Here is a 70,283-nt window from a genome sequence, read left to right on the forward strand (position 1 = left end):
CTCTCCTCAGAGTCTGTTTCTTCCACTCTGTAGGCTTTTCATCCATTCCCACCATCTAGATTTGTTGCTCCAGGCTCTCCCTCTTCAGGGGGGCAATGGCATTGTCTCAGCTCCCAGCAGCTTCTTTCTAGAGTGTTTTCTAAGAGATCCTGTGCCCCAAGCCTGCCACAGGATCCATCCTTCCCTGCTGTGCTACTTCCCATTATCCTTCAGGCAACAAATATTTCCTATCTTGTTGCACTCCTGTGATGCTGAGCCCTGGGAGGGCCTGGGCTCTGCTCCAGGGCCAACAACTTTATGACAAGCACAAGCAACACCATAACAAATAATGGGCCTTGGAGAGACCTCTTTTCTGTAGAGCAAAGGGGAGATGGAGAGAGAAAACAGGCACGTGAAACCTTTTCTTCTAAAATCTTTCAGCACACGCTGTGGATCTGCTACAAAGGATGTTTCAACATGAGCTTCTGGAAGCTGTGCTGCCCATGAATGAGGTGGCTTACACACACCTTAGTCTGGGAAAGCCTTTAAGCCTTTATGTAAATACAGGGTAACAAAACTGCTTTGCCTGGGGCTTCAGAAGTGTTGGGTAAACTTCTCTGGAACTGGGGGACTCAGTCGTTTAAAAAAAAAAGAAAAAAAAATGGCTGTGTTAGGTGTTACCCTCCCATGCAGACAGGGGGGAGCAGACTCGGTGTGTCACAGCAGCCTTGAAGCAGAAGTGATGTCACAAGAAAGCTTTGCCTGTATCCAGACGGGATGATGACTCTTACCAGTCAGACCAAGGACTAGTTAAGCCCCTGGCAGCCCTCATCTTGAGTCTATATGTAGAGAAAGTGCTGCAGCTTGTTGCTTCACTTAGCATCTGTGCTCCTCACACTGAGACAGCCAATAAAAAAAGTGACTAAGAGACAACGGAATTGGGATTTTTTTTCTGTAAACCAGGATCTGCAATTATGGCAGATGATAATCCTCCATTTCTTGGAAAAGGCAAAGTTTCTTATCTGGGATTTCCTTAGCATGACCCAATTCCAAAGACAAATGACACTTCATTGAAATCACTGCGAAGCTGAAGTAGCAAATTTCTGGTCCTTGGTGCCGAGGGTGCTGGGTACTTTCTTGTGAACTGACACACTTCCCTTTGGTTCCTAACATGGAAATTCTTATTGAAAATTCAGTGGCAGATGCAAAGCAGACTGTGAAGCTCTTCCTTCTGCCTTCTTTACTGCTGCTTCTTGCAAATGAACTCAGAAGGTATGTGATATAAAATACAGTAGCTCCTTATTTGAAAATTTCTTATGAACTTATGATGTTTTTAGAACATCCAAGTTAAACCTGCATTCTTTTAGAAGTAATTTCAATTTTTCATGGAAGGTGGATTCATAAAGGCACACACTCCTGTTAAGTGTTGGTAATCTAATTCAACACCTGTGTTTGAGTTAATTTAAATGTAATCAAACTGTATTACAGCAACATATCTGAGGCCAAGCTCTGAGCCTGAATTGACTGTGTTGCATTCAGATCCCTCTTAGGCTGCAGCAGTGTTGTATCTGTAGCTGTAAAAGCACCAGTTTAAACATTGCTATGGTTGGGAGACTTTAGCACTACTTCCCTCCAAAACAAGGGCAGAGCTGTCATAGCTTGTAAAGCCAAGAGACTTGTGACCATCCCGTGTCCTGCTGCAGGACCTGGGGGTAACTGCCTTGGTGCAGAGTTGATGTCCTGCAACATGATCTCTTAGGGGGGTGGAGGAGAGCCTAGTGCAGCTGTACAAATAAGGGATTTAGCTGCTTTGGTTTCAAGTTTGCCAGCCAGTTTTGGTCAACTGAATTGAAAAAAAAAAAAAAGAAATTGTCTTTGCTGTCAAAGTGCACAGCATTTAAAAAAAAGGTGTCAGACCTGAGTTGAAATTACATGTTATAACTGAGGTAGGGAGTTTTTTACGAGTAAAATCACTTCATTTTAAGATGTAACTAAAATACAGAAAACAGAAACATCTGTTCCTCTTTAGTTTTCTGGCAACTTTCTTTTACATCTGCTCCCCAAATTCTTCCCTAAATTTTGTCCCAGTTACCATGACTTAGTATAATTATTTTTTTCTCTTTAAATTGTAGAAACAATAGGAAGCATTTAAGAAACATGTACTCAGTTTCAGCACACAAGTCAAACCAGCACAGTTAAAAGTGGAGGTACTACCTTTACAAGTAAAACCACCCTCGTCCCTCTTGCCCAGATGCAATGAGGTAAATGGTAGGTTGACTGAAAGCAGAAAATTGAGTTTTGAAGCAAAACATTGTCCTCAACTTACCCCATCTGGTATGTTCACACCAAAGGATCCAGATCCCAATCACAATACCACAGGAACTTTGGTTGCTGAAGGCAACTTTGCAGTGCAAGAGCATAAACATCCTCAGAGGAATGTCATCCTTTCATGCATCTCATGGGATACCCTAAACATGAAGTTCTAAATCCATGCAGTAATTGGAGCTGTTAGGAGTAGATAGAGTCCATCTGAGTGAGTGAACCCCAAAGGGGCTTTCTAATTTTACTGTAATATAAAAGTCCTGTGCTTAATAGAAGGAAAACTGTATTGGGGGGAAGAAAATACAAGGAATTTTTACTGGCAATAAAACAGTGCAATTCACAGCTTGGTCATAAGAGTTGTTTCACTGTGTAGTTGGCAGAAGTTGTCAGGGACAGATTTGGGCAGCAGGGCAGAGGTAGGTGGTGTGGGATGTGCACTTGAGGTGATGCCGTGGGGGAGCTGCCATTTCACTGCACAACTTTTCCTCCATTTCATGCAAACTTAGGGGCAACATCCTGCATACTTTCACAGGTTGTACAGCACTGTTTTTGTTAATTTATCTACATGTGGCTTCTACTCAGTGGTCTCTCACTCTGTCCTATAGCAATACTGTGTGTATGGTAAAGAAACCCATGTCCTGCATTATTTCTTCTTAAGTGGCTCCTAGTCCCCAGCATAGAGGAACTGCACAAAAACATTTTTGCATGTGTCTGGTGATAGAAAAGTTATTCTGGAATCCCCTGTGTGCAAATGCACCCCAACCTGATTTTCACATCAGACAGATTATGGCAGATCTAATAACCCCAAAACTCTAGAAACAGAGATACAGATGGGCCATTGCTAGTGAAAGAAAATTACTGCTTCTATTTAACCATAGTTTATGCCACTTTTCTTGAATAAGCTGCCAAAAGAACAAGATCATAAGCTGTTACAAAAACAACTTGAAGAAACTGTAGCTGTGATTTGTGTCAAGCTCATAAAAAGGAGAAATATAGAATCTGTAGGCAAGAGCAAACATAGCACAATAGCTATGACTGGGACAGAAAATAACCCACCTCTGAGAACAGTTTTCTTCAAACTTGTATCAATTGCTAAATAATAGCATCACATATCTATCATAACTCTTAAAGTATTTGTTAAAGCTGGGGAAACCCTGGTCACCTGTGTTTGGACTCAAGGTACTTTACTTTCAGCCTGTTTTAAAATAAGGAGTTACACTGCATCTGCAATGTTAAATACACCAGTTCTGAAAATTACTGTTGTAACTTGAATCTGACTCCCTCCTATTTATTTATTTTAATCACAGATGGGAGAAAAAGGAGAAGAGGTGGTGTTTAGGTTCCCAGTATGTAGTCCTTTGATGTCTATCTTGATTAGAAGGAAGTGATAGGGACAGCAGATTTGAATGTGAGGTAAAGTCAGATGCATCTTGTTATATGGGCTGCTTTTAGAAACCTGGATTTGTTTTCTTTCAGCCTAGAACTGCTGATAACTGGAACTGTATGGAAGCAACTCGTATTCCCAGCACTTTTCTTCCCTTCAGTCCACTCCAGCTGCTGCTGCAGCAGCTTCTTGCTGGGCAGTGGTGACAGAAACAATGTTGGGAGTGAGATGGTGAAGAAAACTGGACTGTTATTTAGCCTTGCTTTGTGGAGAACACAGGTATGTGTCCTGCAAAACAACAGGTTTTTATTTGCAAGATCAGAAGCTTCTTGCCAGAGAGCTGTTTAAAGGGCAAACCAGAGGGCAGCCAGCAGCAAAACTGTTTTCTAGCTTCAGAGGTGTTCTTTTCAAAGGCCAGTGTAAATCCTTGAAGCATTAAAGCTGTGAAAACAAATCAAGAGAAGAACGGAATGAAATTGTTCTTACCACAATAGCAAGGTTCATATGCTCAGAAATAAAACAAACCAGAGCAGTGCAGAAGTTACACTTCACCCTGCTCTGTGGTGTTGAGTGAGCCAGTGCAGCTGGGGAGGTGCCGAATTATTGCCTGTAGAAGGTGGTTGCTGCCAGGAGGGTTCTATGGGAACAGGGGAGGGAGTGTGAGGCTTTCCTTCAGTGGAGAAGGAAGAGGTGATGCTGTGGCTGGTGTGTGGTGTGATGTAGCTGTATGAGCCATATGGAGCAGCTGCAGCACCTTTTTGATTCTACAACCAGCTTCTTGCTCAAACACTTTGATTGAAGCCTTGTTTTGGTGCGTTGCTGGAGAGAATTGATTTCTTGTAGTGCCTTTTTTTTTTTTTTATCTTTGGCTTTTAAGCTTTTTGACTTCTTAAATGGGCATTCTTTACCCAGCTACTGTGAGTAGCTAACTTTGCTCCCTCCAACCCCAGGTAATCTGAGAGAATCCTGTATTTATGGAAAATATTGAGTAGATGGTCCCAATCCCCCGAAATGGGGCAGGGGAGGGCAAGTATGCAGAGAGCTGCATTGCTCTGTCAGCATTTCTCACTCTTGCCCTGAAGGACCACACAACATGCTGAGAAAACTAATCCAGCACCAAGAGCTGGCTTGCTTGAAGAACCTACAGACTTTTCCAAGCATTTCTTTTTCTCCCTGACATTAGCCTTTAACTTATTCGCAGCTCCCGTTAGGAGGAATTTACCTCAAAACCTCAGGAAACCACTTAATGCTCTTTAAAACACGATGCTTTAGATCAGTTGTTACTGAATGCGCCTTTGTGTTTTTAAGATATTTAAAATATAGTTAATTAGCTGGGTTGGTTTTATATTACACATGTTCCTCATGACAATTCAGCTGAAAAGCCATCACTGAATTAAATCAAGGTTACCTAATTCTCAGTCATAGGTATGATGATGAGTCACATTTACATATAACTTCTCCTAATACACATAATTTTTATCATTTCAAAGACAACCACCTGGCAGCGACAAATGACCATCAACTCTCCCCTGTTCTCAAATTAAAAGCTGTTAATTACTATTACAGACTTTTAAACTGAAAATACCAGCTTCTTAGCCCTAGACAGATCCTAAGTGAGCAGGTAGTTGACACCTCCAGTGAGAGAACCATCAATATGAGATTTTTTTTCCTCTCTTTTGAACTTCTCAGCAGAAGAAAGGTGTTGCTGTCTTCACTTCAGAGGCACTTGCTGATTGTCTTTCAAACTGGCTGTGGAGCTGAGATGGATGTGGAGGGTGGCCTTTCCTCAGTAACTGGGTCCTGTTCTGGAGCACAGCAGCACTCCACCATGCACAGCCCAATCTCCTTCACGTGCCAGCAGGGTCAGCCCTTAACTTTTGTTTATCCTGCTGGAGAAATTCAACTTCACTGGAGTAACTCCTGGTTAACTGCAGTCACCATTATCAGACTGGGAAAAAATTGGAGAGATCCAGATCAAGCTGTCAACCCAAATATTCTTAAGAGCCTTGATAGGGAACAACTCTGTCCTATTTTGTCAAAATTAAAGTGATGGTGAGTGTTCAGATTTTCTCAATGTTTTATGTATTTTTATTCAGAGTGACACAAATATTGCAGAAGTGCAGGAGCCTAGTTGAGGAAGATGATGATCTGTAATGGCTACTTTTGGGCCCTCAACATTCACATTTTGAAGCAAGAAAAACACTAAATATATAATAAATAACGTATTATATAATTATATCTAATATTTAAATACATAATTTAAACTAAAATAACGAATTGTCATTGTTAATGTAAGAACTTGTGCTGTGTATTCTAGCATGAATCTAGCAACAGCAACAGGCTGTTAGTTCTCAGAAATTGTTGTAGCCACTCAACCAGCAGTCCAAAAAGGGCAATTTAAAAGGAGTTTTATAACCCAGCTATAATCATGGAAGCGCAGGAGCTGGAAGGGACTGCCATTTGGTCACCCCTCATCTCTCACACCACACACAGATCACTCACTCAGTGATGCCTCACAGGACAGGGTCTACTCCAGCCCAGTCCCCAGTGAAAGGGCCATAAACCAGCCTCTGTAGCCTGTTCCATTGCATAACTGCTCCTCCTAATTTTTTCCTGATATTTATCATAGTTTTTCCCTTTTGCAGTTCATATCCACTACTTTTTCCTGTCCCTGTTTGCTAATGGGGGTGGTTTGGTCCTCTCATTCCCTGGGACAAGTGAATTCACTGAAACTCCTCAGCAGGAAATTCAGTCCCCTTGGATGTCCAGGAACAAGGAACAGACCAAGGTGTTCAGATATGTATCTGAACCTCTTGAGTATGCAAATGCAGTTTGGAATATCTGTCCTTAAACTGCTACTGGCTGCTTTTCTGGGTAGAGCATAGATCCTGTAAGAACTAGGAGCTGTGTTAGGTTCAGAGGGAGCCTCAGCATAAATCCCTTCTCTTTCCAAACACATGATGATTTTCACTGCCTTTGTCTAATGACCCAGGTAACTTCCTCATTACCTGATGCTAAAACAATACTCTCCATACTGTACCCTACTATTTCCTACTTCTAATTTTGATCATTTCTGTGAGGGAAAAAAACAAAAAAGATGTAGTTGGGCAAAAATTCCCAATTCTTACAGTGTCACTTCAGATTTATGTTCAGACTTTGGTGGAAGTTGCACCACTTGGCCTCTTTGTTACCTGTCTCTTCTGGTAGGAAAATGGAAACCTTTGATTTACAAACCCTTTGTCAAAACTATCTGTTTTGTTTTGGGTTTTTTTACGTTCTCCTGAGAAGAGCACTTTTCCAGAGTACGGCAGAATTGCTGGATCCTCTTTGTGTTGAATACATTAAGTGATACTTTCACATATTTTGGCCTTTAGACTTTAGGAAGTTGTAAGGTGAGATGGGATCAGTTTGATCCCATTCCACTGAATGCTATAAGGTATGTCCTTCGAGCCAGACAAACCCACCAGTAAAAAGAATTACTGTACTCTCTAATGCACTTCTAAAAAGTCACGGAAAAAACCAAATGGCATCAGACAGATGTGTCTGGGAAGTGTTGACTGATAAGTTATCAAAGTGACACATTAATCACTAATTAATGCAGTTCTTACTAGCAGTTGAGTCTCATTTTTGTTTAGTTTTCTCCCTGGGAATGTCACATGGAAACATGAAATGTCTTGCATGAGTGGAATTTTGGGCTCTGACTCGTGATCTTTGGCAATTGGTATCGCAGTGATGTTAAAAAAAAGTGTTTTTTTCCTACTGTCTGCATCATTCATTAGTTAAAATGCATGTTTCGCAAGGAGAAAGTAAAAAGTTTACCTTAATTGTATATAATTTAATGCAGATATAAATAGCAGTGGTACTTAACACACTTAGCTGTGATTAGGAACGTCCCCCTTTGCTCAGGCTGCACTGGGGGAAACAAGATCAGAGATTACTTTAGAGGAGAAACAAAGTTACCTAAACAGACAAGAAAAACTGGAATGGAGTGTCAAAGTGACTTGCTTGATGTCACATGGCAGACCAGTGACAGAGCTGGGACTGAAATGGTGACAAATCAAGGGCCTGTTTGGTCTTATTCTGGGAGACTGGGGGAAGGAAAACAATAGTGGTTTTTACTGAGCGTGGTGTCATAGCTGTTTCACACACACAGTGAAAAATACACTTAATTTATTCCTTTTTGGAATCTAATTTAAAGCAGAGTTTTAACACTGTTTTCTTTAATTTTATGACTTAAAAATATTTATAAATCTTGAGGTTTACCTTGAAATTGAGACAGTTACCCTTAAAGTGACACAAAAAGGTTTTTTTGTAGTTGAAATGTTCATGTTCCAACCTTTATCCTTCATTCAACCTCTCCATCAAGAGAAAAACTGACAAAGTTTGAGGGAATCACTACTTTCTGTAAAAAATTACCTGCAAAAAAAAATGCAAGAGAAAACGAACCATTGAGTTCTAGGTTAAATAAGACACCTTTTGCTTGAGCTTCAATAACTCTATGAGATAACCAGGATCAGGTCTATAAAATATTTTGGTCCTTTTTAATAGGGAAGAAAAACTATATCATGAAACTTTGCGTATTTTTAAAAATCTTGTTTGTTCTAATAGCAGCTTGAGCTGCTTCTGTGCACACTGGCAGTCCAAGTGTGCTGCAAGGCACTTGCTTTAGAAGCTGCTTGGAGGAGGATCCCTGGGATAAGAGACAAGTTTCAGGCATGCCCGGAGGAAAACATTGGCCAGGTTTTTTCCTCATCCTCGTGGTGTCTGCCTTTAGGAGAGAGGGTGGCTGGGGAAGCAGAGGCTGGAGGAGGCTCCTGGAGCAGTTTCTTTCTTGCCAAGTACATGGAAGAGACCTCAGAATCTGAGCAGGAGTTTTGGCCCTCTCTTAGGTGGAGCCCAGTGGCCACGTTCAGCTGAGCATGGGCTCAGGTGGTCCCCGTCCTGCTTGTGCAGATGAACTGGGCTGCTGAGTGTGGGTTTGTAAATGTTTGTGGCTGAAAGGGGGGCATGTGCCCTTGTGCAGCTCGGAGAGGGGCTGCCCAGCCCCTCTGCCTCAAGCCAGGCCATGTTGCCCTGACAGGAGGGACTGCTTTCACCACCTGTCCTGCTCCTCCATGGAACTGGGAGGTGGAAAACCAGAATTAGTGCACAAAAACCGCCCCTTATGCTGTCCTTGGACACACAGCCAGGTCTCACTGGTGTTACTGCCACACCAAAAATCTCTGACCCAGCTTGAGTCACCTCATGGCATGACATGAGGATGTGGAATTCATCCTGTCTTGACAGGAAGAGAGGACACAGCTTCAAGCTGTGCCAGAGAAGGTTCAGGTTGGACATCAGGAAGAATTTCTTCATGAGAGGGGTTGCCAAGCATCGGATCAGGCTGCCCAGGGAGGTGGTGGAGTTCCCATCCCGGAGGTGCTCAAGACACGACTGGACGTGGCGCTGAGTGGACAAGGTGGTGATCGGTCCAAGGCTGGACTCGATGATCTTGGAGGTCTTTTCCAATCTTTCGGATTCCGCGATTCTCCGTGTGCGGAGCCCGGCAGACCTCCCCGCAGCCCTCGCAAGGGTCGGGCCGGGCAGGGGCAGGACCCGACCGCCCCCTCCGGGGCTGTGGCCCCGCCGGGGCCGGGCCGGTGGGCGGGGAGGCAGCGCTATAAGAGCCGGAGTGCCGGCCCCGAGCTGGTCTGTGGCCGGAGCTGCGTGTGCTGGGAGCGGGGAGGACAGTGCGGTGTCACCATGTGCGGTGAGTGACGGGCCCGCCGGACAAAGCGGGCAGAGCCCGGCACCTCCTCTGCCGGGGTGCGGGACAAGCGCCGCTTCGTCCCTGAGCCGAGGGGCGCCGGGGCTGCGGGATCGCTCGGGACTGGCATCCCATTTGGCGGGGGGGAAGGAGAGGGAGCTCCTGGCAGGTGAAGGTGAAGCCCCTCAGCCCGCCCCTTCTCCCAGGGAGAGGCGATGGTCGTTCAGTTCCCCCCACTCTCCCTCCTCCGTGCCTGGTGCCTTGTGATGGGAATCGCCCTGTTCCCAGTGCCCGGCTGCTCCGGGGGTGTCCGGGTGCGTGGATAACCTCTGCTCCTCCTGGTCCCGCTGCCTCTGAGGCACGGGCTGCTGGAGGCGCTGGGCTCTGTCTTTCCTAATCCAGGACTAGATATTAATCGTGACTCATTTCCCAGCTGCGGCGATAGAGAGAGTTTTGTGGTTTTCAAACAAAGGCAGTGAAGGAGCCTAATTCTTAACTGATGTGCGTTTGTCCACCTTCCTTTAATGAAGATGAGATGGTGAAGATAATTCCTACGTCATGTATACAGTTGCTTAGATACACTTTGGATCAGATTAAAATCGAAGTGTGGGTTCAGAAGCTGGTAATGCAATTGTATTTAGCCACCGAGGAAACTTCAGTGAAACTTTGCCTATCCCGTCACTGACATCACTCAGGTCTGGAAGGATACTTCTCTTGAAAGCAAAAAAATTTGCACTTGTACTTAGGCGTTGTGAACAAAACCTCTTTTGTGAGATGCAGACTGAAAGTGAGTTGAGTTACTGCTCCCAAAATTGTGCTTTCCGAGTTAGATATCTTTTCCCCGCCTCCACATCCTCTTTGATTGTAACCTCAGAAAGAGCAAGGAGCTCAGCAATCCTCTTTCTCTGGGATGGAAACACGAGGTGATATTGTGTGAGCTCCTATTGTTTGAGCTCCTACGTGACAGATCGCTATCAGTGAGGCAAACTCTGGTGTCTTCTAAACAAAACCTCTTCAGGTGAGAGACGTGGCTCAGTACCTAAGCCACCCAAAGGTACTGATGGCAAGCACTAAGCAGTGAGACGTGTAGTGGTAATGTAAAAAAAAAAAATTGCGAATCTGGACTATATGATGATTGGGAAATGAGGGTGTTAACAGGGTTTAAAGGAGCTTGGTAAAACGTCTGACTTGGGGTGGAGTAACTGAGTCAGTATGAAATGGCAAACAGCAGCAGTCCATGAAGTGCAGTGAGAGTGCAGTGCTAGTTTTTTTTTTCCTATCAACTTTTAGAGACCATTTATGTGACATTTGTTCTCATGAAATATGTCCCCCAGCTCGCTATGCTGATCTGCTGTAGGAAGTGCAGGAGCTCTTGAGATTGCAACCAGTAGTTTCTAAATTACTGTTTTTGTTGGTTTTAGTTTTGCATATCTTTCCTGGTTTAAGTGCTGATAATGCATCCTACGGTGTTTTGTCTGACTTCAGGTAGCGCATGAAGATTTATATGCACTGCTTTATGTTTTGAAAATATGTAGGTCATAAATTATGCTATAAACATCCTCTTAAGAAAACAAAATTGAGATGTTATCACACTCATATGTAAGCAGACAGTATAGCAAAATAATGCAGGGTTTAAAAAAGAGTTAAGATACTCTTAAACTGATGATCTACCTATTTTAAATCAAATTTATTTTCATCAGGATGTGAAGTTCAGACTGAGACTTTCTCAAGGCTAAGTTTCTGGCACCAACACTGTGCTTACCCCAATACAGACATAATTTTATTTTTTTTTAAAAATAAAGAATTTTGTTCAAACTACAAGCATAGGCTGCCCCCTTCTTGATTTTGGTGAAGTCTTGCTACCACAGGAGTTCTTGTGGAATTTTCCCACAAAAAACCCAAAAAAACAACAACCTCAATTTACTTTTCCTCCTCTTGATGCTCTACTTGCAATCCTGAAAGGAGAAATATAAAGGCAGAGTCTGGCTTTCAGTGTTTGCATCTGATTGAAGCTGGTTTTAGTGATGTTTTAACAGCCTTCTGTTTCTGCTTTTAGTCTCATTCTAAAAGTAAGCCACACATGATCAACCTAGTTCGTGCTTCTGTGCAAACTCTGCAAGTACAGAAAGTTATGAACTAGATTTGCTCAGATCAAGAGAAAAATGCCCTAGTAAAACACTTTTTAGATGCTTGCATTGGATTTTATGTTTATATGTACTTGAGTGTCCTCAGGGGGGAGCAAGCTCAGGAAATGGGATCTAATACCTTGGGGAGGTCATTAAAAAGTAACTTGCTGGCATCACGAAACTCTTATCATGAGTATGATTCAACTAGGATTCAGTCATACTGGTGTGCTTCCAGAAGGAATGAAGCTACAAGAAGTCTTTATCAGAAGTTGTTTCTAAATGAGTTGAGCAATGTGCTTTGAATCTGGCCAAAATAATGACTGAGGAGGGAAGAAATATGCGAGTGGATAAATCACAAAACAGAAACGTACTAGAGAAACAGTGAGATTGATTTCCTTTAACTGAAAGAGTTTATAATATATTCCTTGAAGTCAGGCTGCAGCTATTGTTTTCATTGTAAATGGCCTCCGGTGACTTCTGCATCTTCCAATTCACGTGTGTGGAAGTGCAGCTACAATTCCCTGGAAACAAGGATCTTTTCAACAGTCTCAGCACAGTGGTAGCATTGTAAGGACTATCCCAAAGGAAGGTTCTTCCTGGAGCTCTCTGTAGTCAAAGAGGCCACATGGAACATACAAGGGTGATGAGTCTTAAATTCATTGTGAAATCTGGCCTAGAAAGTAGAGTTGGATCTGAAGTGAGGTGTGTGGCAATTTTTTGGAATGATGTTGAGAAATTTGTATTTGAAGGAATTGGAGAATACTGCTCTTTGAGGTTCGTGGTCAGTGCCAGAGAACAGTAAATATCTGTCCAGGAAAATTATCAACAGGCTCTCAGTCTAAAGTGACTGTATATAACCAGAGGCATTATTTTTCAAAGCATCCATGAAGAACAGTACTTAGCTGTTGAAATTCCCAAATACCTCCGTAAATGCAACTGTTGTCTTAGTATCTCTGTTCACGTTGTGTGCTCTAGAAATAATTAGGCTCAACTCCTCATAAATCTCACTTCTAAAGCAGAAAAGCGTTTTCCACGCTCTAATCTTTCCAAAATAAATTCAGAGGCAAATGTAATAGTCTCTTAGTCTCACTGTCAAATCAACAGTATTAACAGCTTATAAACCAGTGGAGTAACCAACTTCACAACAATATTTATACGGGAGATTTATTGATGTATCATTATAACAGCTTCTTCACTACAGCCATTTACAGTTCAAAAGCCTTAATTGAACGGGAAGAGGGTGTTAAATTTCAAACAAAGGCTTTCCCTATCTAAAACACTTGTCTGAACTGCTTATCTGTTGAATTCTTGAAGTCTGGTTTTTTTCTAACTGTAGTCTCCGGTCCTGACTTGTTGCTTGAAGAAACTATTGAAATAGTTGTTTCTGTTTCATTGGGGTACAGATTTGCAAAACTTAGTAAAAGAGCCTAATGTAGCCTTATAAATATCAGAGTCCCAGGAAGAGCAGTAGGCAGAGAAAAGGAATGGTTGTGTTTTCCTTTGCAGGTGACCCTTTATTATACCTTTTCTAAATATAAAACAACATCCACAAAATCCTTCTAATAAAAAAAAGCTTGTGTACTTTTGCCTTCCAAAAAAAAAAGAATTAGGGTGGGGAACCAACCCCAAAACTAAAAAGGCCTCTTCTTGTTCCATGACTGCTCTATTCAAGAGAAGAGGGATCAGACTTTCAGACTCTTCCAGGCTCTGTTTGCCAAGTAGGCAAGGAGAGAGTTCATGTCTTTCCCTGTGATGCCTCTGTAAGACCTGACCTGAGTAGCAGGGGGCAAGCACAGGGATCTCGTGTCTCGGAGTTTGGTTTGGCAGCACCATTGTGTTGAGGCTGCGCAAAGGGTGAGTGCTTGTTTTTTGGGTGACCCCGTTTTGTACCTTCTGTTTCTTTCCTTTGTTGTCCTATCCTATTGACTTCTGCCCTTCCTTCATGTTTTCTTCCCTATTCTCTTCCTGAAGTGCCTGTTGTACGGAGGATTAAGCTGGAGCCTTTCAGAAATGGATGTTGTGCGTAGTACCTACCCATGGGTATTTAAGGCCATGACTTGGATTACAAAAGTCTCCTTGTGTTAGTCCTGGTGAATATATTCCTTCTTTGAATGTCTGGATATGAAATAGATCACAATGTTCCCATTTTCAGCTGTGGTTTTCGTGAAGAGTAGAATTTTTTTAACCTCTCCTCACTGTTTAACTCTTGGTGGGTAACATGAGGAAAGGGAAGCTGGCCAGGAAAGTGTATGTTTTGTGTGGTGAAAATGAGGGTCTCGAGTCCTTTATTGTATTTGAACTCTTTCCATTCAAAAACACATTAGGAGGAATTGTACTAAGTGGTAGGTTGGGTGCCTCTATGGCTTCTCCTTGATATTAGTTTTAAAGGGTTTTAAATTGAGTCTGAAGGCATGCAAATTCTAAAAAAATCTTGGCTTTTTTTTTTCCCTCCTCCTTCTCCTTTTCTCTTTAAACAGGAATTTTTGCTTATCTGAACTACAGAGTGCCTCGTACTCGGAAGGAAATATATGAAACCCTGATAAAAGGATTACAGAGACTGGAATACAGAGGATATGACTCTGCAGGTACGTAAACCAACTCAACAAATTAATTTTTAGCAACTAGGAGCTCATTGCATGACTTTTTTGGGTACTTTCAATGTCTGGCATGTTGGATTTTTCTTTCTTTATTCCACAGATTACCAGATTAAAACTAATCATCTTGATTCTTGGAGTACTTCAGCTTTCCTCAGGACTTTAAATGGGATGTTTAGCTCTGTAATTAGATGGTTGAGGTTTAGTACACATGAGCAGAACAAACAGGGTGTGAGGAAGAAGATCTCTATACGGGGCCATATAGTTTGTGCCTGGGCCTTTTCTGTGCATGTGAGTCCCAGTGAAAGGATGGGGAAGGCTAAACTTGTATTTAAGTTTGAGATGGTTCATTTCATCAGGCAAAATCTTTCAGACTGTCCTTAAGCAAAATTTGAGATGGGTCATGTATGTTTTGATCTATGCAGTGGATATAGGCTTTGTGTACTTTCATTTGAACACACACAAGTCTCGCAACAGACTTAAAATATATCCCTTTAAAGGATAATTTAAAAAGAATTGCTTCAGTGGTGTATTTTCTGTATTTTCTCATCCAGTGTATTTAATGTTTTAAATAACACTTGTGACTGTGTCCTGTAATTTAGGAGTGGCAATTGATGGGAATAATAATGAAGATAAAGAAAGATTCATCAAACTAGTTAAGAAAAGAGGAAAAGTAAAGGCCCTGGAAGAAGAGTTGTACAGTAAGTGTCTTAAAAATGACCCCTTTACTTTGGCCTCCCAGTCAGATATAATCTGCATCTCAGCAGAAAGTCAGACCATAAAATTGCAGTTACGATTTTGTATCAGAAATAGCTGCATTGTAAAATCCAATATCAGTTAAACTGTTTGTGCCCCTCAAACCTGCACTTTAAAAGCAAGCTGATCTTTAGATGTAGCCCTGTGAAATTATCAGTCTACTCTCCCCTCTTTTGGTTGCTTCTTTGTTCAAAACCTGGGCTCCTTTGGTGCTTTGCTCACGTGACTTCTGTGCTGGAGGGCTGAAATGCTGAAACATGCACTGTGACAGAATTTACGACCATTTAAGCAGCTGGCTGTCATCACAATCTGCTTTATGCAGTGCTTCCATCTGTGAAGAACTGAAGCTGTGTTTTAATACGTTTACACTATAATTTGTAGTAATGGGGTCTGTTAGCCTGGCTGTTGGCATGGGCTGAAAATGCCCCAGCCTTGGCAAACAAAGTTTTAATCACAGTAGCTTGAACTTTCTGAAGTGTAATGTTGAGAAAGCAAATGGTTTAAAAAAAAAAAAAAGCCAGAAGATAACTTTTAGATTTTTGCTTGTAGGAATTCTCTTTGTGTTTTATTCTGTGTGTGTGTGTGTGAGAGAGAGAGAGAGACACAGCATTAAATATTCAGTAAACTGAATTTCTCATTTATAGAACAAGATGACTTGGATTCAAAAACAGATTTTGAAACACATTTTGGAATTGCTCATACTCGCTGGGCAACCCATGGAGTGCCAAGTGCAATAAACAGTCACCCCCAGAGATCAGATAAAAGGAATGGTACGTAATCTCTGCAGCGCTTGAACCGTATGAATCTGAAATGATTCAATCCACATAGCACATATGTTATTACTAATGTTATGGTATCTATTTTTTATACTGGGGCTGAGCTGTTGCCATTCTGGACACTTTCACAAGAAAATATTCTCTTCTCAGGCTAAAGTAACAGTGTAAAAAATTAATGAAATCTGTTCTCTGAAAATTGCAAGTTAGTCAAAGTACAACATTCTTGTTATGAAAGGTAATATTGAAAATGTGAAGTTGTTAATATTGCCTGGCCCAGAAAAGGGAGATTTCATATAATTTTTTACTTGAGGTGGCTTGATTCTCTTCTAATAGGTGTAGTTTAGAACTGCCTTCATGATTTGGAACTGCCTTCATTTGCGGTCAGAATTTGTAAGGTTCTGCTTTTGTTGTCCATGTTGTGATAAACTGTAGGTTTGAAAGTTAGAAGAGGTAGTTTTGAGTGTACTCTTAAGGGTTTTTTTGTTCCCTTTAACTTTGTGTTCTGAGTTAAATATCTGAATTATTCACTGCTCATGAATGTGTGTATTCTTCCTTTTAGAATTCGTTGTTATCCATAATGGAATCATCACAAATTATAAGGACCTGAGAAAATTTCTGGTGAGTCTGTGCCAACTGGGTTCTAAAACTAGAAAGTAAATGCTCCACCAACTACTGTCAGATCTTTCATGACTTTGGTGGAATCTGAATTCAAGTTTCTTAATATAATTTATAAAATATTAGTGCGAAGAAGTGTGCCTAATAAAAATACTCAGTAGCTAGTGAAGTGCAATATGTTCTTGTAATCCTAAATGTGAAGCATTTATGAGTAGAGTAGCAGTTTGTGCCCTCAGACTCTTTGAGAGGGTGTGTGGAGTGGGCTCCCTCCTGTCTCTTTGTTTCTTGACAGATGCTAAGCAAGTCTTACTACATGTCTTATTACAGTATTTTCCAAAGAGACTTATCCTATGACAGGATAAGTCCTTATATTTTGTCTATAGTGATTTATATCCACTGGTCCAATGTAGTGCTCTGCCTGTGCAGTTCCTGGTGAGAGGCAGCTGAGAGACTCTTCAGTGCTTCTTGTCTGAGGATGAACAGCCTTTTTATTCTTTTATATGATATTTCAGGAGAGCAAAGGCTACGAATTTGAATCTGAAACAGATACAGAAACAATCCCCAAATTGATCAAATACATGTATGACAACAGAGAGAGCGAGGACACCAGTTTTTCAGCCTTGGTAGAAAGAGTTATTCAACAGTTGGTAAGTGGGATGTTGCTTTTTTCCTGTACCACTTTACAAGCTACTTGTGGGGTTCCTGCAAATTCTGCATTTATGCATTTAGAACCTCTGCAGAAATTCTTAGAAGGTGCTGCAAATAACACTTCTAGGTCTCCAAACAATGCTTAATAGACCAAGAAATGAGATTAAAATTTTGGAGAGTTCAAAGGCTTTTCAGTGTTAAATCTTTAAATTGCAGCAGCAGTAGGTTTGGTTTGTTGAGTTTTTTTGTCGTCTGGGTTTTTCTTTTTTAAGCAAGAGATTATCGCAGTTTTTTAGTGAAGAAGTTTAATTTAAAAAAAATTTAATAGGAGCCTCTGGGGGTTGAAATCTTTCATAAAGGGCAGTGTGTTCTTAAAGGCTATTCTGATTGTGTTAAAACACTGCTGTGATTCAAGTTTGGCCAATGCCTTGGCTCCTCTATTTGGAACTAGATCTGACAAACTGTACTGATTTCCAGACTGTGAAGTGGGAATCTACTGTTACTTAGTATGTGAATGCTTGAAAACTTTGATAGCTGCATTGCAAACTTGGAGAAAGCTGGCTTTGTTTCCTCCCCCAGTCCCTGGGCAGATGTTTTCCCTCCCCTTCCTGCAGTTTCTTACACTCTTTTCACCTCCCCTGTCTCCTCTTTAAAGCAGCTCTGTAGGATTCCTTGGAGCAGGGCTGGAATACACAGGAGTGAAGGCCTGTGTGGGTCAGGAGGGAATAGTGGTGCAGCCACATAGCTGAGGGGAAGGGTGGCTTCACCTGGCCACAGAACAAGGGCAGAACAGTCTGACTGGAGCCCTTCCACGAGAGGAGGGAATGTCACCATCTCTCCTCTGCTTGCAAAGTGTGGGGGCCTTTCCTCCTGATTTTGGAATACTCCCCCAGTTTGCCAGCTGTGTTAGTACTACAGAAATGTTTCTGGCTTTTGTTCTCATGTTCTGGATATTTTTTTTTTTGGTGTGTGCATTTTGTTTCTGAAATCCATTAACTAGAATTTGCTGCTTAAACTAGAAATAGCAACTCCACATTTTTAGCTGAAAATGCATGATAATGCACTACATGCACATTCTTATTAAAAGTCTTACTAAAAGTAAATGTCTAACAGTCATGTTGATTATGAGTAACACGTCTGACATTTTCATAACCCTAGAAGTTGCTGTTTTTATTTTTAAAGAGAGGCTAAGTGCTCACTTCCTGATCTTTCGGCTGTTGCACTGCTAATGTCCATGTTGGCTTGTTCTGCTCCATGGCCAATTCCTTTAAAGGTGCAGTCTGCCCTCCAGGAAGAGATTCCTGATAGCAGTAAAGAGTGTTCCTTCAGAGCCTCTTCAGGGAGAGGGGCCCCTGGGATGCAACTAATTGAGATAAGCTGCTGAGGATGTCTTTTTTTTTTTCTTTTGTTTTCATGGTTTCCAGGAAGGTGCTTTTGCATTGGTTTTCAAGAGCATCCATTACCCAGGTGAAGCTGTTGCTACCAGGTTAGTAAAAGTCCAATTTTATACATAATTCATGCTTTAGGCTAAAAAAGGCTAACATCTCTTAAAGATACTAGAATATTGATGTGTAAAGTGCTTAATTAACCAAAGTCAGTGAGTCAATAAAGAAACTCAGCGTATCTTCTGTTTGTAAAGTTGTATTAAGAGTGTGCTAGCATTTATCCTATATCAAAAAAGGGGCGGAAAGGATATTGTTCAATTTTACTTCACATGGAGTAAAGACTGAGATAGATATATTCAGGTTGGTTAAAAGGCCATCAGAGTAATAGGTTATACAAATAGTGTTCTATAGTTGTCATAGCACTTATGATTTCTCTTTAAGTTCTACTTTTATTTATGACTTGGAAAACAACTTTCAGGAAATGCAAGGATGTTAAAATAGCAAATGAAGTAGCAGTGGGAAATAAAGCCTGTTTTATACTATAACCCAAAAGCCCATTGCTTCTGTGGTCTAAAATAGGACTGCATTAAAATTGTGGAACAGGCAGCTGTACCATCACTCTAGCTGGAGAACATCTTCTGAAATGAACTATTCTATGTGTGGTTCAGGTTTGGGTTTTTAGGACTGAGGGTATTCAGAGAAGCTAGTCTTGTACTCTGAGGTGATGGTGGAGGGTGACTTGTCCTTTTATTTCTGTGATTTTTTTTTTTTAAAACAAAGTCTTCAGTGTGGCATGTGACCCATATAATTAAAAAATTATCTTAATACTCTACAATTTCAGAGGTGCAGTAATGATTTGGCAAATCTTACAGAAGCAAGCCAAGCTGATTTAACTCCTGCCACGTAATGGCTTTAGGATCATGGTTGAGGAGGTTCTTCCTGCTTAGGAAGCTAGATGGGTTGCTGTCTTTCAACTTCACAGATGTCCTTTGATTTCTTTGTGTGCACGTTTCTCTTCATGAACTTGCTTGTTTTCCCTTTTGTAGGAGGGGGAGTCCTTTGCTCATTGGGGTAAGGAGCAAGTACAAGCTTTCAACTGAACAGATTCCTGTTTTGTATAGAACATGTAAGTTGATTATTTTTAAGAACTAAAATTACCATTATTTTATAATTAGTAATCAGGTTAATTGGTCTTTGTACTGTAAAAGTACCAGCTGATGCCCCAAATAGCTTCTTAGCAAAGGATATTATATTTTTATACTACTGAATGTACAGTTCATGTAAAAGACCCATCCCCCAAAATACTTGTGTAACTGTGGTATCCCAAACCTGTATAATCTGTAATCCCTGACTTGAACAGAACTGGTCTTGCATTTAAAATACCTGGTTTCTTTAATAGGCAACATCGAGAATGTGAAGAACATCTGCAATTCCCGAGTGAAAAGGCTGGACAGCTCAACCTGCCTTCATGCTGTTGGGGATAAGGCAGTAGAATTCTTCTTTGCTTCAGATGCAAGGTAGTAGAAGTATTTAAACTTTTCTGAAAATACTGGTTCTTGTTTAGAAGTGAGATAGTTCTGGAAATCTTATGCTGTCTTGCTGCTGTACAACTGCCTTCTGATAGAATAGCTTCTAATTCAGGTAACTTCATAAAGCCCCCAGGCTCAGGTACTTGAAAAATGTGAAGGCTTGTCACCAGTATTTGTGCTTCAAACAAGCGCAGCCAGTTGCTGACCTCTATGTGAAATACTTCCAGTGCAGGAAAGTAATTTGAGTAGAAATGGACAATATCAGCTGAATATTTGGGCAGACTATAGGTTAGTCTGGGTTGTGGTGTCAGAAGAGGAAATAGTGGTGTGGTTCCAAGCTTGGCAGATACCTGGACATCAGGTGCACATTTATGTCAGAAACAAGATCGGGACCTTAGCGGGATCCCTCAGGGATCCAGGGAGGCAAGACCAGATCAGCAAGAACTGCTGCAGTGGTTCCTGAGCCTCCTCCTCTGGGTTGCTGTGAGAGTGCAGGAGGAGCAGCAGATGGAGCCATTGCCTTTGAGATGGCTCTATCTGCATTTGTGCTCAAAAGGAAGAGACAGAAGCGCGGCTGGAAGTGCTCCTGTGGCATATTTAATTGCTTTACTATGACAAGCTCTGATGTGTCAGGTTTGTTTTGCCTCTGTTTTTTTCTGCAGTGCTATCATTGAGCACACCAACAGAGTGATTTTCCTAGAAGATGATGACATTGCAGCAGTAACTGATGGGAAGCTCTCAATTCACCGTCTGGAGCGTTCGGCCAGTGATGATCCTTCCCGGGCCATCCAAACCTTGCAGATGGAATTGCAGCAAATCATGAAGGGTGGGTTGAAACATCTGTAAATGAATATCATAAAAGATGGATGGTTACTGTTTATGAAGTAGATAAGGCGGAAAACTCTTAATTTGTTGTGAAAATTATATTTAGGTTATTTCTACTGGGAGCTGACAATTCCAAATTTTAAGACTGAGAGACAATGGGCAGTCTGGCACCCTATCCATTTTAGCCTTGGAAAAGTCAAAGATGCTTCTATTCAGTTCAGTATTTAGTGAAAATGTAACTAATGTTAACATGTTGTAATTGTTGGCAGAGTTTGATTGTAAACTAAGAATTTATGCAGAACACAAAAGTTTCCTTAAAAACTAATTTAGTTTCCTTATCAGTGTTGGGAAATGAAACCAACTAAACAGAGTGAATTACCAATCCTCCCTCTCTTCTTGCCTATTCCTAAGGTTTTGTTTAAGCTGATACAGTCAAATTATCTCGCTACAGGTTGTCTTAAAAGTTCTCTTTGTATGTGGAATAGGCTTAAAATAACAAACCTAAGCATTACCGTGTCATGCTTTTGTAAACAGGTAACTTCAGTGCCTTCATGCAGAAGGAAATCTTTGAGCAGCCAGAATCAGTTGTCAACACGATGAGAGGAAGGGTGAATTTCGAGAGCAGCACAGGTAACTCAGAGCAGGTGTTCAGGCTGCACTGGGCTTGAAAATTGTAAATATACCAATCAGAAAATAAAATGCACCATTGATTTATGCATATTTATTTGTCTGCAGTTTTGCTGGGGGGGCTGAAGGATCATTTGAAGGAAATCAGAAGGTGCCGAAGACTGATCATTATTGGCTGTGGGACCAGTTACCACGCTGCAGTAGCTGTATGTTCAGCCTTGCCTCAAATGCACACGTAACTCTTAATTGCTGGGGTTTTAGACAACAGCTCTTTATCTGCTTTTTCTTCTATCTCAAACTCTGTATTTCATTGAGGGGTCTCACCCTTTTATTTAGTTTTCCTTTGTGCCATGTTCTTTATTAATGCTCCAATGCCCATTAACCTACCGTGCTAGAAGCTGACTTTTTTCACCTTGGTTTTTAAAGCTCTGGTGAGCTCTAATTATCAGTTTTTCTCATAAGAATCCATTTAGATTATCTCTGACTCATAAGATGCCCAGACATTAATGGGTGGCAATAGTAACAAATATTGTGTTGCTCCTTGAATACAGACTCGACAAGTATTGGAAGAATTAACTGAATTACCAGTGATGGTGGAACTTGCCAGTGACTTCCTGGATAGAAACACGCCTGTATTCAGGGATGATGTGTGCTTTTTCATAAGCCAGTCAGGTGAGCTGCATTTACTGTTGAGTGTGTGCTGTAAGATTGCTTTCCATTGCATTTTGCACTGCGTGGGTGTGAATACAGTTATGTAGAATTTTATGCTTTTCAGGAATCATTACTATCCTCTGCCAACCTGAAGTCAAGATGTAAATGTTTTCCAGGTGAAACTGCAGATACACTTATGGCCTTGAGGTATTGTAAAGAACATCGTGCTCTGACAGTTGGCATCACAAACACAGTTGGAAGCTCAATATCCAGGGAGACTGACTGTGGGGTACATATCAATGCAGGACCTGAGATAGGTGTGGCAAGCACAAAGGTAATTGCTGTTCGGTGTCTGACTTTCATGCTTCAGCCCTGTGGAATCCAATTAAAATTTTAATTGTAGCACTTCAAACTGAGATCATATTAACTCTCTGCAGACTTAGCTGTTAAAGGTTTTGTTTTGTCTGCAGGCTTACACCAGCCAGTTCGTGTCTCTTGTAATGTTTGGCCTAATGATGTCTGAAGACAGAATTTCCTTGCAGAAAAGGAGACAGGAGATCATTAGTGGACTAAAATCTTTGCCAGGTATATTGATATTTTGGGTTTGGGGAGGCATAGGGGATGTTTGCAATATAAAATACTCCTCAGGGATTTTTCTTTCTCATTTGAGTTTCACTCTCCCCCACCTACTGAAAGGGAGACAATATGAGAAAAATGCACTACTCATTTCTGCACCATTTATCAGTTTTACAAGCACCCTTCCAAGAAACTTGGCCGGAAGATTGGAATTTTCATGGGCTGGATTTTCTAATTACAATAAGATAGTTTTATACGAGAAATACTATTTGATCTCCTAAATTGATAGTTCAAATTTTTTAAAGCCTTCCACTTTAAATCAGAATAGATGAAAGGAAACTAATTCAAGGTGACTTTAAAAGGGATATTCATAACTTCCTTTAGAAATTCAAATGGGATGCATGAGCACTGCTTAAACCAATAGTAGCTTTAAATTTATTACTGTAAATAAGGCTGGAGAAAATATCCTTAAACTGCAGTCAAAGTTACTAAGTTAGTGGTTGAATTCTATTAAGTGTATTTGTTCTGCTAGGCAATTAGTACACGCTACTACAAGCAAACTATTTTTTCCAGTTAAAAAAAATTTAATATTTTTTTTTCTGTGCCTCAATAGAGATGATTAAAGAAGTCTTGTCCTTGGATGAGAAGATACACGATTTGGCTCTTGAACTGTACAAACAAAGATCATTGCTGGTTATGGGTCGTGGGTATAATTACGCCACTTGTCTGGAAGGAGCTTTGGTAGGAATTTCTCAATATTGTAGAATGTTATTTAAAATGAGATTTTGTGGCTTCTGCAACATAGGTTATTTCTAATATTTCATTACAACTTAATTTTGCTGCAGTAAAGCTGTTATCTATAACTAGGAGCATTTAATTGAACACATACATAAGGTGAACCTGGATACGATATCAGTTTCTTGTTTCTTTCACGTAATAAATGCAGTGTTTAATGGGTCTATTTAAAACCAAAAACCTAACAGTTTACACTACTGATCTATTTGAAAATAACCTCAGAAAACCCAATGTGCTGGTGTTGAGAAGAGGTGCTTGTGAAGGAAACTCATGAATTATGTTATGAGCATTCTGGTGGACAGACACATACCCATCTCTCAGAGGAGTTTGAAGTGTTAAGGGTAGACTGCATCAGCCAAGGTTGTGCTGGGGGCTTGGATCTTAAAGTTCCTGTTGATTATTGCAGCTCTTTATCTGCAAATGCATGTGCCTGGGCAAACTCTGCTTCCACCCACAGCCTGCTGGAAATCCCAGCAGACGGCCCATGTGTTATCACTAATAACTGATCTTTGAAAATACCAACTTGGTACCACATGTCTGCATTGAAGGAGCAGAGGTATAGCTTTGCTGTTCTGCTTCTTGTGGCTGCTGTTTCTCCTCTGATTTGCCAGTAACTTGATGGCATTTCTTTTTTTTTTTTTTTTTTTCCCCAGAAAATAAAAGAAATCACCTATATGCACTCTGAAGGGATCCTGGCTGGTGAGCTGAAGCATGGGCCATTAGCCCTAATAGATAAACAAATGCCTGTTATCATGGTGATAATGAAGGATCCCTGTTTCACCAAGTGCCAGAATGCTCTGCAACAGGTCACTGCTCGGCAGGTAGGATATTTAACTATTACGGTGTCAGAGAAAAAGATATTGTGCACGTTGTTTTGCTGCTGGCTCTGCCTCCAAAAAAGGATGTACTGCTGATTTTGTTTTAATTATAAAGTTATAAATAAGGTACTACATCTGCATTGTGGGTTGTCATTACAGGTTAAGACCAGCAGTGAAAAAGATTGCATGTGGGTCATTTATTTGTTTAGGTTTTTTTGTTTTGAAGCAAATGGAATAATGTTAAAACACTGCAGGGTGAAAACATTCAAGTCTCACAATACAGTGAAAGGCAAAAGTCACTAGACTGGCATTGCCTTTGTTAGACACTTGAGTGTCTTCAAACATAGACAGACATGCTGTGAACCAATATTTCAAAGCAGTTCTAGGTTGGCTCTTCACTTACCAGTGCAAAATTGTATTTTCAGGGTCGTCCAATCATTCTGTGTTCTAAAGAAGACACAGAAAGCTCAAAATTTGCCTACAAAACCATTGAGCTCCCTCATACCGTTGACTGCCTTCAAGGAATCTTGAGTGTTATTCCTCTTCAGTTGCTTTCCTTCCACCTGGCTGTTCTCAGAGGATATGATGTAAGTGCTTTCTATATTTAACAGTCCAGTTAGTGCAGGGTTTTTTTCTGAACTTCCTCCTGCCAGTGTAAAGTGAGAGACCCAGTTATATGGCATATGTAGCAGAGAACTATGATAACAGTTAGAGGAGCTTATCATGACTATGAGGGTACAGGTGGCATTTCAGTGCCAATTCTTCAGTTCTGTATTTTTTAAATTGCTATCCTTCTAAAAAAATTATAAAGATCATTTGTTAATTTGATTAGTTCAGAATAGACATGGGACTTTTTTAGAGAACTAAATCTTAAAATGTGATATTGTAGTTTAACCTAAAATAGGTCAATGCTTACTACAGCTTGGTTTGCTGATGTGTAGGTGTGTCAGTTTGATAATGATGATGGCTTTGGAGGGGTACCCTGAGCAAAACAAATCTGTATTTGTTAGGAGGGTTTTGGAAGCAAGGATGAATTCAGCTGCAAGTCATTATCTGCAGATCTATAGTCTGTTGTGTGTGTTAATGTGCCTAGAATAAAGCAGAACTCATTAGGAAGTCTGAAAAAACACACTAAATGAACTGTCAAATGCAGAATGTCAGTATTACTCTGTCAATACTGAAAGTCTGTCTCTTCATTCTAGGTGGACTTTCCAAGAAATTTGGCCAAATCTGTTACTGTAGAATAACAGCCAAGAACAGCTGATGTTTTTGTCACCAGACCTCTGAGTTATATTTGTAGAAATGTATTGTTCTCAATTGATAGGTACATGTTTTTTCCAAAGAGAATGACAGTGCTGACTGGAAAGTGTCAAAAGGATTTACCTTGCAGCTTAAAAAGCTTTTGATGTGCCTTGTACCCAAGTGCTTTTGCTCACAGCAAATATTCCTCTAATTCCTGGAATTGCCAAAGAAGATAAAAATTGTTTACACATGGTATACTGAATGAACTTTTCTACTGTGCAATATATATATATATGTACAGCTCTCTCCAGAGTAACTGTGAACATTTTTTTAGCCTACACTACTTAACTAGTTTTAAAGATATAGTATTTATAACTACAATTGTATAGCTTTTTTTTAAGTTATTTTTTTTAGTACATTGCTTATCTGTAACATTGTTAATGCTCAGAATGTAAATACTGAGCATGTTGACACTCATGTACAGTTGTTGGGGATTTCTCTTCTTCAGCCTCAAACTGGAAATTTGTTGTCCCTCTTCCTCCCCACTTTTCTCTCCTCCCCTTTACATCTGTGTTTCATATTTAACCAGTCATTTGCAAAGTTATTCTGTGGCTGTAAATTCCCAGCTATGTTCTAAATTTCTGCTTCTTTCAACTAATTTGAACAGCTAGAACAACATTTGTTTTCTATGCCACCCTAGCTCTTATTTGCATAATATGTACAGTGCAACAGAATAAGGGAACTGGATGTCTTTCAAGTGATATTTTGGTTTGAAGATGGTACAATGAAATTACAATGCTATTAAAAGATGATATAATTCTTCTTGTTTTGTGGCTTGGTTTTTTGTGTGTGCATGTGTGTGTTTTTGTTTAGTTGGTTTTTGTTTGTTTTGTTTTTTTTTTAACTTGATGACTCCACATCTCAGATCTGAGATGTTTTCCAGACGTGTAGTGACACAGCAGTGTCATCCCTGTAGGTTCTACTGTTTTTCACACCAGCTGTTGATTAAACCTTTGCTTTTTACCTTCTGCTGAGGTAGATGAATGTGGAAAGAAATTTCCTGCAGGTGAAAAGAGACTCTGTGCCTGTGTTTTTACATATGCTGCTCATGGTCATAAAGTTGCCTCCTTCGCCAAGAAAAAGTTGCCATAAACTTGCATTTAATATATAGTATCTAAACTCCAGATATTAGAATTTATATAAAAGAAACTCCAACACCCTATACTGGCACATAAGAGAATACTCAGTACATCTTCCAGCTAGGGATAAAGTCCCATTTATTAATATATACATTTGCAAAAGCACACTGTGCTAGCTGTGAACTAACTTCCAGTAGGGAAGTACTTATAAACCTCCAAATACATAAGGTAGATACACACATGAAGTCCTCTGCTCTTTAGTGTTTTTTGTTTTTTTTTTTCAAATGGTCAGAAAGCATAATATTTAATTTTTCTGCATTTTATTAACTAAAAACTCAACCAGTAAAAGTTCCTTTATGCTGTTCCTCTGCAGGTTCGGTTCTTAATGGAGTTATTTGAATGCTTGTGTAGGTTAAGAGCTTGAGAGTATCACACTGGATTGTAATAGGAGCTACTTATTGGAAACTGCTATAGTACTTTTTATAACCATATAAAAGAGCTCAGATCATAACAAAAAGCACAGTGCTAGTCTGACCTAGGTCCCAAGAACATGTAACTATGTATCTGACATGTTTTGGTAAGTAATGCAAAGGCCCCTTTTACTCTCTGTCTAGAATTAGTATCCTCTTCATATTAAAAAGACTATAAAAATATTTAAAAAACCATCAAGGGATACTGATGTCATCTGGTCTATATAATACATTAAATTGACTTATTAAAAAAATCACAGGTGTGTTTTTCTAAAACCATGGGTTAGAATAGAAATCACGGGAATTGAAGCTCTCACTAGTCCTGGGAGAGGTGGCAAATTGAGTTTATTTTTAGACAGCACCTGTTTTAAAAAACAAGCACTCCTAGTGTCAAGGGGGGGTGGCATGGGGAAGGGTGGAAAGGTCATGGGTTTTGAGTGGGGTTGAAAACCAACACATGTGACATCACTGTGCTGTGCCGCTCCGAGGGGTTCTTATTACAGGGGAGGTGTTTCCTTCATGAAGGACCTCTCCCTGCAGCTGTGAGGAGCCACCAGCCAGCAACTGGCCATGTCGTGGTGCTGCTGCTGTGAAGTGACGTCACAGCCATAATACTAAAATGACGTGCGTTGTGATGTCATGCATGACGATGACGTCACGCCGGGGGCAAGGCCCAGCTGCCCACCCTTCTCCACTGCGGTCCTTCGCCGCCCTCCCTTATATAGCGGGTGGTAGGTCCCGCCCCCGAGGCTCGATTGGCTGAGCTCCGCCGCCGGAGGATCGCGATTGGTCCGCGTCCCTGTCAGTCAGCGGGCGCGCCGTGCGGAGCGCCGTGCGGCCATTGTGGCCGGGGCAGCGGGAGGCGGTGGCCGCGGCCGGTGCCGCTCCGACCCAGGTGAGGGGGCGGCCGTGAGGGGCGGCGGGGCTGGAACCGGGGTGGGACGAGCCCTGGGGCGGCCGCAGCTTCACCCGCGAGCCCCACCCGCCGCGGCGCGGGCACAGCCGGGGCGCCCCGCGGGCCGCTGCCCGGGCCCGGCCGCGCCGGAGGGACGCGGGGCAGCGGCGGGACCGGGCCCTCCCTCCTGCCCCGAGCCCCCCGCGCTGCTCCGGGAGCCGCCTGCCCTCCCCCTGCTCCCCTCTCGCTCCGTGCCCGGTGCCCGGCGGCTCCCGGAGCCGGGAGGGTGGAGGGAGCGGGACCAGGGACTGCAGGTCCCGCTCGGTGCGGCCGGGGCGAGCCGGGGCTTTGGAGGCGAAGCAGTTCCTCAGTGGAAGTTTAAAGAAAGACGTGGGAAAGCTGCTCTCTCTCGCAGTTCTTACATAAACAGCGAAATAGGTTACGGCACGTTTAAAGTTTTTCCCTCTTCCCACCAACTTACCTTGGCAGAGCGCTGAGGTGCGTGCGGTGTTTGCCTGCAGTGTGTGTGTAACAGCTGAGTGATGCCGTGAGAGGTAGTGGTAAATCTTTGCTTGGTCGGTAGTGGTTTGGGTTGCTTAAAGAGGAAGGTCGACTTTTCCAAGAGCTGACAGCTACAGAGAACCTCTGAACTGCTGTAATCCCTTGGCATTACTCAGCGGCTGCCTTGTTACACTTTCGGTTTGTAACGGGCTGTTCCAGGGCTGTGAGTAGGGGAGTAGGAGGTAAATCTCTCTTGATTTGTAGTTGGACTCTTACCTGTTGATATACGTTCCTGTAAAGATTAAAAAAAGAACCCAGCACTCTTGGATGGTAGTCCTTAAAAAGGCACACCTGAATTTGAAGTGCATTTGCAAAGGTGGATAAGAGAATAGGGGGAGGTTTTCTGCACTAATGTGTATGTCTGAAATAATATGTGTCCTAATGCATCCGAGAAACTTGCAGCCCAAGTAAAAATTATGGAGAGGTACTTAGCATGGTGAATTGCTAAGGGTGTCAGAATACATAAAACTTGTGTGTTCTGATGCCTCGTTCCCTCTTTGGGTCTTGTCTAAATAGATATCTAAGTGATTTTTAAAACTTGGCTTCATGCAGACAAGGATCCTAAAAGGGAGAATTTCTCTAGTTCAGGATAATTTAATTTTCCTGAATTTTTTTTGTGTCTCTTATAGACAAGTGTTTCATGAACCCCTGAAGACCTCAGGTACAGCATAGTTCTTGTGTAGCAAACAGGCTGATAACCTGCAACTTGATACCCAGCTTATGCAAAATCTATGCTTTTTTGGTTTTGTCTGTAAGTCCTTTCAGAGGGAGGGTCTTGACCTTCCAGCTGTACCTTTCTTCCAGTAATGAAGATTCACTGAAAATACCATGGCTGCCCAGGGACTGTTTGTCAAAAAATTTGGTACTTCAGAGTCCATAGCTTTGATGTAGCAAAAAAGGTTGGAAAAAAGAGTGGGGGTTTTCCTGGGATGTACTAGGAAAGGCTGGGAGCACCTCTTAAGGCATCTCTTTGGTCTCATGTTGGTGTGAGCTGGCTGGAACTGCATCAGACTGCCCCTAAAATTATTGTGTAGGGGATGTAATTCTCTTCCTCCTTCCCCCTGTTACTGCTGTGAGAGAGGCAGGAAGGTGGTAGCTCACATTTCCCCTTTGCTGGTCCTTTCTCCTCTGCTTTTTTCTTAAGCTACTAAGGGGAAATGCCAAGTAAACTGACTGTCTAAATTGTTGCCTGGAGATGACCCAGTTGAATATCTGCTTCTTAAAATGCTGCATAGATTTTGAGAAACTAGAAGGTAAAAGGGTCTCTAGACATTCCTTGAGAATGTCTGATTTTAAACTCTGTCTTTATTAGGACTTGTAGGTCTTCAACTAGTTTTATTGCAGATTCCTTGGAGTTCATCTACTGGCTTAAAACATGGAAAAGATGTTGCTTCCTCCTACGTGCCCCGAGGAAGAGACAGGTCCAAATTCTAATTCTTGAAGCAACCCAAATTAATTTGTGTGGCTTTGTGCCCTTCTAGGGTGGGTGTCTGGGTTGCTCTTGAGGCTTTTCTGTTTTGCATTGGCTTACAAATGTTCTGTGGGATCAGTCAACAGAGGGGGCTGAGCTGCTCTTTCTGTAGCTGAACCAGAACAGGACACAGGACACAGCTGCTCTCATTTCCTGTTTCAAGGAACTCTTGCCTGTGCAAATCACTCCAGGCTCTAATGACACTATCTGTCACAGTGAATGCAAAATTAAAAATGGGAGAATTTGTTAGAGACCTCTTCAGTAATTACTGAGGTAATTTTCTTGTGAGGTTTGGAAGAGGGATGGAAGCCCAGGAAAACTGGCGGTCTGTGCTCTCGTTACTGTAGCACTTCAGAGCTAAAGAGGTTTAGTCCATTACTGTGCTCTCTGATGTAATTACTTACCTCTAATTCATCCCTGACAGATGGATATAACTTGTTCTCTATTGTGGCAGGAAAGTCTCCTCTAAACTGTGGCTCAGAACTGTAATTCTGTATTGCTATAAGGACACAAAGTGCCAGCATAGGGGGTGTTGTGGCGTGTGTAAGATGGGAGGGAGAATGTTTTGGGATAGGTCTGGATCAGGGAAGGGTTGCCTGGCAGAGCCCCCCTTGGAATTTCCTTCTGAACTAGGTTGAAAGGGATGTTGGATAAATTGCAGCAGGGGATTTGGGGGCAGTTTTGTTTCAAACCTGTTTTGCAGTTTTAATCAAGTTTTTTATTAAAACCCAGTTTCCTTCTGTCCACAGACTCCATGGATTTCTGCTGTTGCTTTTATCTGCATTCTCAGTGTTTGAAAAAACCATAATTTTTAGTTTTCTTTTTTGTAATACAGAAATTAATACAGTCCTAGCACATAGTAGTAATTCTAAGTTATGGAGTAGCCTTCAAGGAGTAGAGAGTTGTTGGATTTGGGTGCTTTTGTTTGTTTTTACAGTTGTTTACTTAGCTTTTTGGTTTATAGACTGGAGTTTGAACAGGGATTTCCTTAAAGCTGTGAAGGCTCTAATTGCTGTCTGTCTGCAAGTATTTTTCATTAGCAGTGGTAATACAAGAAACTGAAAGAATGTTTGTTTAATGGTGTACTGTTGAAAAATTCATATGTATTAAAATATGTATAATATATTTTCCATCTTGTCTGCCTGAAAATTAGTGAGAAATTGAACATCTGTTTCTTTTCTTTTTCTTTAAGATCTTGAAAACGTCACCAGGCCCTGAAGAGAGGAAACTACATGACACTACACCATGACTGACAGTAAATGTGATAGTCAATTTTACAGTGTTCAAGTTGCAGATTCAACATTCACGGTACTAAAACGTTACCAGCAATTGAAGCCCATAGGATCAGGGGCACAGGGCATTGTTTGGTGAGTAATAAATACTTCCTTTAAATATAAAAACATGTATTTCTAAAACAAAATTGTAATGCATTCCTCATAGAGGCACCAGAGTGCAAATAGTGATGGATTAAATAAATAGTGATGGATTAAATAAATTCTAAACCAATTGCTAGCTATAGTTCACTTGCAAACCTCTTTTTTTTTTGTTTTGTTTTTAGGGAAAATTAATGTAACTGCATAAATTAAAACGGTCAACAAATTTCTTCCTTTCTCATTAACCACTTTGTTTCTGTTTCTAGTTCTCCCACCCCCTTGTAGCTGTGATATTGCAGTGTAAGGTTTGACAATGCAGCCGTGAAAGACTCTGGCTTTTACTCATTTCTTCCTCACGGCCCCTCCTTTCTTCCCCCTCTTTTATTCCCGATCACTCCTGTCCACTTCTAGGAGCCATCAGTGCAGTGGCCTTGCCCTTAACTGGCAGGATGAGGCAGATCAGTGTCATTGTCACTCCATGGGATGCTGTGTGAGGGGTTTGGGCTGGCCAGCCCTTCCTGTCACCCCAGCTTTGTGTCCAGCCTCCAGTGGCCCAGGACGTGAGAGCCATTAGGCTGATCCTGAACCTTAGTCTCTTGTGTGGCACCACACCTCTGGGCCAGCTAAAGGTAAACACTTTCAAATGTTCTTTAGACTGCAGCAATCCATTCTGCACAACATGGTTCCAGCCCAGATTTTGTGGGGCAAAACTTACTTGGTAACAGCAGGAATGTTTATTGATGCGGTTTTTAATTCCAAACGCAGGGGAACAAACAGATGCACTCAGGAACTCTCTGATATTGAACTTAATCACAACACATGGTGGGCTGTTCGTGCTTTAAATCCAGCCTGCAGTTTGTCTTCATCTCTGAAATCTGCAGAATAACTGTGGTGACTCATGTATTGTGAACAACTCCTTCTACGGCACCTGCCCATGTCATCCTGCCCTTTTCATACACATAATAAGTTATATAAGTGGGAAAACAGTGCATTTTTTGTGAGAGGGCGTGCAGGAATTTTGGGTGGTTGTAAACTTCTCTCTTTTCATTAGAAGTAGTGCATTTGTAAACCAAATTACTTCAGCTAGGTCTCTGCTTCAAAATGAAGTTCAGGTAGTGTTAAGGTCAATGTTTTGGGAGGAAGAAGGAATGATTTGATTTATTGACTTGTTTTGAAACTACTTGATTTATGAAGCAGCAGAGTGAAACATGGTGTAAAACATTCGTCTTCCTGTGAAATACTTCAAGTTAAAGAGGATACAGAATCTTAATTTCTCCTAAAATCTCTTATAGTACACAAGGGAAAGAAACAAAATACTAGAATGTAAAATGTGGAAAACTCAGTGTAAGATGAGTGCTATCCTGCCATGTTTGGCTGGAAAATTTGTCAAGTCATTAGTGTGATGTGATGCTTTTTTTTTAATTATCCAGTGTTTAACAAAAAAACCAGAAAAAGTGTTTCTGGAGTTTTGTGTCTGGATTTCATTTCTTCTGTGAGAAATTTTTAACACCACGTGTGTCACTTCAGCTAGGAGAGATCTAAATTTGCTTTTTTTTCCCCCAAAATGTTAATGGGAAACTCCATTCTTATTGCTTCTGTGAAGTTTTATCTTTGGTATTAAAATGTAGGAAAATACGTATTTTTGAGAACACACGCTTAGGAAAAATGGTAAATGAGAGCTCTAGGAAGGTGAAAAAGTAGCTCAGTGTTATGTAGAGGGTATTTCTAGCTCACCCTGAAAACAGATTAGGAGAAAAATTGGATATATGTTTTGTATTTTATATACAAAATACACGTATATATAACTCACTGCACTTCTTTATTCCAAAGTATTCATCCATTTGAAGTCTTGTGATCTATTTTAAACTGAAAAATTAGGTACACAGTCATTCTTTTGAAATAGTTTTTGTCTTCAACTTCCTGATGCCTTTTTTTTTTTCCTTTCTTGTCCTTGATTTCCTACATTTTCTAGTGAATCCGATTTTTCTGTCCCAGCAAATTTCTTTTGTCCTGCAATGCGGCAAACCCACGATCTTATAAATAGCACAGCTTTGACTGTGTTGGTAACTTTACTTACAGTTGCACTTGGAGAAACAGTTGGGATAAGTCTGTTACTTTTTGGAAAACTACCACAAGTGCCCTGAAGACCTAGTTACAGTTTACTGGAATCACCTTGGAGTCGCTGTTCTGTGGTGGGGTAGACACTGAGATTCTTCTCTGATATCAAGCAATGAAATAATTTGTAGATGTTTTGTTAGCAGCCAAGGTGATAATTGGGTAGACTTTGGCAAATCTGCTGTTTTAAACAGTTGCCGTGATGAAAAAGTCTTAAATTCAAATGAGCAGGGATGGGGAAAGAAATGTAACACCAATTACACCCATGATTTTTTTGGTGTATTTATGTAAAATGATGTGATATTTAGAAGTGGGGTCTTGGTGGCAATAAAGATTATTTTCTGTCTTATTTAATTTACCAAGGGAAAAAATTAATGCTCATACAGTTTTTTACCAGGTTTTTTTTTTTTTTTACTTCTACCAGTCTGGTTTTATTTCTTCCTCTTGGATTATGCAGGTATCAGACAGCTGTGGTTTTTCTTTTTCTTTTTTTTATCTCCAAAATAAGAGGTTCAGGTGGAGTTCTTCACATGTGCTCAGACTGAGGCTTGACATACACCTGATTTGTCAGATCACAGAGGGACACTTGCCCTAAAATTGCTCCTCTGTCCACTGCTGACCTGTGATTGACACCTAATTCATGCAGACCCTGTTGGTTACTGATCTGATAGTAATTCTCAGATATAGTCAATAACATATGAAAGTCATTAAACATCAAAGTCATTAACATATAACCCCCCTAATTTATATATAACATCTTTTGGGTGAAGTGAATACTGAAACATCAATGCTTTCATACTTGGGAGGAAAATAATTTCTCCAACTGTCTGGCCAGTTGCCTTCCTCCCACTGTGTGTTTTCTTTTGCACAGACATAAAGGCTTTAAATCTCAGAGCAATTCTGGCATTGAATAGTGACTTATGCATTTCACAGAGCTAAGCTGAAATAAATACTGGCAGGTCTTTGGTGCAAGTGGCACATTGGTTCACATTTGGGACGTGTAATTTGGGGCATGGCTCCAAGAAAACACAATATCTCATGCGTGAGCTCTGCTTTGTGGTGGGGCTTTTTCCAGGAGGGAAGGGAAGCAGTGACTTTGTGCTGGTAAACTTGGTATAATTTGAGTATTGTTGTTGTCACAGGGGAGCTGTAATTTCTGTAGGAGTACTATTGTGTGATGGTCCTTTTTAATTCTGGTGTTGTATGTGCCATGATGAGGTAGGAAAGGAGCTCACAAAGAGCTTAAATGTGCTTGGAAAATATGTGAATGAGAATTCTTTCCTACCCTATGAAAGTAACATTAAATGGAAATAGAGCAATGTGGGAATCCTTATTTAAAACTGGAACTCCTGAGTAGCATGTGCTATGAATTCATGTATATTTTGCCAAATAGTCTATGTGTAAAAAATGAAAAATATTCCTACTTTCGTCTTGTTCTCCTTATACAGATTATTTAGCTTTAGATTCTTGTAACTATTAGAGCAAGTTTACACTTTGACCTCAAACTGCAGAGGGAAGGGACAATCAACACTGAAAAATAGGATAAAATTTATGGTAATGTTCAATTTTAAACCCTTGTATTGCTCCCTTCAGTCTGAGTTTTCCATATTTCTTCAATGGATTTTCTTTTTCCCCCCAAAAGCAGATGATGAAGGTAATTTTCTGCTAGGCACCACAATTTTCTATCATTGTAAACTATCCACAGAAAGGAGAATATTGATGCCTGCAGAAGGGATCGTAGAGACATGGTTGTGACTCTCCTTTAGCAAAGAGAAATATCTACTGCAAATACTAAATGGTTGTCAGTCAGCAAAAGTGTCCAAAAATATTCCAAATATACAGATTAGGCAATTGAAATGCTTCTTGATTTCAAATAAGCCTAAAATATTTTTAGATCTTGCAGTTTTGAATGTGAGTCTTGAGTCAGCAGATTCAGTCTAAAGACAGAAAGGAGAGCAGGAAGACTTCTGATGAATGTCAGCACCTTCTGTTTGACCTATTTGTGTTTATTAAAGGCTGTGTAGTTTTTAAAGGCTGTGTAGTTTTCAAAGGGTGTTTGTTTTCTGAATTAGAATTAGATGAAGTTAGTACAAGCAGGTTAGTGGATATGCTTTGTCTCGACTCTTTGATTTCTTTCCTCACTCCTGCCTCCCTTTTGCCCCCTCCTTTCCCTCAAACAGACTTCAACTTGTTTGTCTTTGAACACTTCTAGTGCTGCCTTTGATACAGTCCTTGGAATCAATGTTGCTGTGAAGAAGCTGAGTCGTCCTTTTCAGAACCAAACCCACGCAAAAAGGGCCTACAGAGAGCTCGTTCTTTTAAAATGCGTCAATCACAAAAATGTAAGTTGGCCTTTGTGTTTCTCTCCCTCAGTTACTGTCACTTGTCAGAAAAGCTCTGGGTTTGCTCTCTCACTTGCTGTTAGTAACCAAAGTAATGGAAAAATAGTGAAAGACTGCAAAGATTTGCTGTGGGTAGTGCAGTTCTCCACGATGTATGGTTTTTGGGTGAGCTGTTTGGGGTGTGAAGTGCCAGGGGAAGGAGGGTTTTGCTCTGGTGTTGTTATAGGTTGCCACCAGTGTCAGCTTTACAGAGCTGGCCTTGCTCTATTCCGTCTCCCTTTTTAAGTTTTACTGCAGCAAAGCTTATTTAGCAGTGGGATGCTTTGGGGATTTGACCCTTGTAACTGCATTGTAGTTAAATCTTCTGAGCTTAGGCAAGATTTTTATTAAATACAGTGTTTAACTGATGGGGTTTGCAGAGGTGCAGCACTGTCTAACAATTTATTGATAAACAAAAGAGAAATACTATGGCCAACACTTGTGAATTTTAAAGTCTGTGAACCTTCTAAAATAAGCCTTGATGTCAATAATTCAGTTTTCAAGTGAAGAATATAAATTTATGTGACTGCTATGTTCTGCTACTAACATGGACTAGAAACATTGCTGATCATTGAAGTAGTGCAGTCAGGTCTCAAACTTTCTGGAATAATTAGCCTTTCAGGGTTGATTTTTAAGTAAGCTTTGGTGAAGCCCAGATGTAGCAGAATGAAAGCAAGGTGGTTTTTAAGGATGGCAGTACAGTAATTTTAGCAGTTCTGGAAATAGTACATCATAATCTAAGTTTAATGGGATGGCGTGGGGCACCTCTGTGCACGTGGTGTTGGACAGCCTTGGCTAAAATTCCTTGCACAACATGTGATTAAAATAAGAGATTATTATTTATGGGGGAAAAAATGGCACTGGGGAGGGAAATAGAAAGTGTCTTATAACTTTAAAAAAAAAAAGGATGACTTTTTTCTGTCTTGGCTTCTTTGGCACACATGCTGCAGTTTGGAACTGTTTCTGAATTGGCAGTTTTTCAGCATATGTGAATTAACTGCAGCCAAGTAACGTTCAAATTGTATACAGTAACAGTGTGCACTTGATTTTTGAATAGTAACTTCTGTAATAGTGGAGTTTTATGTGAATTAAAGCAGAGATTTCTTCTAATGTTTGTTTTTATTTTATAGATAATTAGTTTATTGAATGTGTTTACACCACAGAAGTCACTAGAAGAATTTCAGGATGTGTAAGTACTAGATTTAATTTTCTCTGATAAATACTGGCCTAAGCACTGGAGGTGTATTTCCAGTGTCCTGCAGACTTCATGCCTTGAAAATCAAGGGTAGCTAAAAGCTGAAGTGGGAAATAAAAAAAAGGATATTTACCTTTTATTCATCTGTCTGCCATACTTTGCTGCTTGTATCTGATTTGTTTGTATGGTCCTTCAGCTACAGGGATCACCTCAGGATAATTACTTGGTCTGGATAACCTGAGAGCATTTTTTTGCTGTACCAATCACATCAGCACAACAGTATTGTTGGCCTCAATTAAGAACTGAATATATTTCTTTTTTATTCAAGCTGTGTCAATTGGTCTAGGAAGGATTCCTGGCCATTTGATTGGTGGGATATTCCTGTAGGTTCCAGGGAATATGCTGTTGTGGTTTGTGAATGGGCTTCCTGAGTAAATGAGGGAGTGTGTGTGTCTCAGGTGGGTAAGCAGATGATACTTTAACTTGAAAATTAGTTGGTGATTCTTAGTTTTTACTGTGCTTATCCTAATTTTCTTATTAATGTTTTAGATTAAAATACAGTGAAAGGGAGCATTTACATTGCAATATCTGCAATCTCTGCATCAACTTCAGTCAGTCGTAGCTTTTCATGCTGCATGAAGTCATAATTATTCTTTGTGTTACTGTTTATAAAACTAGTGGAATTTTACTGTCTTGTGATGGACTATTCAACACTTAATTTTTCAATAGACTATTTGAATAGATAATTTAATTTTGTAACTGGTCATGCATGGACTTTTTTTATCATTAACCTTTTTGACACCTATGTTAGCAAAGTAGTGAACTTTATTAAACATCTCTTATGCTAAGCTTAAACCTCATATGAGAAGACTTGAGTTTCCTTAATGCTTTCTTTTCTTGTGCTTTAGATATTTGGTTATGGAGCTGATGGATGCAAATTTGTGCCAGGTTATTCATATGGAATTGGATCATGAAAGAATGTCCTATCTACTTTACCAAATGCTTTGTGGTATCAAGCATCTCCACTCAGCTGGTATCATCCACAGAGTAGGTAGTAGTAGATCATTAACAATACTCTTTGTGAACACAGTTGTTGTGAAACAGGGAGGAAGGGAAGGGGTTGTATAAAGAAGCAGATACACCAGAGCAGGAAAATGCAGTCGTTAGTAAAGTGAATTTTTGGCTTGTATTGACTGTGGAGGGTGTGTGTGTGTGTATTACTCTGAATGTTAATCCTTCCTTAACTGGAGTAATTTCTTGTTAGGATTTGAAACCCAGCAACATAGTAGTAAAATCAGATTGTACCCTAAAAATCCTTGATTTTGGACTGGCAAGAACAGCATGTACTAACTTTATGATGACTCCATATGTAGTAACACGGTATTACAGAGCACCAGAGGTTATCCTTGGAATGGGATATAAGGAGAATGGTAAGTTGCTGGAGGAATGCTTTAAATCTTCTGTCTAAAGCATGTCTCTCTTGGAACATAACTCTGAAAGGAGGAGGGAGGGCTGGTTTCCCCTGTCGTGTCTAATCGTGGTATTGGAAGTAACAAAAAAATTACACTGTAATAATTTTGGGGAATATAATAGTTTGCTGTTCTGTGTGCCTTTCTGCATTTAACATATGCTGCTCCCTCTCCCCTGCTATTGTTTATAGCTTTTCATGTGTTCACTTATTATCTTTTTGCCATTTTTTTATTCTCCAAAGACCTCTTGAGACACTTGATTCTGGCTGATCTTAAACCTCCCCCCCAAAACCCAAAACCACCATTATATAAATAATAAACCCTTTAATCAATATGATTTTCTTCTGATGCATTTACCTTTGACAGTGTCCCCCTTTGCCACTTTGATTATTAAAATCTGCTGCAGATCCCTTCATAAAACATGTCTTATATTCTCTTAAGTTTGCATAGCACTCAAATAGCCTGTGTGTTGTATTATTAAACCCAACACAGCTATAATATATTGAATACTGAGCCAACAAAATTGTTGTCAGGGAAATTTTTGCTTTATTGGGGGTTTTACCTGCTGATTTTTACTGGCACTGGACTTGCATGTTAGTAAATCTTTTTGCTTTCTCACAAGGGCTCGGGGATACCATGGGGTTTGTATACATGTAATTTTGGCCATGTAAAACAAGGGACCTTGATTGGGCCCTTGGTAATGAAAAAAACATTTTAATTAATGCACAAGGCAGCTTGTCATACAGGAAGTGCTGATGTGGATCAGAACTTTAGTAGAGGCTGTTCTGGTTGGGACAGAAATAAATTGTCTGCAGGACTGTAGGAATAAAGGGTGAGCTTACAAATAAGTAACTGTGGTATTTTAAAACAATCTCTTTAATCTTTTGTCCTTGTTGCACCTAACATGTGCTAGTGGATATCTGGTCTGTTGGGTGCATTATGGCAGAAATGGTCCTCCATAAAGTCCTGTTCCCAGGAAGAGATTGTATCCTTCTTCACAGTCGTTTCACAAGTGGAAACACTGATTACATTTTACAAAACGCTCATAACAAAATTTAGGAACAGTCAGTTGGTGTTGATATGATTGAAAATTCATGTGAGCAGTTTGGTTTTCCACATTGTTGTGTTTTATTGTAGATGCTTAGATGGTTTTGTTTGTTTTCCTCACTTTTGTTCATGATACTTCATAATTTGATCATTTCACTTTTATTTTCAGTTGATATCTGGTCAGTTGGGTGCATCATGGGAGAATTGGTGAAAGGTTGTGTGATATTCCAAGGCACTGATCGTATCCTTCCCTAGTCATCCCTGAATCCCATTCCACTTCCAACAGAGACACAATTATTTTGATCTGTATAAGTATAAAAGCATAAACAGTATTTTCAATAACATGTTGTAATAGATCCTCTGTACTATTTGAAATTAGTGTCATTAACCAAATTGTTGAGCTTTCCATTTTATTTTCTTAGTAGACTGTATTTAATGTAACTTGCAGTAGTTGAATCCATGGAATATATATTAAAAGCTTCGGCTTTTGCAGTTTAAAAAAGGGTACAGTTAGGTTTAAAAAACAGAAAATATACTTACTGCTTTTTTTGCTCTTGTTCATTGTAGATAAGTGTTATAAGCAAAGTTACTTTTTACTGTGCATGGATTTTGCTTACTATTTGTTCAAATAGTAGACTAATTTTGTTTATTGCACAATTTTTTGAGTTTCAGTCAGATTTTTTTCCTCTTTATTAGTGCTTGCTGGGCAAAGGTGTGCCAATGGCAAGCACACTGCATGAGATCTTTTTTTATTCCTATTATTTAATACAAAAAGAAAAGCTTTCTTTCTGGAGGTTTTTTGTTTCATTTTACGAAAATTTGATTTTGGGCTTATTTTTTCTACAAGATAATGTTTTAAAATATTTCCCTAGAAACAAAATTTAAAACATTTGACTCGTTATCAATTTCCAGTTATAAAAACTGAAGGAAAATCAATTTTGTCCTTTATAGGTAATCTCTTATAAAATACTAATGTTCTAGGACCAAACAGTCAAAATTGATCAGCCAATAAATAGAATTCAGCCAACAAAAACAAACCACAATTGTCAGTTGTGGCTGTGGGTCTCATGTAGCTCCTTGTGCTCCCAGTTTTTGAAGGAAGTATAATATTTTTGTTCATCAGCAAGAAGCAGTTGAGTCCACCACTAAAAATATCAAGAACCTGTTCACAGATACCTACATATCTTATAGAGGAGGACTTCCAATTGTAATGCTAAATTTCATGACACTAATCTTCAGCAGTTGATCATGCATTATTGAGTAGTACCAATGATTAATTGTTAAATAAGTCCTTTTTTTTTTCCTACCTTTCTTCCTTTCTATACTTATTATTTTACCTTTTGAAGCCTTCAGACCAACCTAACACAATTCTTCATGTATGTTGTGTGTCTTTCACCTGCATGTTGTTAGCATGGGCTACTTCAATTTATTCATGAGTAAATGAAGGAAATTTTGTGCTAATTGTTGAACAAGTTACCATTTGTGATTCCCTCAGGGTCACTGAAGCTCCACCAATCTGTGTTTCAAGGGATCTTTTCCCCTGGTATGGAAGTGCATAGCTGTGTTTACAGGGATTTTTGCTTCTTGTAAGAGTTTCAGCTTTCTTTAATGTGAAATACTGACAACTCTTTGTGTTGTTGAAGCTTTTTGAGGTTTTGTTTGTTTGTTTTCAAGTTAAATTTTAAAATGTGTTAGTATTTGGAGATATAGAGGATGGAGCCAAATTCAGCATATTTTCCAGTGCTATGCCCTTGACTATCTTCAGGAAAACTTACCCTTAGACTCAGTAATTTGTCTTTTCCCAGATGGCAGCTGGGGATTTCTGGGATACTTGCAGCAGTGCTCTGGGTGGAATGAAATGCTCTGCGTTGCCAGGGTGATGGAGGCACAGAACCTGCTCCTGACTGGAGCTGTGGAGGCCTGAGAGACTGGAAAGGAGAAATGCAGGAAAACCAGGCAAGATACCTAAGGTGAAATAATGGAAAAATGTGGCAGCACCAGAGTGTGTTTAATGCTCTTCCTGCCCACATGGTGAAGGAAACTAACTGCCTGACTGATGAAAAAAGCATGAGGGGTGTTCAGGCTGTCTTGGGAGAAGTCGTGCTTTACTGTGATTGTAAGAAAGACTCTGTTTTCAACTTCTTTTCTTCCAGAGTCCCCCAAAAATAGACAAATATACTTGGCATGGCTTAAACTGCTGGTTACTTTTGACCCTGAAGCCACTGGAATGGGAAGGGTGATTTTGTCATTCAGGGCTTGCTCTGGCTGCTTTAGCCTGAAATCCCTCATGGGTCTCTGATGAGAGGTTTGTCTTATTTCAAGTCCATCCTATATTGAGAATTTTTTTTTGACTTTCACCATCTGTGAAGCACTTTGAAACAGTCCAACTGAAATACTGTTTTTTGCCAGTTTTTACCTCTAAATTGAATAGGTCATTAAGTTTTCTGCCCTCCCCCCAGTGCTCTGAGACCTCAATAGACTGGACTCTAATTTGATTACCTGATTAACCAGGCTGCTGTTACTCAAAAGAAAAACATCTTGAATCTAGATTGGTGGAGATCTCACAAAAATCAGTTTCTTGGCCAGGAACAAAATTTCCTTATATATGTCAATATTCTTTGTCTGTGCTTTGTTTTAGCATGATAGTTAACAATATTCACTTCTTAATTTTGATTTTAATAACAGCTTTTCCATTGGAATGCATTCAATAAGTAAATAAAATTTTCAATCTTTGTATCAGAAGTCTAAATCTTAAAGTCTTAGCATTAAACAGGGACAATACATATATTCCTAGTTGTATTTTTTGCACACTAACTACAATAAAAGCACCTCAGTGTTTTTTAAATACATCTTAATTCAAAATACAGCATACTTGTTTTGTTGCATAATCTGTGTATGAGAATAGATAGGTTGAAGTGCTAGATTATGAATTTAGCTATGAATGTTTGCAAGGTCAGTGAATAGGCTCAGCTGGAATTGCACATTCTTTTTATCAGGAAAAACTCTGAAGTATAAATCAGAGTAGACTTAAATATCAGGAATGTTAATGCAGTGTCTTCTTGGTGTGATAAATGAGCTTTGTTACCCAAAGTTCAGAGCAGGCTCTGGTGTTGTTGTCTGGGGGAAATTCCTTCACTTGAAAGAGGGAGAAGGGACAGTCCTGAAGAAACATGAGGCACAATTTCAACTTGTGGTTTGTAAATACTATTCCTCTGAGATATTTAAATTTTGGATTTAAGAACAGAGTAATCTGTGAGTATTACCATGGTTGATACACTTTAAAAAAACCCAACCTGCTAAAAACTTACAGGAATCTGGATTTGCTGTTCAGAACCCCTCTGAGCCTTTTCTGACGTTGAAAAAAACCCACAAAAACAACAAACAAAAAAACCCCCAACCAGCCACAAAAAACCCCACCTAACCATCCAATCAGCCCTGCCACCAAATGCTACAACCCAAAGCTTAATTTCCTTAGGAGGCAGGCAGAAAATTCCTTTCTTTGGATGGGATCTATTTGTGCTTTAGGGGTTTTTGTGTATTTTTCCCTACCTTCACATGGCACTTCAGAAGATTACACAGCAGCCTTACTTTTTTGTCCTTAGAGTTGTTTTGCTGTGGATACAATTGCCAAATAAAGCTTCTTTTGAACTCCAAAGAAGTATTGCTTTCAATACTAACCAATAGATAATAATTAGGAGGAGATACCTAACCATAATATATTGTGCAACACTTCCAGCCTGTCCTTCAGATTAAAATTTGAATCTTTTTTTTTTTTTCAGTGTAGCTTTTTGCATGGCAGCTCAGGATACTGCCAGTGCTAGAATGAAGTTCATATTTATGTCCTTTGTTCAAGTTTTCACTAACTTTTCAGATTTTTTAAGTGCTATTTTTGTATAGTGCGGACTTCAAATCCTTCAGCTGATTTTCCTAAAGATCTGGTGCAGATATTGATCAATGGAATAAAGTTATTGAACAATTAGGAACACCATCAGCAGAATTCATGAAGAAACTGCAGCCTACAGTGAGGAATTATGTAGAAAACAGGCCAAAATATCCTGGTATTAAATTTGAAGAGCTCTTCCCAGACTGGATATTTCCATCAGAATCTGATCGTGACAAGTTAAAAAGTAAGGCGAGATTTTTCTCTCTTTTTTTTTCATGATGTTATTTACACCTAATTTAAAAACCTAATATAAAATGTTTATTGCAGTAGGTGTCAACGTTACAAGCTGTATACCTTGTGTTTCTTTCATTTATGACAAGTTCTGGAATCTTAATAGCAGTTACTAAATACAGACTATTTCCCCATCCCCAGGATTCTGTTTAATTCCCTTAATTTTAATCCATTGAATAATGTCTGTCACTTCATGTTCTCCTAAAGCAACACTTGTTATGGAGGTTATTGCTGATTATCTTTCTCTAACTGCTGTGTGCATACAGCTCATGTTGGCTTTAATTTGACTTCAGATAATTACTGAGAAAATGAAAAAAAAAACCCAGCCCACCTTATTATATTCTCTAGTCCAGAAGGGAAATCTGTTACTCTGCATATCCTGTGTTCCCAGTATTTATTTCCTGTGTCAGGCATTAAACTCTACAGCTCTTTTACATGTGTGTTCTTTTCACCTTTATTTTCTAGCCAGCCAAGCAAGAGATTTATTGTCAAAAATGCTTGTAGTAGATCCAGACAAGAGAATTTCTGTAGATGAAGCCTTACGTCATCCTTATATTACTGTCTGGTATGATCCAGCTGAAGCAGAAGCTGTAAGTTTGCAATTAAAATAAATTTTTAAGATACCAGTTTAATAACTTGAAAAAAATACCTTTAATTTTAATCAAGAGCATGCTTTGAACTCCTTCACTGGAAAGCAGAAGTCACACATAAAGCCTTCAGATCACCACTGAAAATGGTTGTTGGTATTTCCATTTACTTCACAGAAAGAGGTGCCTTTTTGGTGGCAATCCAGGGCAGTTTGAAACAGGGACTTGCTCTAAGGCACTACAAAGCCTTAAAATGAGTTTAATTTTAGTTGATGCTTTTTAACAACCTTTCAGTGGGAGGCAGGACTTAAAAGCAAATTCTGGAGTTGTAAAATGAATGTGTCATTGAGGTATAGAGAATAAACTGCCAACAGTGAAGGTAACAAAATGCTGAAAAAGTTGTCATTTCTACACTTTTTTAGTTATGACTGGGTGTGTTAACCTGATGCAGTAGACACAACATAGACTTTTCTTTTCTTTGTAGCCTCCACCTCAAATCTATGATGCACAATTGGAAGAAAGAGAACATGCAATTGAAGAATGGAAAGGTAGAGAACTGAGCATGTCAAATTACATTTATTGTAATATCTTGTGTTATTAATGTGTGGTCCCCAGTACACATGTGCTGGATTGTGTAACTGAGGGGAACCCACTATTCCAAATAAGCAGTACTGCCTGTGGCAACAGGAAAAGAAATCAATAATGAAAACACGTTCTGTGTGGTGTAAATACATAGATAGGTGTGTATATGTTCATATATACATGTAACATTTTAAGTCTGGTTAACAAAAAGCTGCATTATCTTTTTTTTTCTTCCCTTTTTGTTATTCTTAAATGTTTGTAATCTATATAGCTTTTTCCTTGATAGAGAATTCTCTGAAAAAAAAACCATGCTTTTTCTCAGTGTACATTATTTAAGCCACATCTCTTGTCAATATTTACTAGTTCATTTGTTCTACAAGTCTTAAATAGCAGAAGAGTTCTTTGGTGTGGGTTTGTTTTTTCTCTGATTGCTCGTTTATTGACCAACTAGGTTAAACTGTTGACTTAAACAAAAGAAAAGACAGCACTGTGGTATTGAAATCAATTCCACCTTATAGTTTTAGTCAAAAACATTAAATGGTGAGGCAGTTCAAATTTTAAACATCTGCCATCACAAGACCAAGGGTTATAGACATCCTTGCTGACTACTTTGAAAGCTGCTTGCTTTTGTAAAACAGCTTTATAGATTTCAGATATTGATTCTGGCTTATATAGACATATATTATCCTTAGGGCCAGCACAGGTAGGCACACTTCAAATTATCTTTGATTACTGCAAGGTAGAAAATGAAATGGATCAGCTAAATCTAATTGAATGTATTTGTAAACATTGTTACCCAGAATTAAAAAGGTCTTAATCTATTTAGATATTGTTACTCCTAGTTACATTAAGACTTTGTGTGCATACACAAGCTTCTGTGATTTAAGTTACAGCTCTGATTTTATTGTTGTTTAGGTGCCTGTAACCTGAGTTATCCTTGATTAGTAAACCAGGGGTTTAGTGCAGGATTTTAACTGTTTACCCTACTTCAAAATCTCCAGGCTTTCCTCAATACATCCACAGAGATTGTTCTTCAAGAATAGAGATGTTTGTGTATGACTTTCTTATCAAAGTAAAATATCCATAGGGGTTTTAATTAAAGTCAGATTTTTAAATCCAAACCTGTAGAATTCTCTTAAAATTGCTGTAGGCCTTTAAAGAAAAGAGGGAAAATAAATATCTCTACAGGCAGACCCTTAACCATTTCCTTTTACCTTGATACATATGTGAATTATATACAAATCCTTTGTGTTCTTACAGTGTTTTTTTCTGTCTCTCTCTCTCTCTTTCCCTCCTTCCCTTCTCATAAGAATTAATATACAAAGAAGTTATGGATTGGGAAGAAAGGAGCAAGAATGGTGTGGTAAAAGATCAGCCCTCAGGTTAGTCATTGTTTCAGTAGTTCTCCTGTAACTGTCACACACAGTGCTGGCCTGTGGCACTGGGAAATTAAGAAATCCTGCTTAATAATCCAGGTAGGCAAACTTGTTGTTTAGGACTCTTGAGACTGGTTTGCCTTTGGAGACCTATGTGCTCTAGTTTTTAATTGTTGTGAACTTGTAGGAAAACTGGAGTAGTGTTGTGTGTCCTGTTGCCTGAGCTGCCTTCTCCCCAAAGGGCTCAGTCCTCAGATGAAATAATGGGTACCGTGTTATATCACCTGGTGCACAGGTAACTTTTATGTTGGTTCTGCAGGAACCCCTTCCATGCAGGGTTAAACAGCATTAGGGCTCCTTTAGAGCAGTTAATAGGGCAAAGTATTTATGCCAATGATTGAATCCTTGATGTTTGCTGCTGTTCTCAAAGCTCAGTGATTAGAATATCGTGCTGTCTTTAATAACTTATATCTGTTAGATTTCTTGGCACTCAGGTCACTATTCACACTATACATTGTTTGTTTTCTTTCCCCTTCTTCCACAGAAAGGGAGAAAAATAAAAATCTCTTAAAGGTCACCTCAGCTTTTGAGTGCTAGGGCCCTTAGTGCTTGCTTTTCCACTCTTTATTAATTTCTTGATTTCCTAAGGATTTCTGTGGGGAAAGAGCTGCTCGGAGCCCAGAACTGTGCTTATTTGTGTCTGCAATATTGTCTTGCCTCAGATTTTATTATGTTTGGTTTTCTTAGCACAGATGCAGCAGTGAATAGCAACACCAGTCCTTCCCAGTCATCATCTATCAATGACATTTCATCCATGTCAACAGAGCAAACCTTGGCCTCAGACACAGACAGCAGCCTCGATGCCTTGACAGGACCCCTCGAAGGATGTCGATGATCAGCCATGATTGCAGACCTGACTTTGGATAAAAAAAAAAGCTCTTGTTTCCATTGGGCCTGAATTGCTTGTAAGTTAATGGAACCAAGTAGAAAAACTCCATGTTCTGCATGTTCTGCTAAAGTAATGCCTGTTTTTTTTACTCAGTTGTTATGAAATTGCCTGCTTAATGTTGTAGAATGAAAGCAAATCAATGTCTAAAGAACAAAAAAAAATAATTTGAATTTAGACACTATTATAGGCTTTTCTTTGTTTCAGCCTATTTCAGGTGAGCAGTTACAATAGGCCTTTAGCCAATAACTCCTCTTCAGTGGCTTCATCAATCTTCAGTCCCCACTGGCAGGCTTCTGTGACACAGTGGTTGTTTACATTTTAGTACAGTGTTGCTCATTAATAGGTTTCTTGAATGTATAATCTCTAGGAAAGGTTGTTTTAATGTGTGACTGTGGCAGTTTGCTTTATTTAACTGGAGTTGTTGTATGTAAGTGTGAGCTCACATGTTGAACGCTCTCAATTCTACCTTTAAAGGGCACTCATTCTTCCATGTAGCACTTTTTTTTTTTTTTTATTGAGCCCTTTCTATCTTCCCTTTCCAACTGCTCTATCTTCTTGTTGAAGAGATAAATGTGAAGTTTGAAGAATACAGCCATTACTTTGTGTTTCACTTATGAGTATGTGTCTCGTGAGTTCTTCAGTTTTTTTAATGTGGATGGAAGATACAGTGGCTTAAATAAATCTGGAGGAAGGATGAGTGAGTTTTCTGTGCAGCAGTGCCTGTTTGGAAGAGGAGAGTGTGCTAAAATATTCTGTATTTTCTAGCTTGTGATACTGGTCCTTTAACAAGCATAAACAGAGAAGGAAATGATATCTGTGATGCTCTTCATTCACTGCAAACTCTGATAAAAGGAGAGATGAATTGGAGAGACTTGCAGCCTGAAAAAGCTGCATAAATATTTTCCATTTTTTTAATGGGTCCACTCTATCTATCAAGTAATTAAAAGAAATAAAAATACCATAGTTTTGAGTCACTTGTAAATTAAGTATTTAGTTAAGAGAGCTCAGCTCTGTTCTCGCCTTAGGGAAACCTCTCTATTTGTACTGGGGAAGGAAATCATATTTAATACATGTTTTCTAAATACAGTGTCAGAGAAGAGGAGGAGGTTGTTTGCTGTTTCAATTCAGACTTATCAATACAGTTTTCAGAATCAGATAATAGAAACGTTGCCTGTTACATTGCACAATCTGTTGAATTAGTAAATGTGTTTGCAGTAGAGTAGAGCTTGAATTGCTTTATGACACACCCTTGTGAGTTTGTGCACGTTCACTTTGGAGTGCCCAGGTGTGACATTTTGCTAAAGGGGCTTGTGTGTGCATGTGTGTGACTAAACTATGGAAGTGTAAGAGTAATAAGAGATGTACAGGATGAGGTAAAACACCACTTTCTTAAAGGCACTATATTTAGCTATCAATCCAGATACTCTTGACTTGAATATATAAATAGAACTTGTAAAATATACTGGCCCAGACAGCCACTGCATTACTGACATATTTCTCTTGTAAAAGAAAGTTATGCATTGTTCCTGACCTTATGATTAGGAAAGCAGCACTTTCTCCTTATGCAAATGTTGCTTTTATATTAAAATTGTACCCCTTTTTAATAGCTTAATTTGCTGTAGCAAAAAGATTAAGGTTTTACTGTCCCAGAAGGTTAAAAGAAATAAAACTTAAGAAAGTAGTTAATATTAACTTCAGACTTGCCATCTGGAATCTCTAAGTTTTAAAATTCTATTTAATTGAATGGTAGGATATTGGGGCTTGGATTTTTTCTTATTGTTTGGTTTTAAACCTACGGATAACTTAATTTTATCTCTGGATACTGACAGTATATGTGAAATATTTTTAGTGCATTTTTGTCACTGGAAAAACATTTAAAAATACCTATTTACCATATAGCAGAACAGTACAAGTTGTGTTCTTTTGCATCTTTTTTTTTTTGGTCCTTGTTAATTGTGTGAGTTAAAATTACTGAAGACACCTGTTCACAATGAACATGAGTGATTCATTATGGAAGTCATCTATTGGATTTCAGTTTTCAAGACTCACAGATTGTTCAAGTGAAGTTGTACTGTGCTGTGTTCATTTTGACACCTAGAGCTTTAGAAGACTTAACAAAGATTTACTTCTTTTTCTTCTTGTGTTTGGATATTTGTTTGGATATTTGAATTTTTCCTTTTGGACTTGGGCTGCTCAGAACAACAGGGTGTTGGACCAGATGACCTCCAGGTCTCTTCCAACCTAAATTATTCTGTGATTCAAATTGTCTTTTAATGCTTTTAACACAACTGTCCTATCTCCATGATCTGAACTGGTATCTGACCTTCTCCTAGTACATACTGTTAGCTTGAGTATGTGCTCTTAGAACAAAAAAAAAACAAACCAGCCCTGAGATTAACTGAGTTTATTTGCAAATCTTGCAGGAAAAGCTGTCTCATACCTTATTTTTTTAATGTCTTCTTGCTGTGGCGTACATTGAAGCTTTAGAATTTCACAGAATGCCTTTGAAACATGCATGAAATGTCTGTGAATATTGTGGATTTTGATTCCAGGTTAATTCAAAACCCAGTTGCAAATGCACATCGATCTCCAGAGGGCAAATCTGCAGGTGATACTCTCACAAACCCGTGCAGAGTAGGTGCATGCTGCACTTCCCAGGCTACTCCAGGGTGCATGTGTAGGCTCTAAATGCCCTGCATGCAGCTTCTGTACATGTCTCTGTGCTCCTGGCTGCAGAGGAAATCCAGTGCCACACTTGTGAAATGGTTGTCAGTGCCATGAGAATCCTCACGGATGGAAAGCAAAATGCAGTGTAACTTGGCAGGGGTTTATAAATTTAGAGAGTTTGGTGTGCAATACAATCACTTGTGTTCCTAATACTAAAAATCATGTGTGTAAAGTGATGCAATTGACCATTTTTTTTGCACTTTGGCATTTATAAATATTTATATGTATTTAAAGATTAAGAATGTGTGTGTATACATATATATTAAGGAAACTGCTCAGTTTTGTAAACATGAATGTTACTTTCCTTTGAGAGGCTTTGTATAGTGTTAACACTACTGCAGTATACAATTTAAGAAATATGACTAAAATAAGTGGTGGTCAACATAGATACAATCTGTAATCTTAACTGCTCACCTGAAAATGAGAGGGATCTATGGCTGTCAATCAGATATTTTACCAGAAACGTGTCAAATATATGAACACTGAGTAGCTGAATGGCATTGCAGAAATGGAGTATGTTTTAAACAGTTCATTTCATCTGTGCTCATATCATTTTTCCTCAAAAAAAACCTTAGAAAGGGAAGCTTGGTGTTTTACAATCTGGGTAAGCAGCCTGTAAGTGTGCTTTGAGGAAATACAGTGATATGACAAGTGTCGGTTTTTATTGAAAAAGACAAGAAATGAATGTCAAAATTAAGGCTTTGTCTGCATGGATAATACAAACTGAACTAGTCTAAGGGCTGGAAACTGCTGTTTGCAAACAGCCTTTGAGGTTTTGTAATGTTTCCAGTAAGAGTTTGTGTTTTCTTGTCAAAATAATGAAAAACTCAACCTTAGCTAGAAATTAACTGGTTGGTTGGGGTGTTTCCCAAGCTGTTAGGAACCAGAGGGCTCTTGACTTTTTTTACATCCTAAAAGAGCATACATGTTTATTCAAAATCAATTAAAAGAAAAAAAAAAGCGATTCCATACGTTTAATTTTTCCTTCTTAAAGGAAGGACCTTAAATGCTAAATCGATTTCCTTAAAATTATAATTTTATGGACGAAGTAGGATTTAGACATTTAAATACAGCTGACATACAGAGTCTCCAAGAGCTGGGTGGGTGACCCTTGTGTTGTCAGAAGGGCCACCCTCCAGCTGGGTGTGGGGTTGAAGTGCAGACAAACGTTTCTGACCGTGATGCTGTCGGGGAGTGCGGGGTCAGTCTTGCAGCGATCCAGCGTGGGGGGGGAAGTGCTGAACAGCCTTTGTCTGTATATTCTACACATGTCACATGGATTCTACCAGGGCTTGATGCTAAACCTAGTGATGCCATATACTGGGAACCGAATTCTTTCCTGGGGTTACGTAGGGTGTAATTCCTGCTCAAAACTGGTTTTGATCCAGGGGCACCTGCACCCAGATGCAGAATTTGGACTTGAGTTTCTGTGGATGAATCGAATGATTTCTTTGCTTTTCCAGAGTGTCTTTGACTATTTTTTTTTTTGACTATTTTTTTAACATGTCAAAATATGACAGAAAAAGTGTATTCTGTCTCATTATTTTACATTTTTTAGTTTGTCTATTACATGAGTGACAGTGATGTTCTCAAAGCTTATTACTCAACTTATCAAATGAGTTTTGTTTTTTGCCCACTCTGCATGCTAAAAATGTCTGGAGCTAAACTAATGTTTTAAGTAAACCATCTTTGCTCATATTAGTTTTGGAAGAAAGTGGAGAGATAACCATTGTTTCTGTTTGTGTTCTATAAAATAACTATTTTTGTAGCTAAAATTTCAGTTGTTGGATTTCAATCCCACAGTGTTGCTTTGTGGATATAAATTTACCTGGGTCCGCTATTTCAAACAGTACATATATAACAAGTCCAGCATAAAATTAAACTAATAAAATGCAGTCTTCTGCAATTTGTTGTTGAAAACATGGCAAATCATTTTGGTCCAAGAATTCAAAACAAAATGGAGAAAATACATTTAACGATTTAAGTTTATTCCTTGATGCTGCTGCTTATTTTTTGAAAAGGTGCTTGCAGTTTTGCACAAAAAGAAATCAACTTTATAAATTGCTGGGTTTGAAGCACTTTAGGATTCTTCTAAATACAACCAATATATCATGTAAAAAGGAATGACATAACATGTTTAATGTGCTTAAATTTTGGTTGCCATCTTTGCTATTCTGATCGATTTGATCAGCATGTTTCTTTAAACCTGTTTTCAGAGATTTTAAATCAGACTTTTTTTTTTTTTTATGGGCTGAAATTTAGCACATGGTAAGAGATTGTTTGAAAAATATCCTGCAACTGGGTGACTTGATCAGCAGTGTGAATACCTGGCCATCTATTTGATAGAGACACAACAAAGACACAGCAATGTCTGTTCCTATAGCAGGGTCAGCCGGCTATGAGCACTAGGATTCTTTTTATAAACAAAAAAACCTGTTTCTGAACTTTTGGCTATGCATCATGAAGTAGTTGTATGTGCTGTGGTAAGGCCAGAGCATCTGCTCTGTGGGACTCCACGGCAGCAGATGCTCTGTGAGCACCAGAGGAAGACACTGTCCCTGCTCTAAAATACTCAACCCAAGCCCTGATATTTTCTGGGGTGTCCTTAAGCAGGTACCTGTGTCTTTTTGTTTCCCAGGCTGGGTCTGTAGCTCAGCTCTCCATAGCTCCCTGGGATAACAAAAGCAGAGGAGAAAGGAATCAGGCATGAAGAGCATTTTTGGTGTTTGTTACTGATCACAGAGCTCCTCAGTGCCCGAGAGCATTTGCTGTTGTCTCGTCTTCTGATGGGGAAAAACTTTTTTTGAAAAAACCCAAGTTGTGTCACGAGCTTTTCTATGAATTCAGATGCTTAAATTGGTGCTAATTTTTTAAAAGAAAATGTAACAGATGGTTAGCAGTGTATTTGTCTGTTTTTGATACCTATATTTTCTTAACTGGTGGCAAGCCAAACTTTATAAAATGACTAATGTGCATTTTCAGCTTCATCAGATTCCCAGATTTTCCTGAAGTAAAGTGTTTTATCTTCCATGGTAGCTACTGCTTCTTTGGAGCTTTCAGGTGTTTTATACACTAATAAAATGAACACAATTAGAACAGACAGCAATACCAAACTATCCTTTTCTTTAAATCACATGTTGTGGTTCCCCAGGTGGTTTTAGCAGTTTAGTGTGATCAAGATGCCTAATTAAGAGCAAACCTGAGATACCTGTGTGCAGTTAACTCAGTGCAGTGAAGCCTTATCTGGTTGTTAAGATAATTTATAAAGATTATACAAATCTTCATCTATTTTAAAGAGGGAATAACAAGTAGAAATCATTAACTGTTTTTGTACAAATTAAAATGTTAATTCTAGAGAATATATTCTTTAGTGTACGCCAGAACACGTGCTATTAAAGAGTATAATGGGCTCATTGAGTGATTTATTATCAAATCCACTTTTATCCAATAAATCAAAATAACCCCCCTTCAAAACTTAGTTGTTGGAGAATTTTTTTTTAAATTCCTTCAAGTTTAACTGCCCTTGGAATCCTTTGTTGTTTTGGTCCTCTTTCCCACCTTCTGTTTACCAAATGTCACAAAAAGTAGCATCAAGCCCTGTCCCTTGTTACAGTGTTCTGATTTTATGGCCTTAATATTAGTTGCAGTATGGTATGTAATTTCAGAAGAAAAATGTGCTTTGAAGTCTAATTCTATAGATACATGTGGCCTCTTCTGCCTATGAAATTAGGCTTTGATTGTCATATCTCATTCTCGATGCTTGTGCAATAGGAACATGTTCCTCTCAATGCAGTGGCTATTCTGTCTGATGCTGGACTTTGTTTTTAGGATGACTAGAAAGTTTTTTGGCTTTTTTTTTTTTTTTTATGGACAGCAGTCATGCTTCCTTGGTTTTTTGGACTGATACTCTTTAGGAAATTAGAATTTCATAAGGAAAACTGTCAATAACTAGTTCTGTAGTTCTAGTTAAAGCCTTGTTCTGAAGCTTTTTTTTGTTTTTTTTTTCTTTCTAAAAATCTTATCGTAAAACAGTACTAAAGCCACTGTAAAATGACAAATAAATATGTATACCTAAAAGATTTGAGCAGTCTGTCTTATTTGCTGTAACAGTGTTTTCTTTTTCTTGATTCTTCCTGTGTTGTAGAATGTTTTTTGTAAACAAAATTGTGTATGTTAGATGTATAGATCAGTTCTCTCAAAACATGATATTTCAGTTACCACTTCAGCTTCCAGTTAGCCAAAAAATAAATGTTGGCATGAAAAATGAATGAAGAAAAGCTTTAAGAGTTTGGTTGGAGCAGCTTTTTCCTGATCAGCTGGAACATTTGGACACATTAACAACACTTGGTTTTACTGCCAAGTGTGCTTTGAAACTTGACTGGGGGGTTCTTTGTTGTTTAAATGGCAGAAGCTTGAAAAAAATAGTTCCGTTGTGGTTATTTTGGGGATGACATAAGTATTTTTGCAAAGACAGTGCTGAGGTTTCCAGGCACCTCACAGAGCTCTCTGCCCTAACTCCAGGGGAGGGGAGTTAAAACTCAACTGCTACTTTGATCTAATGGCTTTTAATGGAGGGTTTCTGATATTAAAGGAGGGATTAACAGCTGCCTTCCTAGAGCCAGGACTAGGGCTCTCAGCCAGCCTTTGCTGTTGTGAAAGCTTCATCTGGGACTGAAATAATTTTTAACAGCAACGTTGCTCTTTCTTGCATGGAGAACTCGGAATTTTTGCCTCTTCTCTACCAGGCTTTGCAAGAGAGTATCTGGATAAAGAAAGGATGCCCAGTAGATCCCAAAGCATCCTTATATTGGATGATAGGATGCTTTTCAGGTGCTTCTTCAGCTATAGAAGATCTAATCCAGTAAATACAGAACAACAGCAATAAAAGAATTAAGCAGGATGATGATGTGTTTTATGAAGTGCTTTACAAAGCATTGCCCAAAAACATTCCTTGCTTATGCCATACCTTTCCTTTATATTTCTTGCAAGTTCTTGAAGCTGGCAGGGCAGTTTTAGAAAGGTAAGGAGGGAGTGATGGATTAAACAAGACCCAAATATTTTTTGAGGGACTTCAGAAATTGATTTTTTTTCATAGCAATGAGGTCTCAAAAAAAAAATATAAAAAAAAAAGATGGGGAAAAAGAAACAAGAAAAAGAAACAAGAAGAATGCAAGTGCATGGAATTCTAATGGAAAACCTGCTCATCTGTGCTTGCTTGGTGTGAAGGTAAGGTGGCAAAGACACGGGCTGTTGTTCATTGATGCCTTTGCATGAGTGCATGGAAGGGGTTGGCTGGGGGACACTTGGGAATGAAGAGCCTGCAACACTGCCTGGGGCTTGGAATAGAGCAGGGCTGTCACACTCTGTGGGCCTTGGGGGGTAAGACACTGGTTTTTTGATTCATTTGTATTTGATCTTAAAATAAGCTGCTTGCTCTTCTGTGGGGAAGAAGAGAAACATCTGTGTGGTTTCTGCTTACACACCATCAGCTGCTTTATGGAGACACTGAGCTCTCAGGTAGGTGGCCACTCTTACATTTAATGTTGCTGGAAGAGCAAATAACGAACCACGTGTTTTTATCATACAAAGTATAATTTTAAGTTGGTACTTAAGTTTGAAGTAAGAGATGTCGTTTGTTCACGTTAAACTTCTGGAGCAGGTTAAAAGAACAGTGGTTATTTTGTTGATATTTAGCTGTATAAGTGTCATTAATGCTGTATCAAGATAATTAACACAATTCTTGTGTAGAGAGAGGTAGCTCAGGAGGGAGGGACCCTACCAGTGACAGTCTTAAGATTAATGTGTTCTCATGTGAGTGCTGTAGGGAGGCTAATTGTAATCCAGAGGAGCAAATGGCTTTGTAAGGGATCTCCTCTCTCTCCATGGATGAATATCCCTTCAGTGAGAGGAACTGGAGCTCTGGATCCCAGAGTGCTGTAAGGAGATGCAGTATGTGTCTCATTGTTTCTCTGTCTCTAACTGAAACAGCTAATTTGGGGTGCAGGTGAGAGCTCAGCACCCTTTTGAAGCCTATGTAATAACTGGCACCTCTAGGGTGGCTGGTAAAACACTCCAGCAAGCCTGACATCCCTGGATTAAAACCACTCAGGCATTTAGAGCATCACTCAGGGTGACCCAAAAAATACCAGAGTGCTTCCCCAGCGCACTGCACAGGCTGGCTTGGGAGGGGGTACTGCAAAGTATCTGAAAGTTTTTTCCAATGGTAAGAGAAAATCCTGGAGTTCAGGGATCCCATGGTTATATAATTGACAGCTAAGGTTTTCCTGTTTAGGTTTCGTATTTCACCTCTGAACCTGAGGTGAGGCCTTTCTCTCTCTCACAGCTCCATTCAGAACTGACACACTCCTGTTTATTTCCACCTGTTCATTTCCCCGAAGGTTTCAAAGAACTCCTCCATTTCTTTTTGGAGCATTTCATTTCTTCTCTCTGCATCTTCCTTTGCTCTCTCTGCATTTCTCATCTTCATCTCCACCAGCCTGTACCACTTACGCTGCTGTCCCAGTTTCCAGTGCATCCCCTGGATCTCCAGCTGCAGGGCTCTGTTCTGCTGCTCCAGCCTGTTGGAAACACAGACACTGTGAAGTACAAGATTATTTCCCTCTTTTTTTTTTTTTTTAGAAAAGCTCCAGTCTTTTTTTAAAGTTAGCCTTTTTAAACATATGTTCCCATAAATACAAGTATTGGCACCCCCAATACTTTTCCAATTTATGGTGTTATACATGAGAAACTGCAATTTTTAGTTATCTTAATTTATAGTAAATATAAATAACCATATGGCCAAAGGAGTCAGTTTGGGGGTTGGTTGGGTTTTTTTGGGTTTTATTTTTGTAGTAGAATACTACAGTAGTCCAGCAATGAATGGCAATGCAACATATTTTAGGAGACACTGAGGATTTTGCTTATATTGCAGTTCCCTTGAACTGCAAGGAAAAATAGAAGTAGAATACAGCAAAGAGATTAAAAAGGAACAGCTCCTTTACTAAGAAAAAAATTGATGAATACTTCAAGAAATTAAAGATTAAATGGATTTTTTTCTTTGCACAAGGCAAAGTGTAATTCGACATTACCCACCTGCCATCTGTTGAAATGCTGCATGTTGAGGCATTTTCTGGTTTATGTCAATTCACATGACATACTTGTAACTTATAACTAATTAACAATATTATATTTAAAATGTTCATTCCTTTTAACTACACAATAGCAAAGCAGCACTATTTGGAAAGTGGAGCCTGAAAATCTTGCTGCCTTTTGGCTTTGATAACAAGTTATGGCTAAATCTCTATTCAGTTTCTAATCTTAGAAATTGGGAAAATACTTATGAACACTTTCTTCAGAGCTGTTAAAATTCATGGCTTGCAATTTGTAAAGAATAATGACTTACTGCTAATGCTGCTGAGCAGCCTGCACATTATTCCCTGGAGAAATGCTTGATATTGGATTAAGGCAAAAAGAGAAAATACACAATAGACCAGAGGCTTTTCAAGAGCTCTGCACAGCCCTGCAAAAAATCTTATAGATGCTCTGGAGTTCCTCAAGCACCTCACATGAAAAGAATTCGGATAACTCTGAATAATTCCCTACCTAATCCTGTAATGCTGGATCCTGGTGCCATTCCCAGTGGTATGTGGAGGCATTGACTGCAGCAGCATCCATAGACCCTGTACTTGGAGTGGTTGCATTCAGTTGGAAGGGATCCCTTCCCTGAAGCCTCACAGCTTTTAAAATCCTTTACCTTGCAATTTTAGATTCGTACTCAGCCTTCTGTCTGGCCATCAGCATCCTCAGATCTGCCGGGTGCTGCTGTGGGCAGGGTGGGTTTGCACAGCTGGTAGAAGCACAGCTGTCACTGCCGTCCCCTGGGATGTGTCCTGTGTCTTCCTGCTCCCGCAGAACAGGACTTACAGCTGCACTGGTTTCTTGGCAGTCTTCTGGGTGGGCAAGTCTTGTCAAGTGTCTTGAAGGAGTGTTTTTCTCAGACATGGCTCAGCAGCAGGAGCCTGTGGAGCTGCCCAGTCTGCCCCACCCGGGCTCTCCAGCGCTCGCACCCGCTCGGTGCCTCTTCTGCTCCAGAGGAGACCTTGTCTGTGTGTCTGTCTTGCTCTGCCTTGCCACGGGTTCTGAGAGTTTTCTTCCTCCCCACAGCTGTTTGGAGCTTTTCAAATACTTGGAAATGGTCCATTTTGCTGGGGCTGGGATCTTGTTTCAGGCTCCAGCTTTGCCTTTTGTACACAGCAGGCTGAGGGCTCAAACTGCTGCGCCCGTCTGCTGCCCAGTCCCATTGTCACCACGGCTGGTTTATTCTCACCTCCAGGAGCTACTGCTGCTTTCCTACCCCCACTCTCTTTGCTGTAGTTTGCCTGACATCTGCAGGGGGCCCATTTGAGAGCTGCCCACCCTTAACTGGTTTCATTCCCGAGCTGGGAGGTGAATTCTACAGCATTATCCGTCCCAGGGCTGTGCAGGGCCTGCTTTGCTGCAAGGAGGAGGCTCCTTGCGTTCCCCTTCACGTGTATTAGGAGGGAGACATGTAATGTGTGTTTTGGCTGTGCTGTATCCTGCTGGTCAGGCATGACAAAAATTGCATGGATGTAAAATGGCTCGTTGTGCTGCTCATCCCTGGAGCATCTGCTGTGTTGGCTTTGGCCGACTCCTCCGGTCACGATGCTCCAAGGGCAAGAAGCTGGAGGTTAAGGAAAAATAGGCCACATCAGCGATATTCCCATTCCTCTTGGAAAGACATTCTTTGATGTGAATAGATACAGTGTTTATTTTAGCTGCCTGTTCTCACCAGAGAATCAAGCACGGCACAAAAATAACTCGACTGCAACTAAAGGAAGAGCAACCCTTGCAGTTTAAATGCGTATCTCAAAAATAACGGAGATGGTTTAAAATAATCTGAGAAGTTGTTTCCTCTCCCCGACCCCCACCTGTTCAGTCTCATGATACAAAAAGTGAAAATGAGCTTATTTAAGTGCTGCAGTGTTTCTGTAAGTGTTTTCAAGGCCTCTCTGTGAAAACTTCCTCAGTTTCCCTCTGCCCACCAGACAAAGCTGGGATGTGTTCCCTGCAAAAATTGGGTCTGGGAGGTTATTGAGACATTTTTCCACCTTAATGTGTGCTCCCATCAGTCAGAAGGATCTTTAGAAATTAGCAGGCATGTGAATGTTTTGGGAATCTAAAGAAGGCCTGAGGTGAGTATGTAAAAGCAAAGTAAGGCTTTAGCTGTCTGAGAGGGGAGATGCTGTACTGGAGGAAAGTGGAGAGAAATCCTCTGATTTGATTTTGCAGAAGTAAAATAATAAACTGATTAAAATTCCACCATCAACCCCTGCTCCCCACCCATTGCTGCAGTTGCTGCAACCTAAACTTTTCCTCCAGAAAAAGATCTTCCCAGAGTATTACTGTGCTTTACAGGAGTCCTGTGACTATTAATAAGCTGACAGATGGCTGTAGTTTCTGATGAATCGGATTCAGTTTCATTGATTAATCTGTTTTCTCCTCACCCCAAAGGAAAGCACAGCTGTGCTGACCAGCAGCTGCTCTTGCACAAACCTGATTTCCACAGGCCCATCCTGGAGAGGGAGCGATCCCAGCACTGCTGCCATCAGGAGACTGGTGGGGAGCTGGTCAGTCATCTCTGCCTAACCAGGATGGAGGAGCAGGACAGTCAAGGGGTCCCCATTTGAGAGGAGACGGACTGGGAGGAGTCTGGGCCACTTTGCAGCTATAACAACATGATGTGGGAAGTCAATGGGATATAGGAAATGGGGAGAGCTGTGCTTAAGGCATTTCACCTCTGGTCATGGTCCCCAAGCCCATGTACTGCTGGAACTGGTTCAAGTGGTTCATGTAGGGAGATCCTTTGGAGGCAGCAGGTTTTCGGCACATGAGGCTGAGACTTGGGAACAAGCAGCCCTTATTCCTGTGCCTCTTTTACAGAGTGGCTGCCAAGCTCCAGGTTAGGAACTCGAAGTCCATCAGAGCACATCAACAGGGTATCACAGCTGGAGCCTCATCTTCTCTGTGCTTCCTCTCCTAATTACAATCTCACTGATGCACAGCACCATATAATGTTGATTTCCTCCCCCACACCCCTGTGGATTTACATTTATTCATATGCCATGTTCTCCTTTCACCTTCCCTATGGCTTCTCTGGGAAGATTGCTTGTATTAGTTTCCTGACAATGTAAAGGTCAGCCATGAAAAGAGCTGTGTATTTTTTTGCCCTGAGGCAGAGGAAGAGCTCTGTTCCAGACTCTCAGCTTGCAGAGAGCTCGGATGTTTTGAAAAATTGTTTCTTATTTTGGACTGACTTGGGATGGAGCTTGTGATTCTCTGTGATGACCTCTCCCTGGAGCGCAGAGATGCTGCCATGTGTGGTTAAAATTTAACATGCTTGAAATAGTTCCTCCAGGCGAGCTGTGGGACTCGGCTTCCCTCAGTTCTGGTCCTGTGCCAGCTGCCTGTTCCCCTGCATCGCCTCTGAGCTGCAGAATAGAGACCAGAGTACCCTTACTCTGCCTCTTGTGGGGTGTCATTTGCTCTGGGGACAGAGGAGATGTGACTGTTCAAAAGGGATGTTGATCAGCCCCAGCAACGTGCATGCTTGAGGTTACTGTCTAGCTAAAATCTCACAACTTCCTTCACACAAAAAACTCATGATAGAGAGTCACAGAATGGTTGGAATTGGAAGGGACTTTGAAGATCATCTTGTTCCAACCCTTGTCATGGGCAGGGACATTTTTCACTAGACCAGGTTGCTCCAAGCCCTGTCCAACCTGGCCTTGAACGCTTCCAGCTTCTCTTGGCAACCTGTGCCAGGGCCTCACCACCTTCACAGGGAAGAATTTCTTCCTAATATCTACCTTCTCTCTGTCCGTTTGAAGCCATTCTCTGTGTCCTGTCACTACACGCCCTTGTCCAAGTCCCTCTCCACTACCCAGTTGGACTGTTGCTGGATTAATCAGCACTTTCTCATCCTCAGACTGGGGCTAGAGATGAGCTTGGCTGCCAGCAAGGGAGAAACCAGAGTGATCTATCTACACACAGCTTGCAGGGCTTCTCCTCGTGCTGGACTCAGCTCTCCCAGCATGTTAAAATAGCTGCGTGTGGTGTGTGCAGGCAGCCAAGTGCTGCTCCAAACTCAGGTGTACCTGGAATAGTTGGACTTGGCCACACCTGAAAACCAGCACTGTGCTCCTGAGGCACCCTGATGCTCCCAATGAGACCCTCCTGCAGCTGGGCTGGAGAACGTGTCCTGATGTGGGGACACACTGCTGGGAGCTCTGCCCTCTTCAGCAGGATGCAGTTGGAGCTGTGTGTGGGATGCCAGCCTGGATGGGGCTGAAGTTTAATAATTTCAGAGATTCTTTGGGAAAATATTTTAACTCTTTGGTAACAATGACACACTCTCCCTGAGGCATCTCTGCTAAACTTGATGTATCAATGGTTACTTTGGAGCGAGGTCGGGTCCTTAACATTTGTTTGCTTGTCCACATTTGTTCAGACTGAACTACTGTGTTGTAATGGAAAAGAAGACTTCTCATGGACTGACTCTTTACAGAATGATTTGTCTTGAGCTGTGTTTGGAAATTAGAACCAATAAAAATGCATGAACTCATTTTTGTATTCAGTTCAACTACCTGTAGTCAGCATGTTTTGCATCTAAAATTGATTTTAATGCTCTCCTGGTTTGCCATTAACGAATTGAAAGTTTTGCTCTTGCTGGGTTTTTTTTCAGCCTGAACTTCCATGATGTTGGAATAGCGTATCCCATAGTCTCATCTCTTGTTTTCTTCTTGCAGTTGAATTAAAAATAGTATCAATTCCCTGTGCTTTTTTTTCCAAATCCACTTGGGTTTTTAATTCTGAATGAAATATTTACTGTGCCAAACATGGTGAATAAAGGGAAACAAAGAAAATGTTCTCTGTGCACCTTTGGAAAGAGGCCCAGGATGGACCAGCCTGGGCTGGGACAGGCTCTGGATCCAGACACTTTCTGATGTCCTGAGTCTGATCTCTGTTAAACTTTTGGCATCAGTCCTGTATTTTTTGGTCACAGTCTTTTGGAAAAAAAAAAAAAAAGAAATAGAAATGAAATAATAAAAAGCAAACTTTCGTAACTTGATTTTGAAAGCTGATTACATTTTTAATCTTAGTTTGCCTTTTTATGATTCACCTTCTTACACACAGGCCTCATTCCAGTAGAGGAGGAAGAGATGCCTGTGGCTCAGCTCCACAAGGAGCTGCTGAGCTTTTCAAGTTTTTGGCTTTGTCAGGAATATTGGATATTGCCTGTCTGCATGACTTAATGCTTTTGTGCCTAAATACAGAGGTCTGCAGCCAGACAGCATCACAGAAAGCGAGGGCTCTCGCATTTGGGCAGCTGGAAGCTGCTTGAAAAATAGAGTTGGACTCTCCTTCCTGCGACCCCAGCAAAGAGCCATGAGCGTTTTTTTAGCTTCTCTTGCTCGTCACAGGCTGGAGCCGAACGTGGCATCGCCCTCCTCCCCCCCAGAGCCGGGTCATGGTCCTGCAGCCCTGTGGTGATGGACCTCGAGCTGGTTCGGGGCTCCGGAGCCCTTCCCGCTGGGAGACGCTGTCAGATGCTCGGGGCTGTTCTCGCCAGAGTGCAGGGATGAGTGAAAAGGGAAAGATGACCTTTTTCTTTCCTCCCCAGCTGTACTCAGCCGCTTACCCGCTAGATGTCACAGTTGGGTCTGGGCTGGGGCTTCTGGGTCCGGAGCTGCAGGAGCCCAAACGCCAGGAGAGGAAAAATCCCACCATTTTTTTTTCAAGCTCTCTGGCAGTTTGTGACCAACATCTTACAAAAAACAAGCCATAAAATAATTCACATCGCTTAAAAAGGGGGTAGAAAGGCTGGTGAGGGGGAATATTTGAAAAACACAGGCGCCTGACAGGAGAGGGCACTGTGTACTTTGCTATATCCAAGGGAACGTGTGGCTGGGATGAGTATTTCAGGTGGAGAGCTGTGCAGCCGCAGAGCGGGCACCCCATTGCCCTCGCGGTGTGACACAGCCCCATTCCATGGGGAAAAGCTCCGAGGACAGAGCTTGGGAGTGCGGAGCTGCTCCCTGCTCCTCTTCCCATTCCCTGCTGGTTTGAGGAGGGAGGAACAGGGGATTCAGCCTGGGCAGCACCTGCATCACTCTGCAACAAAAGCATCCTCACCAAATATATGCAAACACCTTTAATCTAAGCTGATTTTCTCCCTTCCCAACTGTATTTTGTACCTTAACCATATTTTACCTGTCAGCTTTCCATCTGGGGGAAATGGTGTTTCATTGGAAACGTGCGTTCAAATTTACTCTCTCCTCCTTTGTTTTCTGCTGCACATTAACACCTGTTGTGTTACAATGGGGGAAAACTGATTGGAAGGAACCCTCTCAAACTGCCTGTCTCGTGGACTCAGATTTAAATGGAGGCAGTTTGGATGCAGTTCCCTGCTTTGGTTTTATTTTAGCTTTGTAGATCTGCAAGGAAGAATTTCAAGTACTGCGTTTGTTCAGCACTAAAGGCAAGCTCAAGGCTTTCTTTTGCTCTCAAAATGACCCTCAAACCCTCACAGGGAACAGCCCGTTTAGTTCAACATCTGTATTTCTGGTTAACATTAATGGGAGCTCCTGGTTTTCAGGCTGTCGTTTAGTTTTAAGGATTTTATTTTCCTTTCAGGTTCTTCCCAAGGCAGGTTTCCATGTGGGACTTTTGTCTTTGCATAAGGACAAGGCTTTGCCTTTAAAACAGCGAAAATGTTGAGATCCCTCTGGAAATGATCACTCTAACAAATGCCTGCTGCTCGGCTTGAAGCGAGCTGTCGTGTTTAGCTGCATTTTGGATGGTGTCTATAAACACTGCAGCTGTCTGCATGCAAACGGGACTTTCCAGCAGTGCATAATATGAAAAGAATCTTATTACCAGTTTAAAAAAAAAAAAAAAAAAAAGGCCAGAAAAGCTCAAAGAGCTCAGATGTTGCCAGCTTCCTATCAGCTCCAACAGCAGTCTAGACATCTCGGAGAGTCATCAGACTAATGTGATGTGCGTTCGGCGTTTACAGCTCTGCATTCCCTAAAGACAGCTGGGAAAAGTGAGCTTTCCCCCAGGGATCTGCACAGCTCCAAAGGGCTCCTGCTCTCCTGCTTTCTGCCTATTGCTTTCTCTCCTCTCTGGGTTTGGCTGTCAGGGGTCACCTCTCCAATGAATCACAGCACATGATGATGACCTTCTTTTGGTGTCACTGACCTTTGCTCAGAAATCTCATGGCTCTTTGCAGACCCTCCTGGGCAGGGATGTGGTGGCTTCATTTTGGCTGAGCATCCAGCAGGGCAGCAGCCACGAGAAGGGCTGAGGCTGTGGGAGCTGGACAGACCCTGTCAGGAGGTTGGACAGATCCAATGTCCCATTCTCTGGGTCTTTCCTTAGGGTGGTGGAGATGGAATAAAGCCACAGTCTGACCCCATTCCCAACATTTCCCCCAGCCACAAGTTGCTCTTCCGTCTGCTCCAATAACTGCTGTACTGGGATACCTCGAGATGGAGCAGGACATTCTGCCAGGGACCTTTCCTGAGCTGTCTCCCTAACCCCTGCTGAGCCAGGCTGCTCCTCAGGGCAAGAATAAACCATCTCCCAGCTGAAGGAGTCAATTTGTAAAACATTACAAAATTTTTGAAAAAAAAGAAAACCCAAATGATCCCTCGCTATTTAACTAGTATTTACTTGCTTGAGTGGAAATCCAAGGATCTAAGCGGGTTTTGTGCCATCCTCGTGACCAGCTGAGCTGTGGGCGATGGATGCCACAGGGAAAACTTGGCTCTGCCTGCAACGAGGAGGATCCCAAAAAAGAAATACCAAAAAAACAGAAGAAAGACTGCTCTCACGATAACTTCTGGCCCATCCAGAGGGAGAAAATGTCGGGAATTTCCCAAGACAATCTGTCATCTTTGCCTTTCCAGCTGAACCGTCCAGAGCTGTGTGGAATGGAGGAGCATCAGAGACTGCAGGTGTCCTGCCCTCCCACAGCACCCGGACACAGCATTGCTTACAGATTTTAGCCAGATTCTAACAAAATTTATTTGATGCTTCTGGGTATTTTATTCTTCTGGTTTGTGTTGGTAGGAGCTCTCTGATGCTGCTGGAGAGGAGGGGACTGAGGCACAGCCAGCACTGCAGGGTCACCCCGGCTGACCACGGGGCACAGAGAGGGACAGAAGCTGTGTCAGACCCTCTGACTCAATCACTTCTTCCTAAATGTCACTTGAAGAGAGTGGTGGTAATGTTGAGTCATTACCAGCCATTTGCATGTGCAATAACAACAGGGAAAAAGATAAAAAAATCAATATCGGGATCAATGGAGAGCTCCCTGCTCTGGGTCTTTTGCCTGGAGCTCATCATTAGTAGACACTCCCAGAGCAGAGTACTATTAATTAGAGGAAACATCTGCAATCCAGGGGAAATGACTGGCAGGTGGAAAATACTTGGATTTTTTTTAACTGAGTTGTTAGTGGTGGATTTGTTTTCCCTTTCACTTCTGGACTCCTCAGTGTCCTGAGTGAAGCGTCTCCTTCCCACCTGTGTTTTGAAGAAAGAGTTTTCTCACCTGGGATTTTGAGAGAGGATGACTTTCCAAAACATGTGAGCAAAAGCCAGGGGCAGCTGTGCTTGAGTTTAACCCCTTCTAAAATCGTTGGGCAGTGAACCTCTGATCCTCCTCCCTTGTGCCCTCTCCCCCAGCAGAGCTCACAACCCAACTTAGCACATAAATAACAAATATTTTTGTTGTTTTTGCAAACAGCAACTGACAAGTTTCCAGAAGAGGGGGCTCTGGGCAGGCACAGCATCCTCCAAGTGCTGCTAAAAGCCTCAGCTCTGGCTTGAGCAGAACCAGGACCAGGCAGGTGTATTGAACCTGCAACCATCCAAGGCAGTGTTTGGCCATGGCCTTTGGCCACTCATCCCTGTGACCTCTGGGAAATGGCCCTGTGCCAAAATTCAGCTTCAGAGCTCCCAGCCCAGCCCCTGTAAACAGCAGTTATAGATCAGGTGAGAGGAAAGCACACAATTAATTGCAAAAAATCCAATTATTTTGCTTATTTTTGATGGCTCTGTGAGGTAAAAGGAAGACAAAAGGCAGTGAATGTGTTTGGGGATAGCTGTGCCATGGCTCAGCCGATGTAGAGCTGTGCCAGGGCTGGGCAGGGGCTGTGTTGTGGTGGGGGCATCGTGCCTGGGAGCACCCACTGGATCTCAGGCCAGGGGGTAGGACCTCAACAAGACTTTTTTTTTTTTTAGCATTTTGTGGGAGCCACAACAAATTCAAAAGTGTGAGAGTTTACATGATCCTGCCCGGACTAGCTGGGCCGTGAGCCTGGCTCTTGGCAGTGCATTTGCTTTATTGTCTGTGGTTGTGTATTTATTTTAATTAATAAACAAATGCTGAAACCACATTTGAGATACTCTTCCTCCTCTGCATCGTGGTTTAGCTGATCCCAGGCAGCCTCTATTAGGTGGCTTTGTATTTTGGGGTTTTTCTTTTACTCGCTGTTACTACCGTGAAAGCACTTACAGGCCCCAGGGAGGAAAGGGAAAAAAAAAACCTCTTTAAAAACAGCAATTATTCTTAGTAAAATATTCTAAATAATTCATTGCTTACTGGCTGCAGTGTGCTATTAAATGCCTTTTAGCTACTACTTGTATAAACTCTTAAAGCCCTGGTTCAAAGCCAAGCTCAGGTTAATGATACAGCAATTTCTGTGGGAGGCTCCATGCTGCCAATGGAGCAGCTCCTGCAAACAGCCCCACAGGGCTGGGCACAGACAGGTGGGTGTGGGCAGGTGCTGGTGTCACTGTGCTCACTTTTAACCATTTTATCAGGATTTCTGTGCTTAGAAAGTCTCCTCATTCTTGCCCACGTTCTGGAGAAGCGGGGTGGAAAATACACCGTGTTGGTGTAATGCTCTCCAAGCAGTGACCCACGGGATGAAAGAATGGTGACAACTGTCTTTAATGCATGGAAGGAAGGGCCACAAATGAGAAGCCAGCAGTGGCTCTATTAACCTGCCTCCCCAGCATCTTGTTTTCCATGTTTGCCCACTGGAGATAAAGGAGAGCCCTCAGCAGACTGGGCTCAGTGCAGTGCCAGGCACTGCCCATCTGTGTCATGTGGGGGTGTTTTTTCTCTTATTTATCATATGCCTGCCCACCTCCATCATGTATTGGTTTCTGTCCAGTTTAATCCAACCCTTTGCTTTTCCCTCAAGCACTTCAGCCCCTAAATCTCACCCAGATGAGTCCTTGCTTGTCTGATAAGGACTTTACCTCAGCACTGGCAAAAGGCTGGGTGAGAGGACTGAACTGGGCACATCTGGCTCCAGCTCATCTCTTTGAGCATCACTTTTGGATGTATTTATAAAGAAAAGGCTGAAAGGTCCAAAAGCACAAAAATTTAAATTTAAATTTTCTATATAAAGATTTTTTTTCCCCCCAGTTTCTTCTGCCTATTAGCAGGTATTAGCATCTCTTTGCATCCTAAACATCTGGGTAAAAAGGAAGAGTTATGGAATGGCTCAGCAGCTGCCACCTACATCAGGTCCCAAGGCTGTTCCCATCAGTGATTCAACCAGTGCTTTTGCACTGTAGGATGGGACATGTTTCCAGGAAAAATGGCTGGTGGAACCAATTAAAGGGTTTCCATTTTCATTCACATTTAAATGATGAACATAACAGGGTTTTGACAAGCCTGGAGTTATTTTGTCATTTCAAGTGAAAATAGGTCAGTTCATGACTTAAACCTCAGAACTATTTGCAGAGGTGATCCAGGTTACTTTCCAAGAAACAATATTTTGTAACTAGACCTGACAAATACCCATCTCAGCTGCTGGGCCTCATCCAGAAGCTGCTCACCCCATGGCACCGGGGTCTCTTCCCTCAGGGTCACTTAAAGACCTGGGATTTGCCGGATCTGACCCAGGGGGCTGTTTGGGAACCAGCAGACATGACATAAGGTCTGTTCTCCCGAGGGTCTCCAGGTATTTCACAAATGGTGACCTTCACTATATCTCTTGGAGGTAGGTAAATAGTAATATACTAATTTTACAGATGACTAAACAGCGTGGAGTGTTTAAATGGCTTGGCCAAGGTCAGAGCAGCCAGCGGAGGGGCTGGGAGGGGATCCCATCCTGCTAAATCCCATCTCCTCCTCCCACAGCTCCGCACAGACCCCGCCTTTCACAGAGCTCGGTGGCGTGGGGTTGAATTGAAATGGATCTCAATTTCATATACAGCCAACTCCAGGATATAAACCGGGGGTTTCAGAGCAAATCTTTTATCTGGGCATTTTTTTTAAGGACTGTGTCGTTTAAAATTGCGCTTGGCAGAAATCGGGCTCTTAGAAATCAGAAAATAAGCTGCCTCCTGAATGACAACTATGAGGGAACAGGCGAGTTAAGGGATTAATTTGTTTGATTAAATCTTTAAAGAGTTTACTGAGAGTGCAGACAGGCCTGCAGATTATAGCACGGGCGCAGTAGTGGGCAAAGGATGTGTGCTATCTTTCATTTTTCTCTGTCTGTAATTACTAATAAATAAAATAAAAGCAAACCCACGACCAAAGCTGCAGAGTTATTTGCCATGCTATTTTTGTTCATCCAAGATAATAAAATAACCTGAATGACTGATGGCTATCAAAGTGCCTTCTGCAGCCACCAGCACCCTGTCATGGGAGCTCCAGGGAGAAATCAGTGCCACAGCCCAGGAGGGCTTTGGGTAAAAATCATTTTTACCTTCCCAAACATTAAAGCAACCTCTGAAAGCCCACACTCGGGAGAGAAACAGGTTGAAGACACTGAAGTTTTTGATCACATTAATGAGCTCTGTTTTCATTAAGGCTGAGAGCCTGGAATGTCCCATTTGTCTCCACATTTTGCTGAGTCCTTGGGAAGCCCAGCAGCTTCCAAGGAGGGGTGTCCATGTCACCAACCGTTTGCTGCTGCCCTGGGAAAACAAAGCACATTTATTTAAATCAATAGTAATTAACGTGGAGCTTTTTTCTTAATTTTTTTTTTTCTGTGACATGTAATGCAGCAGGAACCCTGCAGCACAGGTTTTTCCCTTTATTTAGTGGTTCTGAATGCAGCAGTTCCGTGGCAGCCCACGGGCTGAGAGGCACCGGCTGCCACAGAGGAGCAGCTGATGGAGCTGGTTGCTGATTGAGTTTCCTCCCCAGGTGTAGGAGGCTTTTCATAAAGCCATGGAATAAACACGGGGAAAGTGCTGCTAACCAGGGACCAGCCATCCACACACATTCAGGACACCTGTGCTGCTGGAGCTGGATCCTCTCTGCACCCCTGCCCCAGGGTGCCCTCAGCTGCATTAATCACTTCAGGGCCAATAATCCCCCAAAGCCTTTGCCCAATTTGCTCTCAGCTGCCCAGCAGGAGGGATGAGCTCGTTACAGTTTGGCACCCCAACTAACGGCCCTGGTGTGAGTATAAATAAAGGGCAGCCTCCATAACTTAGTGTTTGAAGTATGGCTGAGGCTGAAGGTGGGCTGAGTGGTGTATCATTAAACGGAAGATTTTTGTCTTGATTGCAAGTTTTAAAGGGCAGAAGGACTGTGGAGCGGCAGAGTTGTACCTTTGAGCCACCCTAAGGAGATGCCAGGTGAGAAGTATTAAGTTCTTTAATGCAAGAAACTGCAGGGAAAGCACATGGTTTTATTGACAAATGATGTATGCACTGTAAAACAGCAGATTTTCAACACCAGTCCTGTCCTGTAGGTTTTCCTACATCTGATGAAACACAAGTTATCTAGTTTTGTCAGTGGTGAACAGGAGGTAGATACCCAATGTATGTAAACTTTTACATTACAGATTTGAAATTTATATAATATATGAACGGAAAACTAGTGTGTTTCCCACTATCTTTGTCAAAATTGTGGTGCTGGTGGTGGGACAAATCCAGAGCAGCTCTCCTGAAGGGTGGCAGAGGGCTTCAAGTTCACACAGCATTGCTCAGAATGAGATGAATTTTTGTGGCAAGTCTTTGCAGAGCAAAGAGTTCCTGTGCAGCAAACAGCCCTGAGCTGTAATTTAATTGCATTTCTGTCTTTTTTCTTATTGTTATTATTCCAGAAGCAGTTTGGATTCCTGTGATATTATGCTGTTAAATGCACACGTAGGAAACGTTCTGGCAAGAGCCAGCTTATGGTGTAGAAAGAAACATCCTGGGGGGGGCTCAGTGTCTCTGGGATAAGGTTTAAACTTTGTTTCTTCACAAGTCCTCCCAAGTCCTTCCCTTAGGGAAGGGTTGGGGCCGGGGAGCAGCAGGTAACAGCACTGCTCCCA

At 40.8% G+C, this 70,283-nt stretch overlaps 3 protein-coding genes across 7 annotated transcripts; 2 read left to right on the plus strand and 1 right to left on the minus strand.

The window, feature by feature from the left end:
- The first annotated feature begins 9,382 nt into the window (after positions 1 to 9,382).
- GFPT2 (glutamine-fructose-6-phosphate transaminase 2) lies at positions 9,383 to 26,201 on the plus strand. The gene is made up of 19 exons (XM_032703296.1): positions 9,383 to 9,434; positions 14,035 to 14,142; positions 14,754 to 14,852; positions 15,552 to 15,677; positions 16,243 to 16,301; positions 16,811 to 16,945; positions 18,371 to 18,432; positions 19,378 to 19,457; positions 19,731 to 19,848; positions 20,523 to 20,686; positions 21,220 to 21,315; positions 21,421 to 21,518; positions 21,864 to 21,984; positions 22,140 to 22,297; positions 22,434 to 22,548; positions 23,153 to 23,280; positions 23,988 to 24,155; positions 24,578 to 24,739; positions 25,355 to 26,201. The coding sequence occupies exons 1-19, from the start codon at positions 9,428 to 9,430 to the stop codon at positions 25,397 to 25,399; spliced, it is 2,049 nt and encodes a 682-aa protein (XP_032559187.1). The 5' UTR covers positions 9,383 to 9,427; the 3' UTR covers positions 25,400 to 26,201.
- Positions 26,202 to 27,814: 1,613 nt separating this feature from the next.
- On the plus strand, positions 27,815 to 53,984 carry MAPK9 (mitogen-activated protein kinase 9). 5 transcript variants are annotated; one of them, XM_032702842.1, is made up of 12 exons: positions 27,815 to 27,898; positions 31,123 to 31,297; positions 35,631 to 35,760; positions 36,930 to 36,988; positions 37,903 to 38,041; positions 38,259 to 38,424; positions 39,377 to 39,448; positions 43,455 to 43,637; positions 44,150 to 44,274; positions 44,756 to 44,819; positions 46,164 to 46,235; positions 46,977 to 53,984. In XM_032702842.1, exons 2-12 carry the CDS (start codon positions 31,176 to 31,178, stop codon positions 46,991 to 46,993), a joined length of 1,149 nt encoding a protein of 382 aa, XP_032558733.1. In that variant the 5' UTR covers positions 27,815 to 27,898; positions 31,123 to 31,175; the 3' UTR covers positions 46,994 to 53,984. The 5 variants fall into 5 exon arrangements, with proteins under 5 accessions (XP_032558733.1, XP_032558729.1, XP_032558732.1 ...); XM_032702838.1 differs by having other exon boundaries at positions 27,829 to 27,898; positions 46,982 to 53,984; XM_032702841.1 differs by lacking the exon at positions 39,377 to 39,448 and adding an exon at positions 39,680 to 39,751 and having other exon boundaries at positions 27,829 to 27,898.
- A 2,130-nt stretch (positions 53,985 to 56,114) lies between these two features.
- On the minus strand, positions 56,115 to 57,911 carry LOC116794547 (rho GTPase-activating protein 24-like). The gene is made up of 2 exons (XM_032703293.1): positions 57,659 to 57,911; positions 56,115 to 56,483 (listed from the first exon to the last, which is right to left on the minus strand). The coding sequence occupies exons 1-2, from the start codon at positions 57,904 to 57,906 to the stop codon at positions 56,276 to 56,278; spliced, it is 456 nt and encodes a 151-aa protein (XP_032559184.1). The 5' UTR covers positions 57,907 to 57,911; the 3' UTR covers positions 56,115 to 56,275.
- Between the last annotated feature and the right edge of the window lie 12,372 nt (positions 57,912 to 70,283).

This window comes from Chiroxiphia lanceolata, chromosome 15, assembly GCF_009829145.1.
Source record: "Chiroxiphia lanceolata isolate bChiLan1 chromosome 15, bChiLan1.pri, whole genome shotgun sequence".
Classification (NCBI taxonomy): Eukaryota; Metazoa; Chordata; class Aves; order Passeriformes; family Pipridae; genus Chiroxiphia; species Chiroxiphia lanceolata.

Bases quoted from the DNA above. Each gene is read 5' to 3' on its own strand.
- MAPK9 (XM_032702838.1), top strand. From the start codon at position 31,176: ATGACTGACAGTAAATGTGATAGTCAATTTTACAGTGTTCAAGTTGCA. The intron at 36,989-37,902 runs GTAAGTACTAGA...CTTGTGCTTTAG, and splicing joins CTAGAAGAATTTCAGGATGT to ATATTTGGTTATGGAGCTGA. The intron at 43,638-44,149 runs GTAAGGCGAGAT...TTTATTTTCTAG, and splicing joins TGATCGTGACAAGTTAAAAA to CCAGCCAAGCAAGAGATTTA.
- LOC116794547 (XM_032703293.1), bottom strand. From the start codon at position 57,906: ATGTCTGAGAAAAACACTCCTTCAAGACACTTGACAAGACTTGCCCAC. The intron at 56,484-57,658 runs GTAAAGGATTTT...TGTTTCCAACAG, and splicing joins TACGAATCTAAAATTGCAAG to GCTGGAGCAGCAGAACAGAG.
- GFPT2 (XM_032703296.1), top strand. The intron at 14,853-15,551 runs GTAAGTGTCTTA...TCTCATTTATAG, and splicing joins CCTGGAAGAAGAGTTGTACA to AACAAGATGACTTGGATTCA. The intron at 16,946-18,370 runs GTAAGTGGGATG...CATGGTTTCCAG, and splicing joins AAAGAGTTATTCAACAGTTG to GAAGGTGCTTTTGCATTGGT.